Source organism: Loxodonta africana, chromosome 13 (assembly GCF_030014295.1).
Source record: "Loxodonta africana isolate mLoxAfr1 chromosome 13, mLoxAfr1.hap2, whole genome shotgun sequence".
In the NCBI taxonomy this organism is placed as follows: domain Eukaryota; kingdom Metazoa; phylum Chordata; class Mammalia; order Proboscidea; family Elephantidae; genus Loxodonta; species Loxodonta africana.
Genome location: NC_087354.1, coordinates 93,812,735 through 93,884,823, shown reverse-complemented (window position 1 = coordinate 93,884,823; position 72,089 = coordinate 93,812,735). Strand labels below are relative to the sequence as shown.

Sequence of the window (72,089 nt, the reverse complement as noted above, 5' to 3'; positions counted from 1 at the left end):
ATGTCTTCTCAGGTCCCTCCAGTTGCAGCCAAACCATGAAGTCTGGTCTTTTTTACTAGAATTTGAGTTCTGCACCCCACTTTTCTCCTGCTCCATCAGGGTCTCTTGGGCTCATATTTTCCTTGTGTCTTTGGTGTTCTGCATTCTCCTTTGCTCCAGGTGGGTTGGGATCAATCGATGCATCTTAGATGGCCTCTTCCTAGCTTTTAAGACCCCAGATGCCACTCAGCAAAGTGGGCTGCAAAACATTTTCTTATAAACTTTGTTATGCCAGTTGACCTAGATGTCCCCTGAAACCATGGTCCCCAGACTCCCACAACTTCTACTCTGTCCCTTGAAGTGTTTGGTTGTATTCAGGAAACTTCTTAGCTTTTGGTTTAGTCCAGTTGTGCTGACATCCCCTGTATTGTGTGTTGTCCTTCCCTTCACCTAAGATAATTCTTGTCTACTATCTAGTTAGTGAATACCCCTCTCCCTCCCTCCCCACCCTCATAACCATTAAAGAACGTTTCTTTCTGTGTTTAAACCTTTACTTAAATTCTTATAACAGTGGTCTCATACAATATTTGTCCTTTGGCAACTAATTTCACTCAGCATAATGCCTTTCAGATTCATCCATGTTATGAAATGTTTTGTGAATTCATTGTTGTTCTTTATCGTTGCCTAGTATTCCATTGTGTGAATATATCATGCATTCATCTGTTGATGGGCACCTAGGTTGTTTCCAACTCTTCTCTATTGTGATTTTTATATAATTTTTATACTCACATGGACATTTCAGCTTAAAATACTAAGAGAGTTTTTAATTTTATATATCCAATATGCAGTTTAGTACACTGCAATTATTAAAAAAAAAAAAATAGCTGCACCACAGTATTGCTTAATGTGCTTTGCTTCACGCAGTGGTAAAGACAGTTAAACAGGGAAGTACCAGACAAAATGAGCCAGCTACTGCCAACACACAGCACAGACAAATAATTTCAGGAAACTCAAAAGGTGCTGGATAGTGTTCTAACACCTGCTAATGCAGCAATGAAAAATAGAAAAATAAGGGAGATTCCTCCTCCAATCACTTTGAGTGGTTGCACCTGTTTAGGAGCTGATACCTTGCCATGATCTGCTCCTTCTGTACCAGATTGTGGACTTCAGTAATTGTCCTAAAGGAAAGTACTAGCCCAAACGACTAAAGAGCTACATGAACCAGAGACTTCCCCAGCCTGAGACCAGAAGACCTCAATGGTGCCCGGCAACCACCAATGACCACCCTGACAAGGAACACAACAGAGAGTCCCAGCAGAGCAGGAGGAAAATATAGAACAGAATTCAATTCATGTAAAAAGACCAGACTTAATGGTTTGACAGAGTCTGGAAGATCCCTCGAAACTATAGCCCCCAAAAGCTCTGCTAACTCAAAATTGAACCTGTTCCCAAAGCCCATTTTTCAGATAAAGATTAGACAGTCTTATAAAACAAAACGGGCTTCTTAGTTTAAATATATGAGACCAAATGGGTAGCTCCTGTCCTAAAGCAGGATAAGAAGGCAGGAAGGAACAGGAACTGGATGAATTAACACAGAGAGCTTGGGGTGGAAAGGGGGAGCTGCTGTCACATCGTGGGAATTGCATCCAATGTCACAAAACAGTATGCGTATAAATTTTTTAATGAGAAATTAACTTCAGCAGTAAACTTTCACCTAAAGCACAATAAAAAATAGTAAAGTAGGGATGCAGCAAGGAGGCTTGGTAGCCCAATGGTTAAAGTGCTCTGCTACTAACCTAAAGGTTGGCAACAGCTTACCAGCTGCTTCGCAGGAGAAGGATGTGGCAGTCGGCTTCCATACAGATTATAGCCTTGAAAACCCTATAGAGCAGTTCTACTCTAGCCTATATGGTCACTATTAGTCAGAATCAACTGGACAGCAGTGGATTCGTTTTTCTGTTTTGTTTTGTTTAGGGATGCAGCATCATTTGAATAAGAGAAGCTACAAAAGAGCTCAAGTCTTTTTCCTCCTCCTCTTGTAAGAATACAGAGAGAGTTTGCTTTCCAGCATGTACACTGTCTAAAAAAAAAAACCCTCAAAACACCATTAATAGACGATTATGCAGATTTAATAGACGATTTTAAAGCGGGGCAAGACATCATTTTGCCAGTCAATGAGTACTCCGGTTAGTTAGGATTCTTAAAGAGCTTATATACAAAGATATCAGGATCTTTTGAACAAAATTCCTCATTGGTTGACATTTACGTAACTTTGCTGAACAGTTACAAGACAGTCACAAGATCAGTGAGTCTTGGTTAGCAGAACCCTGAAATTTTGAAAATAGGATATTTTCCTCACTGCTGGAAAGAGAATATGTTCATTAGTTTTGAAGACAAATATGTTTATTAATTTTGAGAACAGCATGTGTTTATTAACCCTGGTGGCATAGTGGTTAAGTGTTACACCTTCTGACCAAAGGCCGGCAGTTTGAATCCTCCAGGCATTCCTTGGAAACCCTATGGTGCAGTTCTACCCTGTCCTATAGGGCCGCTATGAGTTGGAATCGACTCAACGGAGGTGGGTTTGGTTTCAGAAACACTGGTGGTGTAGTGGTTAAGTGCTACAGCTGCTAACCAAAGGGTTGGCAGTTTGAACCCTCCAGGTGCTCCTTGGAAACTCTATGGGGCAGTTCTACTCTGTTCTATAGGGTCGTTATGAGTCGGAATCAACTCGATGGCACTGGGTTTGGTTTTTGGTTTTGCTTTATGTGTTTATTAATCTTAAAAATAGTATGTGTTTATTAATCTTGAAAACAGTATTTACTTATTAATTTTGGTTATTTTCTGGAAGGATAAATTTAAATGAAAGTTAATGAATAATGAAACCAGTCTTTCTGGTTTCAGTGTTCCTACTCACCTAGCTAATTGTAAAGGTCAGTTTATAGCATAGCTAAAAGACTATTTATTTGTTACATTGCAAGATTTTTAACAACGTTTAACAAGATGGCCTTTACTATCATGGGTAAGAGAATTCTTTATGGTTTCATAATACAGAACTCATAATTTTTTGACAACATAATCTCTGCTGAAAGTTTAGTAGCTACCCATACATATTCTAACTCTGAGTACTTGCCAGCAAAGGTAACAATTTCCTTTCAGTTTCTTCATGGGCAAATAGCTGCTAAAGTTTTACAAATGCTGCCTGTTCCTCTTGACTATTAGGCAAGGTGATATCCGAATCTGACTTGTAAACATCACTTCTCCACAGATGACATTTAGTTATTGCATTACAAACCCTTTGATCACTTTTTCTCTGTTGCAATACATCTTATATCAGGGCCATTCTCACATGAGCACTGCCTTTGGCATGCCTCAAGTACTGCAATTGCATCTTTCTTCCAACAAAAGAATGGGAAAAGATCTTTAGAACTTGGTCAGCTAAAGAACTTGACACTACAAAATATTCTGGAAAGCAAGTGGTTATCATGTAACCCTTGTTAATGGAACAAACTCTACACATGGAAGCACCTGCCCTCTTGATTTCTCTGTCCCAATATGAGTAGGTTTCAAATAGTGCAGCTTTTTGGCTGCCTCTATCACTCACTCTACCACTCCCTCGTAGTCCACTTCTTGAGGGTATTCCATTGATATTGTTGGCTGAATTGTGGTATAGTTTCCTAACAGGGTCAAACCCAAAGAGTAGCTGGAGGTCTGTAGACTGAGAATAATGAGCTCTTGCAAGGCATAACTTTCTGGTACTTTCAGGGCCTGACTCATCAAAGGGAAATCTGACAATTCTGAAATTATTACAATAAATAATTAACTCTGTGGGATTAAATTTCAGTTTCTGGTTGGAACCTAGGATTTTCTGCATCCTCTGTGGTCATTTACTGTCACAATTTACTCAATATATGTTAAAGGAAAGTATTTACAAAGAACAAGTTTTTTATAATGGAATTTCTGTAATGGCATTGGATCATCCCTAATAAAGGACATTTTGGATTACTGCATATCAGCTTTTTCCCACAAATCATACTGGCTTGTATCTGTTTCAATGCACATTCACACAAAATTGGCTTTATTTATGACAATTTTTCCAGGCAAAAAGTAGTACATCCAGGAGGTGGGATCAAGAAGGCGAAAAAGACAGACACTTCCTGCAACCCCTCTTACAACAAAGACCCCCCCCCGAAAAAGCGAAGTGAGTATATTTATGACAAGCTAGGAGCCCTGAATATCAAAGGCAAAGAGTAGCTGGAGGTCTGTAGAAAATGAACTGAGGGGCAGGGAGAGGAAGAGACAAATCAGAAGCTGAGAGGAGTTACCGGACTTGAATCACCGGGAGCCCTCAGGCAGTGCCTGTGGCAGGCTGGTACTAGTGCTCAGCTGCAGTTTCCTCAGGGAGAAGCAGCCAGCTACACAGCCTACTCACACCTCCAGAACCAGAGAAGAACGGCACACTCACTAAAAGCTAAGTACTTGCGTATATTTACCATGTCCCCGATCCCCAAGCCAGCTTCAGTAGCTGTTGATTTCCCTGGAGCTGCGATAGGCTCTGTGGAGTCCCTAGAACCATCCTCCAGGCCCTAGCGAAGGAATAAATTTGCAATTAGGGGAAAAGATAATTTGCCAGCTCCACTAACCAGGGGAGCTCAGTACAGAAGCGGATCCTGTCTAGGCATAAATGGTGTGTGGACTTTGAGTAACCTTCCCCTTTGCATGGACCTGTGTGGGCCTATTTCAGGAGAATAGACCCTTGTTGGCAGACTACAACTGTCTCAGCTGTGCTGAGGAGAAGTGGGTGTTTGATGTTTGACATTGCTTTGCCTATTTCACAGGGTCCTCCCCTACCCACATTGTGGGCCTAAGGACTGATGTCTCCACTCAGGTCACCCAGCCATCTGAGACAGGAGACCAAGGATAACTGGTACCTCCCAGTCCTTACAACCAAAAATACTGGGTACCCATGGCCCGTCTGCAGAAGACACCCACCTGTATGCTCTAGGGAAGAGGGACATGCTTTCCTCAGAAACACTTGGGAGATGATTCTCAGCCCCCTGCCTTGTTCAGAGCATGACCTCCTGATGTAACCAGATACCAGTACCTACACCAATCACTGCTGCCCCTCTAAGACTGCAGGACAGGGCCTGTACCACACTCTTGATGATGACCTACCTGGACTCCTGGGCAGAATTCATACAAGAAAAGTTATTGGACTCCTAAACTGATATATGTGATAACAGCTCTAGCCATCTGGTGAAAGGACGTCAGAGCTCCAAAGGTGAAAACAATCAAGCTAGCTCACTCAAGCAACCCATTTGGGTATATTAAAACAAAACAAAGCAAGATGCTAGGATACAGCAAACAAACATAAAGTAAAATAATACAATAATATATAGATGGCTCGGAGACAACAGTCAATATCAAGTCACATAAACAAAGAGACCATGATTGACTCAACAAGCTCTCAAAACAGAGAATCAATGGATCTTCTGGATGAAGGTGCCTTCCTGGAATTACCGGGTGTGGAATTCAAAAGATTAATATACGGAACCCTTCAAGACAAACAAAATTAGGAACCAGACCAGGCAATACACAGAACAAGCCAAGGGACACACAGATAAAGTTGAAGAAATTAAAAAGGTTATTCAGGAACATAATGAAAAATTTAATAAGCTGGAAAAATCCATAGACAGACAGCAATCAGAAATTCAGAAGATTAACAACAACGTTACAGAAGTAGACAACTCAATAGAAAGTCAGAGAAGCAGAACTAAGCAAGTGGAAGGCAGAATTTCTGAACTTGAAAATAAAGCACTTGGTACTAATATATTAGAAGAAAAATCAGATAGAAGAATTAAAGAAATGGAGAAACCTTAAGAATCATGTGGGACTCTATCAAGAGAAATAACCTTCAAGTGACTGGAGTACCAGAAGAAGAAGGGATAACAGAAAATAAACACAGAAGTTTTGAAGATTTGTTGGCAGAAAACTTCCCTGATATCGTGAAAGATGAAAAGATATCTATCCAGGATGCTCATCAAACTCCACCAAAGGTAGATTTTAAAAGAAAGTCACCAAGACATATTATAATCAAACTTACCAAAACCAAAGATACAGAGAGAATTTTAAGAGCAGTTAGGGATAAACGAAAAGTCACCTTCAAAGGAGAGTCAATAAGAATAAACTCAGACTACTTGGCAGAAACCATGCAGGCAAGAAGGCGATGGGATGACTTTTATAAAGCACCAAAGGAAAAAAAATTGCCAGCAAAACTGTCTCTCAAATATGAAGGTGAAATTAGGACATTTCCAGATAAACAGAAGTTTAAGGATTAATAAAAACCAAACCAAAACTGCAAGAAATACTAAAGGGAGTTCTTTGGTTAGAAAATCAATAACATCAGGTATCAACTCAAGACTAGAACACTAGAGAGAGCAATCAGATGTCAACCCAGAAAAGGAAATCACAAAAATAAATCAAGATTAAAAAAAAAAACAACATGGAAACAGCGATGTTATTATGTAAAAGAAGACAGCATTAAAAGAATAAAGAAGGACTAAGAAATATGTCATAGATCTTCCATATGGAGAGGAAGACAAGACGATACAAAGAAATAAAGGTTAGGTTTAAATTTAGAAACATAGGGGTAAATAATAAGGTAACCACAAAGGACACAAACTATCCTAAACATCAAAATAAAGTACAAGAGAAAAATAGAGACTCAGCAGAAAAAAATCAACAACAATGAATATGAGGAAAGGCAATACATAAAGATAATCTAGTCAACACAAAAAATTAAGTGGGAAAAAGAAACTGTCAACAACACACACAAAAAATCAAAATGATAGCACTAAATTCATACTTATCCATTATGCTGAATGTACATTGACTAAATGCACCAATAAATAGACAGAAAGTGCCAGAATGGATTAAAAAATGTGATCTGTCTCTACGCTGCCTACAAGAGACACACCTTAGACTTAGAATCACAAACAAACTAAAACTCAAAGGATGGAAAAAAAATATATCAAGCAAACAACAATCAAAAAAGAACAGGAGTGGCAATATTAATTTCTGACAAAATAGACTTTAAAGTTAAATCCAAAATAAAGGATAAGGAAGGACACAATATAATGATTAAAGGGAGGATAGAACCATATTAAATATTTATGCACTCAATGACAAGGCTGCAAGATACACAAAACAAACTCTATCAGCATTGAAAAGTGGGATAGACAGTTTCACACTTATAGTAGGAGACTTCAACACACCACTTTTGGTGAAGGACAGGACATTCAGAAAGAAGCTCAATAAAGACATGGAAGACCTAAATGCCACAATCAACCAGCTTGACCTTATAGACATGTACAGAACACTCCACCCAACAGCAGACAAGTATATCTTCTTTTCTAGTGCACATGGAACATTCTCTAGAATAGACCACATATTAGGTCACGAAGCAAGCCTTAGCAGAATCCAAAACATTAAAAATATTACAAAGCATCTTCTCTGATCATAAGGTCATAAAAGTAGAAATCAATAACAGAAAAAGCAGGAAAAAGAAATAAGAAACTTGGAAAGTGAACAATACCCTGCTCAAAAAAGACTTGATTATAGAAGGCATTAAGGATGGGATAAAGAAATTCATAGAATTCAATGAGAATGAAAACACTTCCTATCAGAACCTTTGGGACACAGTGAAAGCATTGCTCAGAGGCAAATTTATATCAATAAACACACACATACAAAAAGATGAAAGGTCCAAAATCAAAGAACTATCCCTACAACTTGAACAAGTAGAAAGAGAGCAACCAAAACCCTCAGGACCCTGAAGAAAACAAATGATAAAAATTAGAGCAGAACAAAATCAAACAGAAAAGAAAAAAACAATTGAAGAATTAACAAGACCAAAAGCTGGTCCTTTGAAAAAATTAATAAAATTGATAAACCGTTGGCCAAACTGACAAAAGAAAAACAGGAGAGGAATCAAATAATCTGAATAAGAAATGAGATGGGCGATATTACAACAGACTGAAATGAAATTAAAAGAATCATATCAGATTACCATGAAAAACTATACTCAAACAAATTTGAAAACCTAGAAGAAATGGATGAATTCCTAGAAACACACTACCTACCTAAGCTAACACAAACAAAGGCAGAACAACTAAAAAGACCCATAACAAAAGAAGAGATTGAAAAGGTAATCAAAAACTACCAAAAAAAAAAAAAAAAACCCTGTCCTGGACGGCATTACTGCAGAGTTCTACCAAACGTTCAGAGAAGAGTTAACACCACTCCTACTAAAGGTAGTTCAGAGCATAGAAAACTCATTCCATGAAGCCAGCATATTCCTGATACCACAACCAAATAAAGACACCACAAAAAAACAAAATTACAGACCTATATCCCTCACGAACTTAGATGCAAAAATCCTCAACAAAATTCTAGCCAGTAGAATTCAAAAACATATCAAAAAAATAATTCACCATGACCAAGTGGGATTCATACCAGGTATGCAGGGATGGTTCAACATTAGAAACACAAATAATGTAATCCATCATATAAATAAAACAAAAGACAAGAACCACACGATCTTATCAATTGATGCAGAAAAGACATGTGAGAAAGTCCAACACCCACTCATGATAAAAACTCTCAGCAAAATAGGAAAAGAAGGAAAATTCCTCAAGATAATAAAGGACGTTTATACAAAGCCAACAGCCAACATTTTCCTGAATGAAGAGAGTCTGAAAGCATTCCCCTTGAGATTGGGAGGCAGAGCAGGATGCCATTTATCACCACTCTTATTCAACATCGTGCTGGAGGTCCTAGCCAGAGCAATTAGGCCAGATAAAAAATGAAGGGCATCCAGATTGGTAAGGAAGAAGCATCTCTATTTGCAGATGACATGATCTTATACACAGAATACCCTAAGGGATCTACAAGAAAACCACTGAAACTAATAGAAGAGTTCAGCAGAACATCAGGATACAAGATAAACATACAAAAATCAGCTGGATTCCTCTACACCAACGAAAAGAACATTAAAGAGGAAATCACCAGATCAACACCATTTACAGTAGCCCCCAAGAAGATAAAATACTTAGGAATAAATGTTACCAGAGATGTAAAAGACTTATACAAAGAAAACTACAAAACACTTCTTCAAGAAACCAAAAGAGACATACCCCCCCCTCCAAAAAAAACCCCACTGCCATCGAGTCGATTCCAACTCATAGTGGCCATATAGGACAGAGTAGATCTACTCAATAGAGTTTCCAAGGAGTGCCTAGTGGATTCGAACTGCCGACCTCTTGGTTAGTAGAAATAGCACTTAACCAGTACACCCCCAGGGTTTCCAAGAGACCTACATAAGTGGAAAAACATACCTTGGTCATAGATAGGAAGACTAAACATTGTAAAAATGTCTAGTCTACCAAAAGGATCTATAGATACAATGCAATTCCAATCCAAATTCCAACGACATTTTTAATGAGATGGAGAAACAAATCACCAACTTCATATGGAAGGGAAAGAGGCACTGGATAAGTAAAGCACTACTGAAAAAGAAGAACAAAGTGGGAGGCCTTACTCTACCTGACTTTAGAACCTATTATACTGCCACAGTAGTCAAAACAGCCTGGTACTGGTACAACAACAGATACATAGACCAATGAAACAGAATTGAGAATCCATCCACATATCCGCAGCTGATATTTGACAAAGGCCCCAAATCAGTTAAATGGGGATAAGGCAGTCTTTTTTAACAAGTGGTCTGGGCATAACTGGATATCCATCTGCAAAATGGGCAACAAGACACATACCTCACACCATGCACAAAAACGAACTAAAAATGAATCAAAGATCTAAATATAAAATTGTAAAGACCATGGAAAAAAAAATAGGGACAACATTAAGAGCCCTAATACATGGCATAGACAGTATAGAAAACATTACTAACAATGCAAAAGAAAAATACATAACTGGGAGCTCTTAAAAATCAAACAACAATGCTGACTCAAAGACTTCACTAAAAAAGATTACCTACAGCCTGGGAAAAAGTTTTTAGCTATGACATTTCTGATCAACCCCTGATCTCTAAAATCTACATGATGCTGCAAAACCTCAACTACAAAAAGACAAATAACACAATTAAAAAATGTGCAAAAGATATGACCAGGCATTTCACTGAAGAAGACATTCGGGTAGCCAACTGATACATGATGAAATGCTCATGATCATTAGCCATTAGAGAAATGCAAATCAAAACTACAATGGGATTCCATCTCACTCCAACAAGGCTTGCATTAATCTGAAAACCACAAAATAATAAATGTTGGAGAGGTTGTGGAGAGACTGGTACACTTATACACTGCTGATGGGAACGTAAAATGGTACGACTTTGGAAATCGATTTGGCGCTTCCTTAAAAAATTAGAAATAGAACTACCATACTTTATTTACTTATTTTTTTTTTTTTACGATGTAGCAATCCCACTTCTTGGAATATATCCTAGTGAAATAAAAGCCTTTACAAGAAAGATATACACACACCCATGTTTATTGTAGCACTGTTTACAATAGCAAAAAGATGGAAGCAATCAAGGTGCCCATCAAAGGATGAATGGATAAATTATGGCATATTCGGACAATGGAATACTACATATCGATAAAGAACAGCAATGAATCTGTGAAACATTTTGTAACATGGAGGAATCTGGAAGGCATTGTGCTGAGTGAAATTAGTCAGTTGCAAAATGACAAATATTGTACAAGAACACTATTATAAGAACAGGAAAAATAGTTTAAACAGAGAAGAAAATATTTTTTGATGGTTACAAGATGGGGAAGGGAGGGAGGGAGAGAGAGGTATATTCACTAATTAGATAGTAGATAATAACTACTTTAGATGAAGGGAAAGACAACACATAATATAGGTGAGGTGAGCACAACTGGACTAAACCAAAACCAAAGAAGTTTCCTGAATAAACTGAATGCTTCTCAGGCCAGGGTAGCAGGGGCAGAGGTTTGGGGACCATGGCTTCAGGGAACATTTAAGTCAATTGGCATAATAAAATCTATTAAGAAGACATTCTGCATCCCACTTTGGAGAGTGGTGTCTGGGATCTTAAACACTAGGAAATGGCCATCTAAGATGCATCTATTGGTCTCAACCCACCTGGAGCAAAGGAGAATGAAGAACACCAAGGACACAAGGTAATTACGAGCCTAAGAGACAGAAAGGGCCACATAAACCAGGGACTACATCATCCTGAGACCAGAAGAACTAGATGGTGCCTGGCTATACCTATGACTGCCCTTACAGGGAACACAACAGGAACTCTTGAGGGAGTAGGAGAGCAGCGGGATGCAGACCCCAAACTTTCGTAAAAAAGAACAGACTTAATTGTCTGACTGAGACTAGAAGTACCCCAGTCATCATGTCCCCCAGATTTTCTGTTAGCCCAAGACAGGAACCATTCCCAGAGCCAACTCTTCAGACAGGGACTGGACTGGACAATGGGATAGAAAAAGATGCTGGTGAAGAATGAGCTTCTTGGATCAAGTAGACACTTGAGACTATGTTGGCATCTCCTATCTGGAAGGGAGATGAGAGGGCAGAGGGGGTTAGAAGCTTGCAGAATGGAAACGAAAAGGAAGAGTGAAGGGAAGGTGTGAGCTGTATCCCTTAGGGGGAGAGCAATTAGGAGTATAAAGCAAGGTGAATATAAATTTTTGTATGAGAGACTGAGTTGATTTGTAAACTTTCACTTAAAACACAATAAAAATTAAAAAAAACCCCAAAACTAGTACATCCAGGTTTTTTTCATCTTTGGTTCCAATTTAATCTTATCAACAGTCTGGGCAGTAGCAGGAGGTAGGACCCGAAGATGGGTCTGGGCAACTGAAGGCAGAACATGGTGCCTCCACCTTGTTACCCCAGCTGGTCACAGCCCAGGATTTACAGCAAGCCAGACCCATGCAGACACCAACTTGGTTTTGTTTTTCACCTCCTTCTTCCTTTTCCCCTCTTTTTCTTCTCCTCCTCCTCCTTCTTTTTCTTAGTCTCCTCTTCCTTCTTTTCTTCCTCCTTCTCCTTCTCCTTCCCCTACTTCTTCCTTCTCTTCTTTCACTTCCCCTTCCTTCTCCTCTTCTCCTTCCTCTTCTTCCTCTCCCCCTTCTTTCTCTTCCTCTATTTCCTTTTCAGCTTTTCTCCTCTTCTGCTTCCTTCTGTTCCACTTCATCCTTTTCCACTTGTTCCTCTTTCTTTTCCTCTCCTCTTCTTCTTTTTAACTGATAACTTATGAAACATAGAACAATTTTGGTGATCAAATACATTATTATTCAGAATTAACTTCTGGTAGTAAATTGCTGGAATTGGAAACAGAAAGCCAATGCTAAAGGATTATTGAGTCACTAGCCCATTCTGCCAAATTTCTTTCTTGAAAGAATTATATTCAGGTGTAGAACTTCATGTCTGGATAGTCTGTTTCACAACATTTTAATCTATTGAAAGATAATTTCAGAATTTAAACCTTTTTTTAAAAATATATTCATCTACAAAAAGAAATTTGTAGTACTAATCTATTTACTAATGGATGCAGCACTGGAAGTTCATACTTGTCTATGCCAAGAAATTTGGAAGACAGCTACCTGGCCAACTGACTGGAAGAGATCCATATTTATGCCTATTCCAAAGAAAGGTGACCCAACCCAATATGGAAATTATCAAACAATGCCATTAATATGCCAGTGAAATTTTGCTAAAGATCATTCAAAAGCCATGCCATCCTCCTCAGATAACTACTCACCTTTTAAGAAGCAGCTTTTGGCTCATAATTGGGCCTTAGTAGAGACCGAAAGCTTAGCCATGGGCCGCCAAGTCACCATGTGGCCTGAGTAGCCCATCATCAACTGGGTGTTGTCTGATCCATAAGGTCATAAAGTTGGACATGCACAGCAGCACTCCATCATTAAATGGAAGTGGTGTATGAGATTGAGTCTGAGCAAGACCTGAAGGCACAAGTAAGTTGCGTGAGGAAGTGGCCCAAATGCCCATGGTCTCCACTCCTGTCACATTATCTTTCATCTCCCAGTCTGCACGTTTGGCCTCATAGGAAGTTCCTTATGATCAGTTCACTAACGAAGAAAAAACTAGTGCCTGGCTTACAGATGGTTTTGCGTAATAGGCAGGCTCCACTCGAAGGTGGACAGTGATGGCACTATAACCCCATCCTGGCACCTCCCTGAAGGACAGTGGTGAGAGGAATTCCTCCCAATCAGCAGAACTTCAAGCAATGCAGCTGGTTGTTCATTTTGCTTGGAAGGTGAAATAGCCAGATGCGCAACTGTTTACTTATTCATGGGCTGTGGCCAATGGTTTGGCTGGATGATCAGGGACTTGGAAGGAAAAAAGATTGGGAAATTGGAGACAAGGAGGTATGGGGATGAGGTATGTGGATATATCTCTCTGAATGGGCCATAAAAGTGAAGATATTTGTGTCTCATATGAATACTCAACAAAGGGTGACCTCAACAGAGGAGGGTTTTAACAGTGGATAGGATGACATGTTCTGTGGAAACCACTCATCTTCTTTCCCTAGCCACTCTTGTTATTCTCCAATGGGCTCATGAACAAAGTAGCCATGGTGGTAGGGATGGAGGTTATGCATGGGATCAGCAACATGGACATCCACTCACCAAGGCTGATGGCTACAGCCACTTCTGAGTGCCCAATCTGAAAGCAGCAGAGACCATCTCTGAGTCCTTGATATGGCACCATTCTTCAAGGAGATCATCTAGCAGCCTGGTGGCAAGTTGATTACACTGGGCTGCTTCCATCATGGAAAGGGCACTATTTTTCTCTTACTGGAATAGACAGTCTGAATAGAGATTTGCCTGACCTTTATGCAATGCTTCTGACAAAACTACCATCTGTTGATTTACAGAATGCCTTACCCACCATCGTGGTATCCCACACAGCATTGCCTTGGATCAAGGGACTCACTTCACAGCAAATGAAGTGCAGCAGTGGGCCCATACTCATGGAATTCACTGGTATTACCATGTTCCTCAACATTCTGAAGAAGCTGCCTTGATAAAATGATGGAATGGCCTTCTAAAGACACAATTACAGTGCCAGGTAGGTGGCAATATCTTGTAGGGTGGGCCAATGTACACTAGAAGGCTGTATATGTTCTAAACTAGTGTCCAATATATGATGCTCTTTCTCCTGTAGCCACCATTCATGGGTCCAGGAATCAAGGTGGTGGACATGAGAGTGGCACCACTCGCTATTACTCCTAGTTTGTCCAAAGTATCTAGTTGTCATTTCTTTGCAATATATACCTTTTTCGATTAATTAAGCTTTACTGGGATATACTTTACATACATTAAAATTCACCAATTTTAATTGTACACTTAGATGAGATTAGTAAAACGTATGGAGTTGAATAACCATCATCACTATCATGATCCAGAACATTTGCATCACTCTTACAATGGTTTTACATTTTTCTAGAACTTGGGAGAATAGGTCGTGGACACAAACTATTGGAGGATCTACAGGAGTAATCTTCATTTTTGCATATAAAACAAACAGCTGATCTTTCAAGGAGTGCAGCTGATCAGCCTATTCCTTTCGTTACAAATATTTATTTTGTATTTTGGTCCAGTTCTGACTATGGGACAATTTTTTACGATGTCTCTGTCCATTTTCATCTGCAATTATCAGGATTAGATTTTAACCCGAAGTGGATAGGTTTACCTGGACTGGTTGTGTCATCTCTTCACACACAGATTTTTTTTTTTTTTAATTTGCTTGTATTTTCTATAGAAATAGCTCGATAATTCAGTTTAATCTTACCAGTAATGCTTATGTTAGGTGGTGAACATTCAATTTCAGCTGAGTATGTATATGGTATTTTATAATTTTGAGAAATTTGGAAGAGATATTTCTAATCTGTGGAGTATTAGAGTCGTGATTATGCCTTTACTTGTGGCTATCATGAGTGCCTTGTATGAAGTGGACAAGAATAAGTCTCTTGTACAGTTTTGTTCAAACAATTTTATGAATATCAATAAATCTATGGATTAGAATGTCTGCAGGATCTTCCTGTCCTCTATACAGCACCAGTCATGAAAAAATGCTCCCAAGTTGAGTTTCAGGATTCAGTATCCAAAATTGCCTCTTGAGTGAGGAAAAATTAGATGAACTATCAAAGCAATATACTCCAAAAACCAATATAAGGGTGTAATTATTAGGTAGTAGGGTAAAGATTAGGAAAAAAATATGCATAATGAGTCATTAACCCACTAAGAAAATCCTCTACCTTCTCTAGGTTAGTAGGATTATTTTTATTTGCTTGTATTTGTTTTTGCTTTTGTTTGCACTGTTCTTGTGATTAAGGATAGAATTGAAAAAAGAAAAAAAAAAAAACATTTGCCATCTAGTCAGTCCTGACTCATGGCATACAACCTCATGTGTTTCTGAGTAGAACTGCGCACTATCAGATTTTCAATGACTGTGATCTTCCAGAAGTAGATCATCAGGACTTTACTTCTGAGGTGCCTCTGGATGGATGCAAACCTCCAATCTTTCAAGCCAAATGCATAACCATTTGCACCACCCAGGGATACCAAGATATGAAAAGAGAAGGTTAAAAAGATCATGGTTTATAGGTGGCTTGTAAGTACTTTTCTTCAATTTTAGAAGCTCTTATTTTAACTATTCATGTAATCTTTAAGACTTAAGCTTTTGATTCTGTGCTTCATTCTCTAGAATCCTGCTTCTGATTAAAGGAGCCACCCATTCAACAGAGAACTTTTGAACTCATGGCTTCTTAATAACATACGTAGGTGGTCAAATTTCTCCAAATCCAACATGTCAGTTAGTGCCAACTGCATTTTCCAAGTATCTCAAGATAATAAATGATGTCTTCTCAAAATATATAATTATATTTTTCATAATTTTAAAATATGACTCAAAATAAAATTCCTTTAATATTAACTGCGTAGACTTTCAGTTCTCTCATTGTTGCAGACTGAATACACTGAAGGACTTTTCCAAAGAAAAAATTAACATTTCAAAGGCAATAAAAATAAACCCACAAGAGGGTCAGAAAATAGATTTAACAGACAAGAACTTTAAAATATCTGGTTCATATAGTCAAGAAAATAGAAGATGAAATGGAATTAAAAAGAATAAAATGGAAATTCTAGGAAAATATATGCTGTTGTTGTTAGGAGCTGTCGAGTAAGATAGCGGCCCTATGTACAACAGAATGAAATACTGCCTGGTCCTTAGCCATTCCCACAACCATAGTTATGCTTGAGCTCATTGTTGCAGCCACTGTGACAATCTATCTTTTTGAGGTTCTTCCTTTTTTATGCTGACCCTCTTTACCAAGCATGATGTCCTTCTCCAGGGACTGGTCTGTCCTGATGACATGTCCAAAGTATGTGAGACAAAGTCTCGCCATTCACACTTCTAAGGAGCATTCTGACTGTACTTCCTTCAAGACAGATCTGTTTGTTCTTTTGGCAGTCCACAGTATGTTCAACATTCTTTGCCAACACTGTAACTCAAAAGCGTCAATCCTTCAGTCCTCCTTATTCATTGTTCAGCTTTCGTATGCATACGAGGTGATTGAAAACATCATGCCTTGAATATTGTTGTTGTTGTTAGGTACTGTAGAGTCCATTCTGACTCATAATGACCCTATGCACAACAGAAGGAAACACTGCCCAGTCCTACGCCATCTTTACAATCATTGTTATGCTTGAGTTCATTGTTACAGTCACTGTGTCAATCCATCTCATCGAGGGTCTTCCTCTTTTCCACTGACCCTGTACTCTGCCAAGCATAATGCCCTTTTCCAGGGACTGATACCTCATGACAACATGTCCAAAGTATGTAAAATGCAGTCTCGCCATCCTTGCTTCTAAGGAGCATTCTGGTTGTACTTCTCCTAAGACAGATTTGTTCGTTCTTTTGATAGTCCATGGTATATTCAATATTCTTCACCAACGCCACAATTCAAAGGCGTCAATTCATCTTCGGTCTTCCTTATTTCATTGTCCAGCTTTTATATGCATATGATGCCACTGAAAATACCATGGTTTGGATCAGGAGCACCTTAGTCTTCAAGGTGACATCTTTGCTCTTCAACACTTTAAAGAGGTCCTTTGCAGCAGATTTACCCAATGCAATGCGTCTCTTCATTTCTTGACTGCAGCTTCCATGGCTGTTGATTGTGGATCCAAGTGAGACGAAATCCTTGACAACTTCAATCTTTTCTCCATTTATCATGACGTTGCTCATTGGTCCAATTGTGAGGATTTTTGTTTTCTTTATGTTGAGGTATAATCCATACTGAAGGCTGTGGTCTTTGATCTTCATTAGTAAGTGCTTCAAGTTCTTTTCATTTTCAGCAAGCAAGGTTGTGTCATCTGCATAACACAGTTTGTTAATGGAGTCCTCCTCCAATCCTGGTGCCCCATTCTTCTTCTATAGTCCAGGTTCTTGTGTTATTTGCTCAGCATACAGATTGAATAGGTATGGTGAAAGAATACAACCCTGATGCACACCTTTCCTGACTTTAAAACAATCAGTATCCCCTTGTTCTGGCCAAACGACTGCCTCTTGATCTATGTAAACGTTCCTCATAAGCACAATTAAGTGTTCTGGAATTCCCATTCTTCCGAATGTTATCCATAATTTGTTATGATCCACACAGTCGAATGTCTTTGCATAGTCAATAAAACACAGGTAAACATCCTTCCGGTATTCTCTGCTTTCAGCCGGGATCCATCTGACATCAGCAATGATATCCCTGATTCCACGTCCTGTTCTAACACCGACTTGAATTTCTGGCAGTTCCTTGTCAATATACTGCTGCAGCCATTTTTGAACGATCTTCCACAAAATTTTGCTTGCATGTGGTATTAATGATATTATTCTATAATTCCCACATTCGGTTGGATCACCTTTCTTGGAAATAGGCATAAATATGGATCTCTTCCAGTCAGTTGGCCATACTTCTTGGCATAGACGAGTGAGCACCTCCAGCACTGCATCTGTTTGTTGAAACATCTCAATTGATATTCCATTAATTCCTGAGGCCTTGTTTTTCGCCAATGCCTTCAGAGCAGCTTGGACTTCTTCCTTCAGTACCATCAGTTCCTGATCATATGCTAACTCTTGCAATGGTTGAACATTAACTAATTCTTTTTGGTGTAATGACTCTGTGTATTCCTTCCATTTTCTTTTGATGCTTCCTGCATCATTTAATATTTTCCCCATAGAATCCTTCACTACTGCAACTCGGGGAAGAGCTACCTCCTCAAAGTGGAGTCAACCTTAATGACTTGGATGGAATAAAGCTTTCGAGACCTTCATTTGCTGATGTGGCACAAGTCAAAATGAGAAGAAACAGCTGCAAACATCCATTAATAATTGGAGCCTGGAATGTACAAAGTATGAATCTAGGAAAATTGGAAATCATCAAAAATGAGATGGAATGCATAAACATCAATATCCTAGGCATCAGTAAACTGAAATGGACTGGTATTGGCCATTTTGAATCGAATAATCATACAGTCTACTATACTGGGAATGACAACTTGAAGAGGAATAGTGTTGCATTCATTGTTGAAAAGAACATTTCAAGATCTATCCTGAAGTACAACGCTGTCGGTGGTAGGATAATATCCATACACCTACAAGGAAGACCAGTTAATACAACTATTATTCAAATTTATGCACCAACCACTAAGGTCAAAGACAAAGAAATAGGAGATTTTTATCAGCTGCTGCAGTCTGAAATTGATCAAACATGCAATCAAGATGCATTGATAATTACTGGAGATTGGAATGCAAAAGTTGGAAACAAAGAAGAAGGATCAGTAGTTGGAAAATATGGCCTTGGTGATAGAAACAAACAATGATGGAGATCAAATGATAGAATTTTGCAAGGCCATGTACTTCTTCATTGTAAATACCTTCTTTCACCAACATAAACAGCAACTATACACATTTTTTTTTTTTTTTTTTGGATCTCGCCAGATGGAACACACAGAAATCAAATTGACTACATCTTTGGAAAGAGATGATGGAAAGCTCAATATCATCAGTTAGAACAAGGCCAGGGGTGGACTGTGGAACAGACCATCAATTGCTCATATGCAAGTTCAAGCTGAAACTGAAGGAAATCAGAGCAAGTCCATGAGAGCCAAAATATGACCTTGAATATATCCCAACTGAATTTAGAGACCATCTGAAGAACAGATTTGACACGTCGAACACTAGTGACCGAAGACCAGATGAGTTGTGGAATGACATCAAGGACATCATCCCTGAAGAAAGCAAGAGGTCATTGAAAAGACAGGAAAGAAAGAAAAGGCCAACATGGATGTCAGAGAAGACTCTGAAACTTGCTCTCAAACGTCAAACAGCTAAGGCAAAAGGAAGAATTGATGAAGTAAAAGAACTGAACAGAAGATTTCAAAAGGTGGCTTGAGAAGACAAAATAAAGCATTATAATGACATGTGCAAAGAGATGGAGATGGAAAACCAAAAGGGAAGAACACACTTGGCATTTCTCAGGCTGAAAGAACTGAATGGCTCGAATAGGTGTACCTTAGTCTTTAATGTGACATTTTTGCTTTTTAACACTTTAAAGAGATCTTTTGCAGCAGATTTGCCCAATGCAACGTGTCATTTCAATTTCTTGACTGCTGCTTCCATGGGTGTTAATTGTGAATCCAAGCAAAATGAAATCTTGGCAATTCAGGCAGACCACCAGGTTTACCTAGCTCCTATCTATTGTTTAGTTAGTGTTTTTCACTCCCTACTTCTCCCTTCCCTCATAATCATCAAAGATTGTTTCTTTTTGTGTGTAAACCTTTTCCTGAGTTTTTATAATAATGGTCTCATATGTGTTTGTCCTTTTGCGATTGACTTATTTCACTCAGCATAATGTCCTCCAAATTCATCCATGTCATGAGATGTTTCACAGATTCATCATAGTTCTTTATTGTTGTGTAGTTCCATTGTTGTGTATGTACCATAGTTTGTTCCTCCATTCATCTGTCGATGGGCACTTAGGTTGTTTCTATCTTTTTGCTATCATGAATAATGCTGCAGTGAACATGGGTGTGCACTTGTCTATTCCTGTGAAAGCTTTTATTTCTCCAGGATATACTCCTAGGAATGGGATTGCTGGATTGTATTTCTATTTCTAGCTTTTTAAGGAAGCGCCATATCATTTTCTAAAATGGTTGTACCATTTTATATTCCCACCATCAGTGTATAAGAGTTCCAAATCCCCTTCAGCCTCTACAACATTTGTTATTTTCTGTTTGTTTTTTTTGTTTGTTTTGAGTTACCCAAGACAGAAGGGAAAGATTAGCCCAAAGAACTAATGGAGCACAACTAGCACAGACTCCAGTAAACTGAGTCCAGCACAGCTAGATGGTGCCTGGCTACCACCACAGACTGCTCTGACTGGGATCACAGTAGAGGGTCCCAGGCAGAGCTGGGGAAAATGTAGAACAAAATTCTAACTCACAAAAAAAGACCAGACTTATTGGTCTGACAGAGACTGGAGAAACCCTGAAAGTATGGCCCCTAGACACATTTTTAGCTCAGTACTGGAGTCATCCCTGAGGTTCATACTTCAGCCAAAGATTAGACAGGCCCATAAATCAAAACAAGACTAAAGGGGCACTCCAGCCCAGGGTCAAGGGCAAGAAGGCAGGAGGAGAAAAAATGGGGAGCCCAAAGTCGAGAAGGGGAGAGTGATGACATGGAGTGGGGTTGGGAAACAATGTCACAAAACTATGTGTGTATTAATTGTTTAATGAGTAACTAATTTTCTCAGTAAACCTTCATCTAAATTACAATTCTAAAAAATAAATAAATAAAAGAGTACGGGAACATTAATCATAAAGAAAGGAAAAAGAGTGCAAAGGAATACTATGAAAAAGTATACTCCACCAAATTAGATAATCTATAAAATGGACAATTTCTTAAAGACACACAAATTACATAGACTCAAGGAGAGATAAACTATTTAAACAAATGTATAACAACAAGTGAAGAAACTGTATCAATAATCAAAAACACTCCAACAAAGCAAAGTCAATACTACCAAATATTTAAACCAGAATTAACACCACTCCTTATCAAACTCTCCCAAGATATAGAAGAAGAGGGAGCACATCCTTACTCAATCTGTGAGACCAACATTACTCTGGTACAAAAGCCACATAAAGACCCTATCCAAACAAACAAACCCACTGTCATGGAGTCATAGTGAACCCACAGGGTTTCCAAGGCTGTAAATCTCTTTGGAAGCAGACTACATCATCTTTCTCCCATGGAGCGGCTGGTGGTTTAGAACTGCAAACCTTTCAGTTAGCAGCCGATCGCTTTACCCACTGCACCACTAGGACTACTTAAAGACACTACAAGAAAAGAAAATAATAGACCAATATCCCTAAAGAATACAGAGGTAAAAGTCTTCAACAATATACTAGCAAACCAAATCCAGCAGCATATTAAGAAAATTATATACCTCAAACATGTGAGATTTATCCCAGGAATGTAAGGGTGACTCCACATAGGAAAGTGAATTAATGTACCACACCACATTAATGTAATGAAGGGGAAAAAAACAAAACAAAAGCAGAAAAACAGGATCATCTCAAGTGATGCAGAAAGGGCATTTGACAAAGTCCAACATTTTTCATGATAATAACATATTTAAAAACTGGGAATAGAAAGAAAATTATGCAACATGGTAAGGAGCTTTTAACAAAAACTCGCAACTAACGTGATACTGAATGGTGAAAGTTTGAAACTCTACCCCTAAGATCAGGAGCAAGACAAGGATGTCTGCCTTCACTGTTGCTATTCAGTACTTTACTGGTAGTTCTAGCCAGAATAATTAAGTAAGAAGAAGAAATGGAAAGCATCCAAATAGAAAAAGAAAAAATAAAAATCTCTCTATTCACAGATAACATGCTCCTATATAGACAGAATCACAAATATTCCCCATACAAGCTACTACAGCTAATAAAAAAATTCATCAACACATAAAAATCTGTAGTGTTTCTGTGCAATAGCAAAATATGAAAAGAAAACTAAGAAAACAATTCATTTACAACGTAATCTAAAAGAACAAAAATTTAGGCATAAGTTTAATAAAGGATGTGAAAGACTTGTACACTGAAAACATTCTGACATTGAAAGAAATTACAAGAAATTACAAGAGACCTAAGTAAATGGAACCTAAATAAGAGCTAAATTCATAAATAAACCCTGTGTTATGGATTGGAAGACATAATATTGTTAATAAGTCAATACTACTAAAAGTAATATGCAGGTTTATTGCATCTCTATCAAAATTTCAACAGCTTCTCAAGCAAAAGTGGAAAAACAGTCCTTAAATTCATCGTGAATTTTGAAGTGTCCCAAATAGTGAAAACAATCTTGAAATAAGTAGAATAAAATAGGAGTCTTACTTCCTCATTTCAAAACATACCACAAAACTTCAGTAATCAAACAGTGTGGTACTGGTGTAAATATAGACATATAAACCAATGGAATAGAATTGGGAGTTCAGAAATAAACCCATATATCTATAAAAAAGAAAAAAAATTTTTTTTTTTCATCTATGACAGTTGATTTTAAATGACAGTGTCAAGTCCATTAACTGAGGAAAGATTAATCTCTTCAAAAAATGGTGGTGGAATGTCTTAAGCTGGGTTCTCTAGAGAAGGAAAACCAGTGAAGTGCCTATCTATCTATCCACCCACCCACCCACCCATCCATCCATCCATCCATCCATCCATCCATCCATCCATCCATCCATCCATCCATCCATCCATCCATCCATCCATCCATCCATCCATCATCATCTATCATCTATCTATGTATCTATGTATCTATCTATCAATCTATCATCTATCTGTCTGGCTGTCTATCCGTCTGTCTATCTGTCTGTCTATCATCTATCTATCTACCTATCACCTATCTATCTATCTATCTATCATCTATCATCATCGATTGATAGATTATATCAAGGAAATGTCTCACAAAGTTGCAGAGGCTAGAAAGTCCCATTTGTGGGTCAGACTGGAGGCTTCTCCTGACTCACATAGCTGCAGGGGCTGGCAAACCCAAGATTTGCAGGTAAAATGGCAGGCCACTGGTTTACAGACTGCAGAGGCTGACGAATCCCAAGGCAGACAGGTAAGCTGCTAGCTCAAGTCCCAAGAACAGGAGCCAGCTGCAGGATCCAGAGTGAGCAAAAGCCAGTGGGCCTTGCCAGAATGTCCATCTATATTGGATGCAGGCTGTACTCTGAAAGAAACACCCTTTCAACTACTTGGCTACTCACAGCAAATCCCATTGTAGAGGTGATCACATTACATCAGATCTCATCATGGAGGTGATTACATCATTATTTGACTGCCAAACTACATCATAACTGCCAAACCACTGAGAATCATAGCCCAGCCAAGTTGACACACAACTTTAATGATCATACGTGGCAACTGGATTTCCACACACAAAAGAATGATTTTGGATCCCTATCTCAGAAAATATATGAAAATTAATTCAAAATTGATGACGTATATAAATATAAGAGCTAAATCCTTAAAATTTTTAGAAGAAAAATAGAGTTAAATAATCAAAACCTCATACATGGAAATGGATTCTTATATATGACATCAAAAGTTTGTGCAATGAAAGAAAATATAGATAAAATGAACATTACCAAAAAACAAACAAAGATGAAGCTATTTGTACATCAAAGGACATTATCAAGAAAATTAAAAGTCAACCTATGGAATAGAAGAAAATATTTGGAAATTATATATCCGATAAAAGTTTGATATTTAGGGGAAGTCACCACAAGTGGACTAATCCAAAAGCTAAGAAGTTTCCTGAATACAAACAAACGCTTTGAGGGACAGAGTAGCAGGGGTAGGGGTCTGGGGACCATGGTTTCAGGGGACATCTAGGTCAATTGGCATAACAAAGTGTATTAAGAAAACGTTCTGTATCCCACATTGGTGAGTGGCATCTAGGGTCTTAAAAGCTAGCAAGTGGCCATCTAAGATGCATCAATTGGTCTCAATGCACCTGGAGCAAAGGAAAATGAAGAACACCAAAGACACTAGGAAAATATGAGCCCAAGAGAAAGAAAGGGCCACATAAACCAGAGACTCCATCAGCCTGAGACCGGGAGAACTGAATGGTGCCTGGCTACAACCAATGACTGCCCTGACAGGAAACACAACAGATAATCCCTGATGGAGCAGGATAAAAGTGGGATGCAGACTTCAAATTCTAGTAAAAGATCAGACTTAATGGTCTGACTGAGACTAGAGGAACCCCAGAGGTCATGGCCCCTGGACTCTCTGTTAGCCCAAAACTAAAAGCACCCCCAAAGCCATCTCTTCAGACAAAGATTACACTGGACTATGAGACGTAAAATGATTCTGATGAGGAGTGTGCTTCTTAGCTCAAGTAGACACTAGCCTATGTGGGCAGCTCCTGTCTGGAGGTGAGATGAGAAGGCAGAGGGAGACAGGAGCTGGTTGAATGGACATGGGAAATACAGGGTAGAGAAAAGGAGTGTGCTTTCACATCACAAGGAAAACAACTAGGGTTGCATAACAATGTGTTTGTAAGTTTTTGTATGAAAAACTGACTTGAATTTTAAACTTTCACTTAAAGCACAATAAAAAAGTTTGATATTCATAATATATAAAGAACTCTGACAACTTAACAACAAAAATATAAATAACCCAATTAAAAAATGGACAATGGACATATACATTTTTCCAAAGAAGACTATAAATGGCCATTATGCATATGAAAAGATGCTTGCCTTCATTATTCATTAGGCAAATGCAAATCAAAACCACAATGAGATAACAGTTTGTACCCAACAGTATGGCTATTACAAAGAGAAAGAGAGGAAAATACTAGTAGTTAATGACAATGTGAAGAAATTGGAAATTTTGGGCATTTCTGGTGGGAATGTAAAATGGTGCAACCAGTGTGGAAAATGGTTTGACGATTCCTCAAAAACTTAAACAAAAATTAACAAAAGTTAAAAAATTACATTTGACCCAGCAATTCCACTCATGGGTATAACCCAAAATAACTGAAAACGGATTGAAACAGATATTTGTACACTACTGTTTACTGCAGATCCATTCATAATAGCCAACTGATGAATGAACTGTTGTATTTGTGTAGAATGAAACATTACTCAACCTTAAAGATAAAAGAGGTTCTGATACATCTACATCGTGGATGAACCTTACAAACATTAGGCTCAGTGAAAGAAGTCAGGCATAAAAGGACACATCCTGAATGCTCTAGAATAGGCAAACGCATAGAGACTGAAGTAGATGAGTGGTTATCATAAGAAGGGAGGAAAGGAAAATGAGAAGTTACTGCTCAATGGATGCTGAGTTTCTGTTGGGAGTGATGAAAAAGTTCTGGAAATAAATACGGATAATGGTTGCCCAATATTATGAATGTAATTAATGTCACTGACTTGTACATGTAAAAATGGTTAAAATGGAAAATATTATGTTGTACATATTTTTACCACAATAAAATTAAAAATATAAAAATCAGAGATACGAGAAAGCTCCAGGAAAGAAGACTGAGAGTGAGCAGTAAATTAAAAGAAAAACCAAGAGAGCATGTTGCCCTATGATACAAGGAAAAAAAAGTTTTTCAACAGAGAAAACGTCAGCAAAAGAAAAAATGTCACTGAATGAAAGCTTAAGAAGTTGATTAAATGATCTAATGTCCACCTATGTGCCTTTTCTCTAAGATAAGCAAACAGAGAAAAGAAGGCCATATGGTAAACATTAAAACGAAGGTTTCGGTTATCATGGATATTTTAAACTATAATACAATTTAGCAAGTGGACCAGAACCCAATGAAACCCAATGCCGTCGAGTCGACAGAGGAAATGTTATTTGACTGTGAGTCCATCACAGATTAATTGCAATTGCGAATGGGTATGCTCAGTTCCTTGGTAGCCTAGTGGTTAAGAGCTACAGGTGCTATGCAAAAGTTCAGTGCTTCAAATCCACCAGGCCTCCTTGGATAATCCTATGAGGTGGTTCTATCCTGTCCTATAGGGTTGCTGTGAGTTGGAATCAACTCAGTGCCAATAGTCTTTTTTTTTTTAATACTGAGTTCCAGAATGATGAATCAAATCAATTTTAAAATGATTCCGTTCAATTTCAACAGAAATTTAGCTGAAAAGTTTATTTTGTCATATTCATTAACCAAAAACTATATATCATCCCATAGTGTATTTGCAGTTACCCCCACCCTCTGCTCTAGTCTAGAGGACTAAATGAACTTGTATAATCTTTGCTGTAGTTCTAGCCTTCGAATTCATTTCCTACCATCCTTTCCACTGTTTGGAAACCCTGGTGGCATAGTGGTTGAGAGCTATAGCTGCTAACCCAAAGGTCGACAGTTCAAATCCACCATGTGCTCTTTAGAAACCCTATGGAAGCAGTTTTACTCTGTCCTTTAGGGTCACTATGAGTAGGAATCGACTCGAAGGCACTGGGTTTGATTTTTTTTTTTTCTGGTTTTCCACTGTTTATTTTCTATTGGAGTAGGAGGTGTCTCCCAAGGAGTTGCGATTGTTCTTTATAAAAATGTTCATCTATTCTTTGAATCCCCTCCAGGATTCCCAATGTTCCTCATTAATCATATCCTACTCCATAGAGGTTATTGTCATGGGATGGCTTCTGGTCCTCACAAATAAATGATGGCACAAAGTTCAAGTCATTCCACATCATTCTTTAGTAATTAGTGTAAGGTTGTTTTAATTGTTCCTCTGAGGTCCATTTTAACTTGAGTGTCAGAAACTCAATCTGAGATACTGTTCCCTGGGGCCCTTTATACTTTAGTCAGGAAACATGCTTTTGACTGATCTTAAATATGAAGGAATCAACACTTTAAGCAAGCATGAAATAGGTCTGTTGACAGCAATGCAAAAGGGACCATCGTCTTTATTTTGTTTTTGTTAGTGATTTATCACTATCATTTGTATTTTTTTATCATTTGAGCATGACGATACAGAGAACTAAAGTATCTGTGGACACAGTATCTAGTTTTCTTGGTTGCCATGAAATCATGACCTGAGTAGGGATATGTAGGAATGAGGTAACCTCTTTAGTTCCTTGTTTAGGAACAGGACAAAAGAAAATCTATCAGGTAGTTGTAATTCAATCCAAAACAGATTAACCATTATAATAGTTTTTTCTTTTCTATTTTAAAAATGTGTATGGAATACAAAAACACAACAAGATTATTCATATAGAAAGATGGATGCATAAACTTTATTTCTTATTACATAAGGTAAATAGTTTTAAATTTGCCAATATTGCTTCAATCAATTTTGAGAACACTCCAGATGTTGCTTATTATAAAACTCTATATGCTTGTACTTAGGCTATAATATTTCCAGGCAAATATTTCTTACAGGACATATGGACCTAAATTAAAAGATTTATTTCTGAAGAGATATAACTCTTTTTACAAAAATTAACATCATGTTTAAAATGTCTGTCTTTATTAATCATTAACTAGTTACTCCCTAAGGAGCCCTAGCAGGGAAAATGGCTCTGGACTTCTAACAAAAAGGTTGGTGGTTCCAACCCCCCAAGCCACTCCTTAGGAAAAAGACCTGCTGATCTGCTTCCATAAAGGCCATAAAGATTTCAGCCAAGAAAATCCTACAGGACAGTTCTAATCTGTCACATGGAGTCACTATGAATACTAATCGACACCACGACACTTAACAACAAAAACAACAGTTACTCTCTTTTAAGTTATATGACTTGATCCAGTTAGATATATTTACAATACCCTGATGTGCTAATGATTACAGGAGCTACTTATCAAAATACTGTAAAAGACGTATACTGTCATTTACCCACGCTGGAGACATTACCCACCAAATCACACATTTACCAAAAGTTAGATTGCAATTCACTGAAAACAGGAATAGTTACTTGATTTTACATTTATTTATATTGCGTCCCTGCTTTGTTGAGGCTCTGTCTTTCATCTTGAGTATGTGCAAATTGGAGTTTAGAACATAGGCAACTATATGTAGGCTAAACAGTGTTACCATGGTGATAAGAATGATTAATATGTTTGGTAAATTATTTTAGCATATGTAATTTATTCAATTAGCTGAAATGTTTAATTAGCAAAATGAGTTTCAAAGCTTCTGATTGTAACAGGATGCTCTAAGCAGCTTCAAACACCTGGCCAAATTAGGGCCTGTATACAAAGTTAAGTTACTCATTTAATGTGCGTATTCTACCTTTGAGAGACTATGGGAAAAGAAGAGTGGTGGGTTTAAATTTAAATTTGGAAAATAATCTCTCCACAAAGTTTGAGAATAAAGTGCTTTGGGAGTTATAACCAGCTGAGATTCTCAGGAACAGGCATTGCATTTGTTTGACAAACCCTGGAAAGACCAACCTTTCCAGTTTTCCTGGGACTGATCAATTTCCTAGGATGTTGATCTCTCAGTGATAAAACTAGACAGTGTCAGGCTAACCAGAATGATTGATGATTCCACCTCAGTAGTGCCATGGTTTGTACCCGGGCTATAGACATACTTCCCCAGTCCCAGCACCTTTCTTCTTTCTATGCTGCACTCTGCTCCCAGACACTATGTTCTCCCATTCCTTCCTCTGTCTCGTTGATCACTTCAAAACCTTAGAAAACTGAGAAATATCCATTTTCACCTCTCTTTCAATTACTTGGCTATGAAGCTAAGCTGAAGAAAACACAGCATTATCTTTGAACACAGCTTTAACTAGCACCAACTCTGACTTAATGTGGTGCAATGGGTAAGCTCTAGGCTGTTAACTGAACAGTCAGCGGTTCAAACCCACCAGCCACTCTGTGAGAGAAAAGACCTGGCAATCTGCTCCCATAAAGATTACAGCCTAGGAAACCCTGTGGAGCGGGTCTACTCTGTTCCATAGGGTCACTATGAGTCAGAATCAACTTGATGGCACACAACAACTGTGGATACTTGCCTAGAACAAAATTGTCTGGCAGAAATCATTCAGGAACATAAGAGCATAGAGTAAATTTTACGTTTCTATTCTCATACAACACAGCAGTCGCTTTTGTGAGTTTCTAGCACCTTGCCTTACACATACTACTAAAAAAAAAAAAAATCAGTCTCTATGAAGTTTATTTGGATTCATGCCGACCTCATATGTGACTGAGTAGAACTGTCCTCCATAGGATTTTCAATGGCTATGATCTGTCAGAAGTAGATTTCCAGGCCTTTCTTCTGAGATGCCTCTGGGCAGGCTCAAATGACCAACCTTTTGATTAGTAGCCGAGCACATAACCATTTACAACACCCAGGCCCTTTACAATTGTGTCCATATTGTTCATGTTGGCAATGAAGATATTATTTAAAAAAGAAGATGATGATGATGCAGCATAACAGGTGCTCTAGAGGTTGGCAGCAGCATAACATGGGCTTATAGACCACAACGTGACTTTTGACACTAGACTCCCTGGATTCAGATCCTAACATCACCAAGGCTTGATTGTGTGACGATGAGCAATTTCATTAATCTCGTCATGCTTCAGCTTCCTTGTGTGTAAAGTAGGGACATTGATATTTTTAATTCTTAATTACTCCTGTTATCAAGATTAAATAAAGCAACACAGTGAATGGCACATCCATGAAGCACCAATATGAACTGCCACTGACTGCTGTGTTAGAGTCAGTGAACAGGGTGACCTCAAAGGGGATAAGAAGGGGTTGGAAACCCTGGCAGCACAGTGGTGAGGAGCTACAACTGCTAACCAAAAGATCAGCACTTCAAATCCACCAGGCGCTCCTTGGAAACCATATGGGGCAGTTCTACTCTATACTATAGGGTCATTATGAGTCAGAATGGACTCGATGGCAACAGTTATGGTAATGTAAGAAGGTGTTGCCAGCGTTTATTTGGCAATGTGCCTGCATCCTGCTCAGTAAGGAAAATTATCTATTATACAATTTTACATATGTGTATATGTATACATTGTATATGTGTATATGTATACATTGGAAACCCTGGTGGTGTAGTGGTTAACTGCCAAAGCTGCTAACCAAAAGGTCAGCAGCTCAGATCCACCAGGCACTCCTTGGAAACTCTATGCAGCAGTTCTACTCTGTCCTATGGGGTCACTATGAGTCGGAATCGACTTGACAGTAAAAGGGGTTTTATATATATACATTGTAGTATTAACTATAGTATAATTGGAGCACTGGAAGCCAAGTGGTTAAGAGCTCAGCTTCTAAACAAAAAGTTGGCAGTTCAAATCCACCAGCCACTCCTTGGAATCCCTTTGGGGCAGTTCTACTCTGTCCTATAGGGTCGTTGTGAGTTAGAATCCTCTAGACAGCAACAGGTTTGGTTTGGTTTCGGTATAATATTCATTAAATGTCTTATGTAACGATTATATAACTTTCATTTTATTCTAGTACCTAATCACTATAAATAAATCCTAATGTTAAATTTAATGAAATTAGTGCTTTTCCACAAACCAATTAGTCCTTGTAGATGCAATCTCGTAGCCCAATTTGAACAACAAAATATCTCCTTAAAATCCATCCTCTGTGCTGCCTGCAGGCTGTCTTTCTAAAATTTTGGCACAGCGCATATTACTTCCTCTTGCAGAAACTTCCGATTTCTCCCCTACTGCCTACCAAACCAACCCAGTGCCGTCGAGTTGATTCGGACTCATAGTGACCCTATAGGACAGAGCAGAACTGCCCTATAGAGTTTCCGAGGAGCTCCTGGCAGATTCGAGCTCCCGACTCTTTGGTTAGCAGCCGTAGCACTTAACCACTACGCCACCAGGGTTTCCCTATTGCCTACAGGAGCATAAAATAATCTGAACAAGACCATCTCATTGTATATACCTTACCTCTCACAGTATTTCCTCTATGTACGCAAGACCATCTCATTGTACACACTTTACTTCTCATGGTATTTCCTCTATGTACACAAGGCCATCCTATTGTATATACCTTACCTCTCACAGTATTTCCTCTTTGTACACAAAGCTGCTACCATTTTATAATCAAACTACTTGTTGTTTCTCAGACACGTTTTGTACATCATAACTTGTACTTTTACACATTAGTATTTTTGCTTAGAATTTATTTTCTCTTCCCTCTTACTTCTCCCTTCACAATTCTAGTGAACTGCTTACTTTTCAGAGACAATGTAACTTGCATGTTTTTGATTAGTCTTTCCATGATTGTATCTAAGATCAAATTAAATGTGTTGTTACTAAATTAAATCATGCCTATCTCTAGTAATTTGCTCATTATATCAACATATAAAAGCTGATTATACATGTTTTTTTCACCATTAAATCCCAGATAATTGAGAACATGTATTACAATTTCTACATAATTATAACAAAAGATAGTAACATGATTATTTCAAAGCATGACGTATTAAAGAATCTTTATTGTAATTAGAATTAAATGAATTATTTTTTTACTGTTCCAAATCAATCTTCTTATTCTTACACTATAACATCTATTCAATTATTTCAAATATGCTCTTGAATTTTTTTTCTTCCAGTAGGTATTAAAAACAGTCTTATTATTAAAAAAAACTATATACTAAAACATAAGACTTTTGAGAATGATCAAGTTTTGGGAACTAAATAATAATTATAATTGCCTTTAATTAGGAGCTTACTGTGGGCCCAGATTGGGATAATGATTCACATTTACTATTTAACCTAAAAACATCCCAAAGTGGTTATACCTGTTATCCCATTAATCAATGAAGAGACTGATATTTGGAAAACGTAACTTATGTCTGTCGGTTTGTCGTACTGTGGGGGCTTGTGTGTTGCTGTGATGCTGGAAGCTATGCCACCGATATTCAGATACCAACAGGGTCACCCATGGAGGACAGGTTTCAGCTGAGCTTCCAGACTAAGACAGACTAGGAAGAAAGACCCAGCAGTCTACTTCTGAAAAGCATTAGCCAGTGAAAGCCTTATGAATAGCAGCAGAACATTGTCTGATATAGTGCTGGCAGATGAGCTCCCCAGGTTGGAAGGCACTCAGAAGATGACTGGGGAAGAGTTGCCTTCTCAAAGTAGAGTCGATCTTAATGACGTGGATGGAGTCAAGCTTTTGGGACCTCATTTGCTGTTGTGGCACGACTCAAAATGAGAAGAAACAGCTGCAAACATCCGTTAATAATTGGAACCTGGAATGTACAAAGTATGAATCTTGGAAAACTGGAAATCATCAAAAATGAAATGGAACGTATAAACATCAATATCCTAGGCATTAGTGAGCTGAAATGGACTGGTATTGGCCATTTTGAATTGGACAATCATATAGTCTACTATGCTGGGAATGACAACTTGAAGAGGAATGCTGTTGCTTTCATCGTCAAAAAGAACGTTTCAAGATCTATCCTGAAGTACAAGGCTGTCAGTGATAGGATAATATCCATAAGCCTACAAGAAAGACCAGTTAATACAAGTATTATTCAAATTTGCGCACCAACCACTAGGGCCAAAGATGAAGAAATAGAAGATTTTTGTCAGCTTTGCAGTCTGAAATTGATCAAACATGCAATCAAGATGCATTGATAATTACTGTCAATTGAAATGAGAAAGTTGGAAACAAAGAAGAAGGATCAGTAGATGGAAAATACGGCCTTGGTGACAGAAACAATGTCAGAGATAGAATGATAGAATTTTGCAAGACTAATGACTTCTTCATTGCAAATACCCTTCTTTCACCAACATAAACAGCAACAATACACATGGACCTTGCCAGATGGAACACACAGAAATCAAATCGACTACATCTGTGGAAAGAGACAATGGAAAAGCTCAATATCATCAGTCAGAACAAGGCCAGGGGCCAACTGTGGAACAGACCATCAATTGCTCATATGCAAGTTTAAGCTGAAACTGAAGAAAATCAGAGCAAGCCCACGAGAGCCAAAATATGACCTTGAGTATATCCCACCTGAATTTAGAGACCATCTCAAGAATAGATTTGACACCCATTGAACACTAGTGACTGAAGACCAGACGAGTTGTGGAATGACATCAAGGACATCATTCATGAAGAAAGCAAGAGGTCATTGAAAAGACAGAAAAGAAAGAAAAGACCAAGATGGATGTCAGAGGAGACCATGGAACTTGCTCTTGAGCATCGAGCAGCTAAGGCCAAAGGAAGAATTGATGAAGTAAAAGAACTGAACAGAAGATTTCAAAGGGCCTCTTGAGAAGACAAAGTAAAGTATTATAATGACATGTGCAAAGGGCTGGAGATGGAAAATCAAAAGGGAAGAATACGCTCAGCGTTTCTCAAGCTGAAAGAACTGAAGAAAAAATTCAAGCCTTGAGTTGCAATAGTGAAGGATTCCATGGGGAAAATATTAAACGACGCAGAAAGCATCAAAAGAAGATGGAAGGAATACACAGAGTCATTATACCAAAAAGAATTGGTCGATATTCAACCATTTCAAGAGGTGGCATATGATCAGAAACTGATGGTACTGAAGGAAGCCGCTCTGAAGGCATTGGCGAGAAACAAGACTCCAGGAATTGATGGAATATCAATTGAGATGTTTCAACAAACAGATGCAGTGCTGGAGGTGCTCACTCGTCTATGCCAAGAAGTATGGCCAACTGACTGGAAGAGATCCATATTTATGCCTATTCCCAAGAAAGGTGATCCAACTGAATGTGGAAATTATGGAACAATATCATTAATATCACACACAAGCAAAATTCTGCTGAAGATCACTCAAAAACGGCTGCAGAAGTATATCAACAGGGGACTGCCAGAAATTCAGGCCAGTTTCAGAAGAGGACGTGGAACCAAGGATACCATTGCTGATGTCAGATGGATCCTGGCTGAAAACAGAGAATACCGGAAGGATGTTTACCTGTGTTTTATTGACTATGCAAAGGCATTTGACTGTGTGGATCATAACAAACTATGGATAACACTGTGAAGAATGGAATTCCAGAACGCTTCATTGTGCTCATGAGGAACCTTTACATAGATCAAGAGGCAGTTGTTTGGCCAGAACAAGGGGATACTGATTGTTTTAAAGTCAGGAAAGGTGTGCATGAGGGTCATATTCTTTCACCATACTTTTTAATCTGTATGCTGAACAAATAATCCGAGAAGCTGGACTATATGAAGAAGAACAGGCCACCAAGATTGGAGGAAGACTCCATTAACAACCTGAGTTATGCAAATGACACAACCTTGCTGGCTGAAAGTGAAGAGGCTTGAAGCACTTACTTGTGAAGATCAAAGACCACAGCCTTCAGTATGGATTATACCTCAACATAAAGAAAACAAAAATCCTCACAACTGGACCAATGAGCAACATCATGATAAATGGAGAAAAGATTGAAATTGTCAAGGCCTTCATTTTACTTGGATCCACAATCAACAGCCATGGAAGCAGCAGTCAAGAAATCAAAAGATGCATTGCATTGGGTAAATCTGCTGCAAAGGACCTCTTCAAAGTGTTGAAGAGCAAAGAAGTCACCCTGAAGACTAAGGTGCGCCTAACCCAAGCCATGTTATTTTCAATCACATCATATGCATGTGAAAGCTGGACAATGAATAGGGAAGACCGAACAAGAGTTGACACCTTTGAATTGTGGTGTTGGTGAAGAATGTTGAATATGCCATGGACTGCCAAAGGAACGAACAAATCTGTCTTGGAAGACGTGCAGCCAGAATGCTCCTTAGAGGCAAGGATGGCGAGACTGCGCCTTACATACTTTGGACATGTTGTCAGGAGGGATCAGTCTCTGGAGAAGGATATCATGCTTGGCAGAGTACAGGTTCAGCGGAAAAGAGGAAGACCCTTGATGAGGTGGATTGACACAGTGGCTGCAACAATGAGCTGAAGCATAACAATTGTAAGGATGGCGCAGGACCGGGCAGTGTTTCATTCTGTTGTGCATAGGGTTGCTATGAGTTGGAACCAACTTGACGGCACCTACTAACAACAACATCTTAAAAATGGAAGACCTCAGGCAGAAAGTGCCAGGGTTAAGATTTAAGACCCTTGACCATGATTCTAACTAAATCTCACTGACTGTTCATCTCCAAATATTAATAAGTAGTCAATCTTATCCAGATTCACCATAATAACTACAGCAAAGGTGATAATTCCAAAGGAGATGAACAGAAAGGGACATGACCAAAAGTAATGGCTTTTAATCTGTAAGACAGAAAAACAGACTTTCATGTTGGTGTGAGCAGGCCGTTGTTCTCTGAAAGCTGTGGATTTTGAAGATACTAGGTTAATTTATACAAATCACACCAATCTCACTTGCAGAATTTCAGGAGAAATTACTGGCCACTATTTGGACACCTGTGGGTAATGGACAATAAATATCTCCACCTTGGACCAAAAGTAGACATTTTGTACAAGGGTTTTATAGTCAGTAGATTCCTCCTCCTAGTGAAATGTGTCAGGGTCTCCTCCTGGATTCAGCCTCTTCTGCACACAGTAACCATCCTTACTCATGGTATCAGTACTGGAAACAGAGCCCAGGGAATGCCATTGTTCCTGTGAAGGAGAATTGGTGGATTACAAAAGGAGATGAGAAAAAAAATCTCCAGATTCTCTCATCTTTGCTCTTAACTCAGAGATGGTGGACAAGATGTGTACTCTTCCATCTCCTTGCAACTGGCATTTTGTGAAACTAGATGGTTTGGAGTTTGAGTCCACCCAGAGGCACCTCAGAAGAAAAGGCTGATGATCTTCTTCCAAAAACTCAGCCACTGAAAACCCTGTGGGGTACAGTTCTACTCTGAAATACATGGGGACACCATCAACCAGGATTGGCTCGATGGCAACTGAGGTTTTGTGTTTTGATTTTTGTAGCTAATGTCATGTAGAGTGAAAGGGACCTGATTTTTTTTACAGATTCATCTCAAGAAACATTGATGCCAGATCTGATTCAGATGGCATGATCTTCCCATACACTTTTAATATCATTTGAAACCATATTCAACATTCAATACTTTAACAATTAGTTAATATAATTTAGTTTAGTAACAAATCTTTTCAATATTTGAAGACAATAAATTTGCATATTTTTTTCTTCCACAAATCATATCTCATTCAAAATAAACCTTCCATGTTCTTTTAAATATTTCTTATATCATTCATGTGTTGTGTAATTTTGTTGTGCTTTGCCTAAAGGCATATATCAGAAAGGTTAACAACAATATTTTTGGAGTCAGACAATCTAAGTGTCAGTCTTGGTCCACTCGTTTATAGAATGTGTAAATCTAGCTATGGTCATTTTAACTCTCTGTGCAGTGTTCCTTATCACAACCACATTGAGACTTTAGTCTTCAGTACTAAAGACTAGGTGTAGTGTGAGGATTAAATTACATCATATCTGCAGAACCTGTCACATATTATATATCCAAGTAATGATACTTGTTATAATATTGCACTACAGGGAAATAAAAATTAGAGCTAAGAATCCTCAACTTTGATTACATATTAAACAAAACTTTTTTTTTTCCTAGTCTGAATGACTGCCAGTGAATCAATGAGTAGCTTAAATTTTTTTAGCCAATTAATTAAATGAGACTGCAAGGCTACAAATTAGGCTTGACTGCGGACCCACACTGAAAAAAGGATTTGTATTTATGCTTCTGTTTAGGTATCAGAGAAAAATTATAAGCTCTAAAAAGTCAAAGGACACTGAAAAATATAAAGCTATGAATAAATTCGTGTTTAAAAACTTCTGCTAGATTCACTTAATCATGACAGTTCTGACAGCCATGAATTCATGTAAATAATGTACTCTGCATTAAAAAATAAACAAATAACATAACAAAGTAAATAAGCTAAAAAGAAAACAGGTAGCAGAAATGCTAGAGAAGTTTTGGGGAGGAATAACATAGCACAAAAATTTCCTTTATGCTCTTAGTGCCTCTTTTCCTGGTTATCATCAAGAAACTTTAGCTCTGTCTATATAATATCTGGGTCTGAGTCCCTGAGTGGAGCATGGGGAAGACCTCGACTGCTAACCACAAGGTTGGTGGTTCAGGTCCATCCAGAGGGTTGCTGGAAGAAAGTCTGGAGATCTACTTCTGAAAAATCAGCCACCAAAAACCCTACGGAGAACAATTCTGCTCTGACACCCGTGGGATCTCCGTGAGTTGGAATTGACTCAATGACAACTGGTTTGGTTCTAGTTTTTGTATAATTTCTAATATTTATCACTAATTATCCAGTTTCTTAAAGCTAAGTAATCTGAAGTTTATGAAGTTTAAGTGGTTAACTTAAAACTGTAACAAAAAGAAAATGCAATCCTAGATCATCTGTTTTTAAACTCAAATATCTTACCGTTATATGAGAGTGCAGCAAATGATTAGCTCACTCAATTTTAGCAATATACTCATCAAACTGAAGAAAAAAGTCAAGGCAGACATATGATTAAATTGTTTAGTATTTGGACTACAAAAGTCAGTGGACACATGGATATCCAGTGTTAGATTACTATGATGGGCATTTTTTCCTGAAATGTCCCCACTGTAATTAGCCCTGTTGTTCCAGTTATTACTACTAATATATGTCTTAAGAAAGACATCTAAGAATATAATGTAATTAACCAAGTTAATGAGAAATGTATTTATTTGTATTATATTTTCATGGGATGTGTACATAAGAATACAAGTTATTCTCAGGCAAGTTTCAACTCAGAATAACAATACTGAAATCTATGAAGAGACTTATTTTTCTTATCTTTTTCTTCTTAACCACTAGCTTTAGTTTGTTTGAGGCATCAGTGGAAGAACACAAGTCAGAGAATGGTATCTGTCTTGAAAATAAAGGGTATTGTCTGGAAGAGAGAACTCCATCGTAAGGGAATCCCTAACACAGAGTTGTATCAAATCATTAAATTCACACCCACACACTCACCACAGAAAATTTCCTAATAACAATTTGCAGATCCCTTTAACTCCCAGCCCTTCAATGTCAGTCATTTAATCGCCAAAGCAGGGTGAACCACAGCATTGTGACTAAGTTCATAAATCTGGGCCTCGCCAGGAATCCTGAACTCCAGGGAGTTCTCTTTGTCGTCTTTTTCTTCATCTACCTTATGGCTTTTTTTTTGGCAATATGCTTATTGTGGTTTCCATAATTTATAACACCGCCTTGCATACCCCATGTATGTTCTCCTTCTTGCACTGGCTATTGTGGACATCATCTGTATAACAACAAACGTCATACCCAAAATGCTGTGGACCATTCTTACATTAGAGAAGACCATCTCATGTGGTGGCTGCATGTCCCAGCTCTTCTTCTTCATGTGGTCCCTTGGGACTGAGATGATTCCCTTCACCACCATGGCCTACGACCACTGTGTGGCCATCTGCTCCACTCTTTGCTATAGCACTGTTATGAACCACCATATGTGTCTGGCCTTGCTCAGCATTGTCATAGCTATTGCAGTGACCAGTTCCTGGGTACACATGGGTCTCATCCTGAAGGTCACCTTCTGTGGGCCCAATACCATTGACCACTTCTGCGAGATACCTCTCCTTCTAGCTTTGTCCTGCAGTCCCGTGACAGTCAACAAGCTGGTGGTGTGCACGTTGCTGACATCACCCTTGCCATTGGTGACTTCACCTTCATCTTCTATGGTTTTATTATTGCTGCTATTCTCTGAATCCGCATAGCAGAAGGCAAAAAGAAGGCCTCTTCAAGGCTCATCCCACCTCATTGTGGTTTCCCTCTACTATTCCCCTGTAATCTACATCTATATTCACCCCGCTACCAGCTACACATTTGACAAGGCCAAGGTGGTAGTTGCACTCTATACTATTGTGACCCCCACATTAAACCTGATTGTGTATAGTTTCCGGAACAAGGAGATGCAGGTGGGGATTAAGAAAGTGTTTGCTTCTCTGAAACATTAGTGATTTCAAGAGAATATCAACTCTCTAGGCTAGAATCATCTCCTGGAGCACCTCAGATTTCAATAACCTTTCATAGTTGCCTCTACTCCACTCTTCCCATTCACTCTTGGGAGCAAGTGTGTTTTACTCCACTGTAAGTCACTTCTTTAGCTCCTATTTTCTAATATACACTTATATTCTTACCATTACAACTATATTGACTTCTACACATAATTCTACAAGTTTTTGAAATACTCTTCTTCATGAAAACTTTCCAAACCCATCACAGTGATCACAGTGGGTGTAAAGTATTTCTCTGATTCCTACCTTGGTCTTAGCATTCTCATTTCCTCCACAGATTTCATAGTCCTTGTGTGAACAATGGTTGCAATGCAATACACATACATCCTCACATAAATATATGTACATTGTGATATATATCTATCACAGTATATATCCCAACAGCCTCCTAAAATGTAAACCTAATTTCAAAACTTATAAATGAATATGCACATTTATCTACACACATATTCACACATCAAACACACATACACAATAAAAAAGATTACTCCTAATGGTATAGAATCAACTATTCTAAGAATTAGATCATGTACCCAATTTATGTATTTTGTCATTATAAGACATATGGGTGACATAGGCAGCACAGATTTCCTTTGAAACCAGTGTTCTAATCAGGGTTCCCTATAATACATTTCTATTGCTGCAGGCATTTTTCTGTAGTTGTCTTCTTAGACCCAATCAAGTCCATATCATTTTTGCCTGCTTTCACTATTTTACTCTGTGGATCCAAGAACCTTATATTGTTATTAAAAGTCTATTATATAACATTTAACAGCAAATTCTTAGTACGTAAATACCTAACATACGGCAATAGAATAAATTTCTCTCAATGGCCTCCAGCTAAAGACCACCATGAACACACATGCAGGTGAATATATTGGGTTTATTTGCTCATTGCAATGAATGAAACAGCACATAATGGGAAATCGTGTGGGGTCACAGTAAGACAGTGTTGGAAGGGACTTATTTTGAATAGTGTTAGTTGATTTGAAGAAGGACCAAGGAAGTGACAATTTTTCCTGGATTGAGTGGTATTAGAAATGAGGGCAATTATATCTCGGAGGCAGAAGGAATGATACATCACTAAAGCTGTAATTGACAAAGAAACAAGAGTCACTAATATTAACTGGGAAGATAAGGTATTGGCCACTGTAGTTGTTTGGGCACTGTTCTTGTTTTTGTCTGTGTTCAGACATGTCTATTGAGTAACCTCCATCTTAGCAACCTTTTTCCGATGCTGGCGTTCAACAATTTTTTTTTTCTTTTTATTGAAGAATCAAGACAAGAACATCATGGCCCACCTGATTAAGCCAGGCCAGAGAGACTGCTTTGCCTTTCTCACATTTTTAAGGTTAAGTGGGTAGGCTATCATCTCCATTATGTTCTCTTCCTTGTCAATGAAAACTATGTGGAAGTCAATTCAACAACAGAGGTTAATGCCTTTATAGAGACTGAATGTTACATAACCACCTGACTGTGCTCTTTTTATGAAATTATGTAGTTAAATCATGGTCTGAAATACTGAGACCATCATTTGAGACATTCAAATGCATTTTTATCCAACTTTTTAAATTTTAAATTAAAAAAATTTTAAACCGAACTTTTTTGAACTCATGTCTCTCTCAGAGCTTGTTAAACTGTGGTTCAAGCATTATTCTTGCATCAAGCATTGCATTTTAAATATGCATATAAACAAATATAGCATCAATATATTTTGGGCTCCCTTAAATGATTTTATAACTGCATTATACTGCAACACATACCTCACACAGCATAGGAGATAATTATGTATATCTAGTTGTCTAGAATATTTATGTGTATATTATCTACAGGTTGCTAGACTGTGAAGGTGAAATTGTATCTTTTCAATATTGCCTTACACAGTATTTTTTACCCTTAGCAGTGTAAACATCTATATTAAATTGTGAATTTACTGATCTTTCTAAGTTTCAGAGTAAGGGGACAAGAGTGATTTGAGCACTTCATGCCATTTATTTGTTGATATGTGTTAGCAGGAGGGATCAAGATCTGGAGAAGGACATCATGCATGGTAAAGTAGAGGGTGAGTGAAAAAGAGGAAGACCCTCAACCAGGTGGATTGACACAGTGGCTGCAACAATGGGCTCAAGCATAACAACAATTGTGAGGATGGTGCAGGACTGGGCAGTGTTTCATTCTGTTGTACATAGAGTTGCTATGAGTCGATTTGTTGATAAGTGAATGAGGGGTTGGGGGAATTAGGGTATATAATGTATTTGAATTTCACTGTATCTAGTACTTTAATAGTATTCTGCAATGGGCTGGGCTACTTTGCTTTGCTTAGAATAATCTTCATTTAGTTTATTTTTTGCTCATTAAATAAAAATGTCATTTTACTAAAAGAAATTGTAGGGCAAATCCTTGTTAAGTCTCTAATACAGTCAACTACAAATAACAGAGAAAACTACAACCATCATGTTAAACCAATGGGAGACTTATGCTCATGCAACAGAAGTCTTATGTTAAACAATCAATGGTATCTCTAGTAGTTCAATGAAAGAACTAGATTTCTTCAATCTTTTTTCCTAGGATCACAAATCGCTTCTGAATTACGAAGCATTACACCCATTATCCAAGCAGAATAAAGATGGCAAAATGGAAATAAGACTTTGTCTATTAATTTTATAAGGCTCACTCATGCTAGAAGCACTATATTGGCCATAACCACTTCACTAGCCAATCTCAATCTAAGTGCTGGTTGAAAGGGCAAGTTTTGAAACTGAGAGCTTGGCATCCTTGAACAAATTTGTAGTTAACACATATGGGAAAGGAAAGAGGGTGTTCATATTATGTTGGTTACTAATAGTATCTATCACAACAAACGTATCTTACCTGAAAATCTGAGGTCACTAACTTAATGGTTGAATAAAATATAGATTGAGAAAGAGAGGATGCTGAAACTGAGAACACAACTATCTTAGTCATCTAGTGCTGCTATAACAGAACTACCACAAATAGATGGGTTTAACAAAGACAAGTTTATTCTCTCACAGTCCACTAGCCTAGAAATACGAATTCAGGACACCAGCTGCAGGGGAAGGCTTTTTGTCTCTGTTGGCTCTGGAGGAAGGTCCTCGCCATCAGTCTTCCCTTGGTCTGGGAGCATCTCAGCACAGGAACCTCAGGTCCAAAGGATATACTCTGCTCCTGATGCTGCTTCTTGGTGGTATGAGTTCCCCACTTCTCTCTGTTTGCTTCTCTCTTTTATATCTCAAAAGAGATTGGCTTAAGACACTATCTAATCTTTTAGAACTCATCAGCATAACTTCTGCTAGTCCATCTTATTACATTATAGTGATAGGATTTACAACACACAGGGAGATCACATCAGAAGATAATGATAGACAATCATTCAAGGGTATCATGACCTAGCCAAGTTAACAGATACTTTTGGAGGACACAATTCAATCCATGACAACTACCATAACACAAACTTCATTGTCCCACTGGTAGAGGCTATAAGGTTTGCCAGGATTTAATATGATTTGGTTTCCAAAACTGGTATTCAGAATTTTATTCCTCTGTGCTACATTATACCAAGTAGCAAGTAATGTTGGAATTTAGATAACTACTTAAAATGTAGATCTCCTTGTAATACAAATATAGGGGTCAAAAGTCGACTCTGGCTAAGGATGTGGGTTCATTTAGGCCAGATGTTTCTCTAGCTAAATAGTGGATAAAGGTCTGTAAAGGGACGATATGGCCATAGATAACTCTTCTAAGAAAACAGAAGATCAGTATTCTGAATTGATCAAAGCATAAAATATTTAGACTGAAAAATTCAAGCAGGTCAAGCTAAATTAATTTTTTAAAGTTGTATGCGGAAGTTGGCCACAAGGGAAAGCTCGAGGTTTGGCTCCATTTCCCCAGATCTCACTCTAGGTTTGCATCTTTCCAAGGATATGAAATACCTGTTACATTTCAGGGCAAATTATTAGGTCACGATATCAGGATATGGATTATGAAGTTTAAGAGATTAAAAAGAAAAATAAACTATGATCCATATTGAATGATTTATCTAGAATAGTGGCAGACACTTTTATTTTATTGTAAACCTTTGAAGTTTTTTTTTTACTGTCATCTATGTGTTCTTTGTTGTTTATATCATATCATATATTATATTAAAATAAATAAAATTGTTAGTTAAAGGCAAAAAAAGTTGTTTAAGATTTTTAATTTGGTTTATTAATGGCACACACATTTCGAATACTCTAATAGGTAATTATTTACATTAATAATATTTGTAGTAAGAGAAAAGTGATTGACTATGCTTCCATAGTTATGAAATCTAATTTAATACTCGGCTATTAGTGAATAAATGGCCTGCTTCTAGGTGTATTATATTGTAGAATTTACATTCGATAACTACTAGGGCTAAAAATGACACCTTGCAACACATCATAAGTCAAAATAGAATAGATACATTACTGGTCGTGCTTACTAAATTATAACAATTTTCAATATCTTTCAACAATTATGTAGGCATGGTGCTGAAATTTTATCTTACAAGTAAATCAGAAGCTATTGCAGACACGTTTTCTTTAAAATGGGTAGAAGACCTACCTGGGCTATTTCTTTTGTTAAAAACAGATTAGAGAATTCTGTTTCTAAGGGTGTTAAGTACGCGTACAGTACATGAGGTTTTAGAGTTCATTTGCTTACATCATTTTTGTTAACAAAGTCACAAAACAGTATATATATTTTCAAACATCTGTTTTTTTTCCCTTTATTACCACCTTCTTATAAAAGATGTAAACTTTTTTACTTATTTTTATTTTAGAATGAAACCTCTGCATTGAAAAAACAGTTGGAGTTTGGTAGCATGAAAATGTCCCTAAAAAGTTCATGAAATTTTGGAATTTTTTTATTGAGAAAAAAATGCCTCATGTTGGAATTATTTCAAATTACTAAAAAAAAAAAAAAGAATTACAGCAACTTTTAAACTGTTTTCAATAAGATTAGGGCTTTAATTCTGAGACAAAATACATGAACCCCTCAGTATGAATCATTCAGCTTCTTCAGTAACAACAAAGTTACAAGATAAAAAAAAAAATGATGCATTTTACCTTTAAAATGGACATATTTCCTATCTCAATCCACTAAAAGGAAACCCTGGTGGCTTAGTGGTTAAGTGCTACAGCTGCTAATCAAAGAGTTGGCAGTTCAAATCCACCAGGCGCTCCTAGGAAACTCTATGGGGGCAGTTCTACTCTGTCCTATAGGGTCGCTATGAGTTGGAATCGACTCAACGGCACTGGGTTTGGTTTTTGGTTTTCGTTTATCCACTAAAAATACTTAGAAATAATGATCAGTACAGTAGCAGTGAACACTCCCAACCCTGAGACCGTGGTATCTAAAGAAATAAACATTTCCTAGCAAAAGTACCACAGCTCTTTGGGGAAAAGGTAGGCTACCTGTTATGGATATAATTTATATATAGCAAGCCAAGAATTTGTGGTCAAACCAGAAAACATGAAAGGTATCAAAAATGAATAGTATCAAGGTAAATAGACTTGGAAATCAATCTACATGCTTCCACTGGCAAAGATTGGGCATTTGTGCATCGATATGGATAGTAATTTAATTAACTAAACACATCAAACATGTTTAAATTGGAGAGGCCTAGGAAATCCTATAGGGCAATTTTACTCTTTGTATAGGGTTGTTATGAGTAGTCAGAATCAGCTTAATGGCACACAACAACAACAGTGCATGATCCTAAAATATTTGGGAAACTTTGGAGGATTTTAGGGAACAAACTCAGTAAATTTGGTATACAGGTAGTCCCCAAATTATGAAGTATTTGAGTTATGACAAGCTGAACTTTTGACCATCCTTTTTTTTGTACTCTTTATCATTAGTAATATGTTGCAGTGTGTAATTTGCTGATGCTATCATTCTCAGATGTTCACTGGCAGATGTATTCAAAACACTTTCAGATTTATAAAGATACTGATAGTAAAAGGCTATAATAATGAAAAAAATGAGGTATCCACAAGTAATTATGAATTATCTAAAAAAATGAAAAACATCAGCAAAGAAATAGAAGTTGCAGTAAATAAACAAATAGAAATTAGAATACTAAACATTACAATAACCAAACCAAACAAACAAAATCAGGAGTAGAGTAAAGATGGGAGAAAATAGCATCTGTGAACTTGGAGACAAATAAAATTTGCTCAGTTTTAACAACAGAGAGGAAATCGACAACAACAGAAGAAAAAAAAAAGAGTGTTATCATTGACCCATGGGACAATAATAAATGATCTAACATTCTTATCTCTTAAGCTTTGAAAGAAGATAAGAAAGAACATGGGATAAAAGATTTGAACAAATAATGGCTGAAAACTTCCCAACTTTGATGAAACACATAAATCAACAGATTCAAGAATCTGAGAAAACCCAAATTGGGTAAGCCAAAGATATCCATGCCAAGCTATATCATAATTAAATTTTGGAAAACTAAAGACAAAGAAAAAATCTTGAAAGCAGCCAGAAAGAAACAACGTATTACCTAAGGGCAAGACCAACTCAAATTATAGTGGATTTCTCATCTGAAATGACAGAGGCAAGAAGGAAGTGGCACATTTTTCAAGTACTAAAAGAAAAGAACTATCTACCAAAAATGCTGTATCTGGTAAAACTACCCTTCTGGAATAAGCGGGAAATAAACACTTGAAGGAAACAAACACGTGAAGGAAAATGAAGAAATTTGTTGCTAGCAGATCTATTAAAAAAAAAAAAAAAAAACTAAAGAACAATTACAGGAAACTCTCTAAAAAGGAAATTAAGGCAGAATAAGGCTGGGAACTTTATAAGTTCCTTTATAAACAATGAAAAGTAATAAAGAATTGGGTAAAAATAGGTATAATTGTAATAGACTACCTTTCTCCTCATGATTTTCTTATATCATATTTGATGGTTGAGCCAAAAATTATAACATCAGTGTTATAAGAAAACTATACAGTTTGCTATAAAAAAAACTGAATAAAACGAGATGGAATTCTTAGAAATGTTCAAGTAAGTCACAAGAAATCAACAAATGAACAGTAATGAAAAATTAAATAGGAAACAAACAGACCACGACTAATATACCAATAATTAAATGTAAATAGTGCAAGACTATTAACCAGTTAAAAGATAGAGATTGGGAGGATATTTAAAAATTCATGGCCACACCACATAATGTCTTCACAAAACTCACTTAAAACACAATAAGTAGGCTGAAAGTAAAAATAGAAAAAAAGATAAACCATGTTAACAATAGTCAGTAAAGAATAGGAGTGACTACATTTGTATCAGATAAAGAAGACTTCAAATCAAACAAAATTGCTGGGTAAAAAGAGAAATAGTATATAATGGCAAAATCAAAATAACAACAACAAAAACCCAACCAACTGAGAAGAAATAGTGTTCCTAAATATCTATGCACCAAACGACAGGGCTTTAAAACACACAAAACAAAATGAATTGAGTTGAAAGGAGAAATAAAGAAATCCGCAATTAGATTATAGCCAGGTATTTCAACACTCAATTCTCAGCAATCGATAGAACTACTAAACTTAAAATTAGGTACAGAACTGAATAAAACCATCAAACAACAGGACCTAATCAACTTTTACAGAGAATTCCATTCAACAACAGCAAAATACACATTTTTCTCAAGAAACAGTGGAATATTCTCTAAGAAAAACCATATCCTGGGTCAAAAAACAAACCTTAGTAAACTTAAAATAATTGAAATCATACGAACTTTATTTCTGACCACAATGAAATAAAACTAGCAATCATTAACAGGAAGAAACACAATAATAATCAAACATTTATAAATAAAACAACCCATTTCTAAACAATCTGTGAATAAAAGAGGAACCCTCAAAAGAAACTGAATAAAAATGTGAATACCATTTATCAATATTTGTGAGATTCATCTACAGTAATGCTAAGAGCAAACTGCATAGTACTGAATGGCACTAAAATGAAAACTAATCCATGATGAAAGGAGTCAGAACAGTGTTTGACTCTTTGGGGCTTGGGGCAGGGATTGACTGGAAAGAGGATGGGATGAAAGAATTTTCTGCAGTGATAACAATTTCAACATCTCACATGAGTATGTACGTTTGCGAAGACTCACTGACTAATGCATTAACATTTGTATATTTAACTGGATTTCACTCAAAAAATGATACATTAATTTGTGTAACCTCAAAAAAAAAATGAAAAAAATCCCATAAGCAAATAAATAAACTCTAATTTTTGGTATACAGTCATCCTGAAGCATTTACGAGGTGAAGTGACCAATGCCTGAAACTTATTTTGAAATAAATGAAGATCAGTTGATGGCATCGATAAATGTAGAAAACGATATAGATAAATGGATAAAGGTTACAATAATGGTTCAGTGGTAGAATTTTCATCTTCCGTGTGAGAGACCCAGGTTAGATTCCTGGCCAATGCACCTCAAGTGCAGCTACTACCCACCTGGCGGTGGAGGCGTACATGTTGCTATGACGCTGAAAAGTTTCAGCAAGGCTTCCAGGCAAAGACAAATTAGGAAGAAAGGCCTGGCAATCTGCTTCTGAAAATCAGCCAATAAAAACTCTTTGGATCATATTGATCTGATCTCATTGTGCACCGGGTCACCATGTGCCAGAGGCTGATTCAATGACAGCTAGATAGCTGACAACAAACACATATTCACTTAAGGGGCATAAGTTGGATGTTGGATTTAACATGTAGTCACCCAAATGCATTTAAAGAAAAGGTAGGTAATAAATCAAGAAATATGAGATATATGTGAAAAACAAACTAAAAATAAAACTAAACAAGCAAAATTAAATTTTGTTTCCAGATGCATACTGATCAATTGCCAATAAAGTAAAATTTTAAAATAAGTATAATAAATAACCTCAAGGAGTTACGAATGATGGTTTTATAGGTAGAATGGAGGAGAAAAAACATATAAGAAGAACCAAGTGGAAATATTGGATACAAAATATAATTGCTTAAAACAAAACAAAACTAAAAAATGTGCTAAATACCTGAATAAACATAACCATTTCTGATTGCTCAGTTATCAGGTAAAGAACTTGTCCTAGACAACACTCAGGCAAAACACATTGGTTCAACAACATAATCATCATGAAAATAAGATACATGAGTACATTCCCTGCTCACTTATGGACCTGATTTGGCTCTAAAGACCAGATCATTATGTGAAAACTGGTGCTATATGAAAACGGCAGATGACCACATCAGATCACAAAATGGAAGATGACTACATAATTACACAGCTGCCAAACCATCAAGAATCATAGCCCAGCCAACTTAACATATAACCTTAACCACCACAGCCAGTGTTAGTCTCACCTCGCAACATGTCATTTGTTATTGCCAGACATATGTTGTTAATGTGCAAAAGAGTTGGAAAGCAGATTTTTTACTATTGTCGTAAAGGTGAAATGTTGGATAATGAGAAAGTTGATAAGTGAGGAGTAGGTGTAAAGGTAACGAAGGAGACATTTGAAGAAATGGGTTTTATGTATTTGAAGCAAGATTATAGTTACACTTCATATTTTTTAAGGAATGCCAAACAGCAACAAGTAGTACCCCTTTATTCTGTTTGAAAGACTTCCTCTTGGTCTATGTACAGGTTTAGCGTGAGCATAATTAGCTGTTCTGAAATCTCCATTCTTTGAAACCTTATCCGCAAATTTTATGATCCACATAACTAATAAAACACAGATAAACGTATTTCTGATATTCTCTGCTTTCAGCTAGGATCCACCTGACATCCGCAATGATATCCCTCCTTATGAGTCTTCTTCTTAATTTGACTTAAATTTCTGTCAGTGTCCTGTCAATGTACTGCTGCAACTGTTTTTTAATTATCTTCCACAAAATTTTACTTCCATGGACCATGAGATATGGATGCTGGCATTACATTTTCTGCTCCTGGAGGTTTGTTGGCAGGCATCTGAGCCACTTTATTATGTTCCAGCATCATTGTGGATACTGGTGTAACTGCCTAAAAAACAAGCAAAATGGTCTGTGCCACATGTGCGTGTTGAGAGCCGTTTGTGTGAGGGAATGCTTCCTGGAGGGGTGATTGTGTGAAACTTTTGTGTCTTTTGGCTTCTGTACAGTGGGACAAGGCTTTCAAGTAAGTTTACTATTTCCTTCATGTTGTTGGGAAGGTACAGTTATTGGCATTTGAAAATATTCAGGCAAATGAGTTATTTTGGGGGTGAAAACAGTTTGTGATGCACTTCCTGGGCCATGGGACTGGTATGTCCCAAGTGTGTAGTGTGCTTCACTGAACATGGTACCAGTATGGCCCACTTTAAATCATACTTATAACAATTATGTGGAGCAAGTGCAATGTTTTTACTGTGTGTATTTTTGTGTATTTTTAGAAAGTGGAATAAGATATTTTATGGCTCAAGTGTTACCAGGAAGTGTGATGCACCATGGGACTAATATGTCCCACATGTGTGTTGTGCTTAATGGAGCATGGGACTGATATGTCTTGCTAGCAGTTGGTACCTCATTTTTTTCAAATAAAAAAAAACTACCAACAAACAATGATTCAACATTCCTACCATTAGTGAAAAAATATGGCATCACCAAAAAGTCCCCCAAAATACATGATTTATTCATGAAAGGGTTAAAGATGCTATTTGATAATTTTCAGCTTCCATTGGATCACCTTTCTTTGGAATGGGTACAAATACAGATCTCTTCTAGTCAAATGGCTAGGTAGCTGTCTTCCAAATTTCTTGGCACAGACAAGTGAGAATTCATCTGTTTGTTGAAACATCTCAATTTGTATTCCGTCAATTCTTGGAGTCTTGTTTTTCACCAATGCCTTCAATGCAGGTTGGACTCCTTCCTTCTTCCTGGTTCTTGATTATTTGTTACCTTCTGAAATGGTTGGACATCAACCAATTATTTTTGGTACAATGTCTATTTCTTCCATCTTCTTTTGATGCTTCCTCTGTTGTCCAATATTTTTCCTGTAACTCATTGCTGCGAAGTTGATTCTGACTCATAGAAACTGCATAGGACAGAGTAGAACTTGCCAGAAGGTTTCCAAGGAGTGGCTGGTGGATTTGAACTGCCAACCTTTTGGTTAGCAAACGTAGCTCTTAATAACTGTGCCACCTTGAAACTCAGGGCTTGAATTTTTTCCTCAGTTCTTTCAGCTTGAGAAATGCCAAGCGTGTTCCTCCCCTTTGGTTTTCTAACTCCATTTCTTTGCATATTTCATTATAATATTTTAATTTGTCTTCTCAAGGTGCCCTTTCAAATCTTCTGTTAAATTCATAGATAATAGAGCTCTCATCCCAGCAGTTCTCTAGGCATTCAAATGGGTTGAAATTGAATACTTTGACTGAAATAACTTGTAAATTAAACCTATCCTAGGGTTTTGTGTTTTTGACTGATCTGGCTGAATGTTTTACCAAATTATAGCATTTTTTTTTTGGAGTTCTGTTTTTGAGAATTCTAGCCCCAGTTTTTGGACTTTATGAATAAGTGAGATTTGTCTGCAAATTTTAAACATTCAAATAGATTCTTGTAAAGCAACAGTGTTAAACAGCCTGTGTTTCTTAACCCAAGGAAAAAAAAATCATATTTTAATGCAGTTGCAGTTTTACTATAAACACTGTGATGTAGTAAAACTATTTTTAAAAAACTTAATTATGAATCTAAGGTTATGTCTTCAATACTGAAATAATGGTCATGTCAGGAAAATGGGTTCTTTCTTTTGATTGATGGATTTACTTCAGTAGTCAATCATCATGGGGAGGTTAAACATAGGAGCTAAAACCAGCCCAGAGGCACCAAGGGGAGGTGGCGTTGCTGTTCTACCACGTCAAATTAATGAGCACACTTTTGTGTTCCCGCTCCTGTGCTCCCCCTCCCCTGCTCCCGCTCCCAATACGCTCGCAGACATGCTTCTAATAAGCATGTAACATGTGTGAGAATTGCAGCTGCTCCCAGGAGACACCGAAAACTTTTTCTCAAAGTTTGTCTTTGATTTCACTGTTGTGAAATTCCTCTGAAGTGAACATGGGGCTTCATTACTGTGCAGGATGCTAGGGAGAGCTGAGTTGAAAACTCGAGGGATGTTTTAACAAGATCTTATCCTCTTGGGATCTGAACTATATATGCAAGTGCTTATGATTTCCTCCATTTAATTATAACTTTTTAATTATTATATTGAAACACTCTAGCAAGTCCCCTGGCATGCCTGGAGCTGGGGTTTAATGCGCAGGGCTTCCTTTTTTATTTTCAAGGTGCTAATTGTCATCTTGCTAAGTAAAGAAAACAAAGCTGCTTTTCAAGGCTTTTTTTTTCTTTCTTTTTTTAATCCTCTGTGAGAGACAATTTAAGTCTTTGCTCAGTCCTTATGCTTTTAACCTGCCCATATTTTAATAAAATGTCTCACTGGGATGCCAAGTGATTATCAAGTTACAGAAAACTTCCTACCATCTCAAGGGAAGGTCTCTGTTCAACATGTTTGATCAATCAAAGCAATCAGACTTTGGATTAAAATTATTGGGTAATACTGTTGTGCTTTCTTTGTTCTCACACAAAAGCTTTTTGTTTGTGATGTTGTTTTTCACTTGTACCCTAACTCACTTTTAAGAAGCAGCAGACTACATTGGCTCACCCATTGATAAACAGGCTTCATGAGAAAAGATACTGACATTTATTAATTTAGATTTGACAATCTGATTAAAAGAGTCATACTCCACTGCCCCTTTGCATGTCCTCTTCCTACCCACCCTCTCCCCCCCAAAAAAGCATGAATGGATGCTAGACACAGGCTAAGATATTAAATAACTGATTACTGATTGGGTCATAAACAGGGCTGGGGTTTTAACAACTGGCCAATCAGAGTATGTGATGAAATGAGTTATAAATGTAAAACTGTGAGAGTCAAAGGACAAAGAGCTCTTTTTTGGACGTTGAAATTCTCATTGAGGGATTTGTAAGTTTCCAGTCTCCGTCTTCATTTTTGTCCTTAATGTTTTTATTTTGAAAAATGCTATATTTTTTCAATACTCTTAGTTTTCTGCTGACAAATTTAATATCAAAGAATAACCATGTTTTATCTAAAGACGCTTCCTGCCACTACTATTTTATAATTATCATCACTTACTATTTTAGCCATTCTATGGAGGTATTTATACATTTAAATATTTGATTTGAATGTAACACTTTTGGAATGAAGAGTGAAATACAGATCCTGATATGTTATGTTTTTCCTCAGATACTGTGCCTGTCATGGGAAATATGCTTCATCTCACATGAAAGGTGGCTCTTTTCAGGATTCTAAGGCAATCTGGGACACACTGGGAAAGGTCATAAGATCAACACTGTGGTTTGCAGCGACCTCCGGAAAGGGAAGTGAAGGACCATGCACCAAGATTGAAATATTTTATTTTTTTTTTTTAAGGACTGTATTTGTCCTATATGGAATTTTCATATGCTGTCTTTTGGCACTCTATGACAATGTTCTCACTGAATTTTCTGCACTAGGATTATTCTTATTGAATTAGTATTGTCTTATGCTTGGAAAGCCTCGTGGCGTAGTGGTTAAGTGCTACGGCTGCTAACTAAAAGGTTGGCAGTTCAAATTCACCAGGCACTCCTTGGAAACTCTATGGGGCAGCTCTACACTGTCCTATAGGGTTGGTATGAGTTGAAATCGACATACTACTTTAAATCTTTTGTGTCAATGCTCCCGATTAGCCTTACAACTACCTCTAACTTATTGACTAACTTTTTATCCAGCATTTCACGTTTAAGGTAATAGTAGAAAATCTGCTATGTGAATATTCAGTCCATTAACAATGTACATCTGGCAGCAAAAAATGCTGAGGTGTGAGCAGGCGTAATGCTGCTGTGATGGTTAAGATTATGTGTCAACTTGGCTGGGCCATGATTCTCAGTGTTTTGGTAGTTATGTAATGATATAATTTGGCAGTTATGTAATGATTATTTTGGCAGACATGTAATGATGTAATTTGGCAGTTATGCAATGATGTGGTCAACCTCTATTTTCTTATAATACCAATTGTTGCATAACAACCTGGTCTTTGGATCACATTCATGTGAATAAGTGAGGAGTGGGTGTACTTTTTAATATATTTTCTGAAAATTTTTCAAACATAATTATGTGTTTTCTACTATTTAGTCATGAAACTGCAAGCGACTATAATACATGTAATTTGCCTCCCATTCTTAAATGAAATTTAGCATTTCTATAACTCATCTATCCCTCATTTTATTTCTACTCAAAAAAAATACGTATATGTGGGTTAAGTCAATCTATCATCATTTTCTCCTCCGTTATGTGAAAAGCAGAGCAGTTTTCATCAATCCCTTATCCAATCCCTTAGCCTTGTCACTACATCAATTTGGATATGGATAGGCATATCTATAGTGTAAATTCCTAAGCACAGACGACAAATTGGAAATGCATTTGAAATTTTCATAAATAGTAAAAAAAAAAAAAGTTATCTCGATAAGAGTTATACAACTTTATTCTCTCGTCAGTCTTGCTTTTACACAGCCTTGCCATCAGAATATTTTGTCAAGTTTTGTATTGTTGCAAACCTCAGTGTACTTTTAATCAGCATGTTTTCATTATGAATGAAACTCAACACATTTATCAGATGTTTTAAAACAAATTTTTTCTCTCTTTTTTTTTGATGAGCTCTCTCTTAGTTTCTTTTGCTATTTTTTCTGTTCATTTGTTGGCATTTTTATTCTCGGTTTCTAAGAGCCTCTTTTCAAGGTTATAAGTTCAAATTTGAAAAAAAAGAATAAAATGTAATTAAATTAAAAAGTCCTTCAATATTGTAAAAATAGTATAAAAAATTTAAAAATATTTCCCAGAGTCAGAGCCAAGATGGCGGAATAGACAGACGCTTCCAATGAGCCCTCTTTACAACAGAGACCCGAAAAAACAAGTGAAATGAGTATATTTGTGACAAGCTGGCAGCCCTGAGCATCAGAGGCAAGCTTACACAACAAACTGAGGGGCAGGGGATGGAAGGGACCTTTTGAGGGCAGAGAGGAGTTGCTGGACTTCAGGCACCATTCCCAGAGCGGCGGTGGAGGCAGCAATGGTGGGCTGGTACTAGCATTTGGCTGCAGCCTCCTCAAGGAGAAGCAGCCAGCCACACAGCCCACTTATACCTCTGGAACCTGAGGAGAAGGGTGCTCTCGGCGAAAGCTAAGTACTTGCATATATTTTACCGTGCCCCCCCAGCCCCAAGCCAGCTTCAGCGGCTGAATCCCTAGGCCTGAGATAGACCCTGGTGAGCACCTAGAGCCATCCTCCAGGCCTTGGGGAAGGAAAAAATTTGCAACTGCGGGGAAAAGATAATTTCCTAGCTCTATTAACTGGGGGAGCTCAAGACAGAAGCAGCTCCTGTCCAGACATAAACAATCCATGGACCTTGAGCACCTTTCTCTTCTGCATGGACCTGTGTGGGCCTATTTCGGGAGAATAGGCCCTTGTTGGCAAACTCCAACCATTTCAGCGGTGCAATGCAGAGGTGGGTGTTTGACATTTCACATTGCTTTGCCTATTAAGCAAGGTCCTCACGTACCCACAACAGGGACCTAAGGACTGGTGGCTCCACTTGGGCCATCGAGTTACCTCTAACAGGTGTCCAGGGAAAACTGGTACCTCCCAGTCCTTACAACAAAAGCTTTGGGTACCCATGGTCCCTCTACAGAGCCCAGCCACCAGCACACTCAAGGGAACAGAGACGCATTTTCCTCAGAGACACTTGGGGGTCGGTTCTCAGCCCCCTGCCTTGTTCAGAGCGTGACCCCCTGCTGCAATCAGATACCGGTATATACGCCAATCACACCTGTCCCTCTAAGATTGTAGGACAGAGTCTGTACCACACACTTGGTGATCAGCTACCTGAAAACCTGAGCTGAATTCATCCAAGAAAAGTGAATGGACTCCTAGACTGATATACCCGGTAACAGCTCTAGCCAGCAGGGGACAGGACACCAGACCTCCAAAGGTGAAAATAATCAAGCTGGCTAACTCAAGCCACCCATAGGGGTACACCAAACGAAACAAAGCAAGCAGCTACAACACAGTTAGCAAGCATAAACTAATACAATAACTTATAGACGGTTCGGAGACAACAGTTAATATCAAGTCACATAAAGAAACAGACCATGATCACCTCAACAGGCTTTCAAAACAAAGAATCCAGGGAGCTTTTAGGTGAAAGTGCCTTCCTGGAATTACCAGATACAGAATACAAAAGTTTAATATACAGAACCCTTCAAGACGGCAGGAAGGAAATGAGGCAATACGCAGAACAAGCCAAGGAACACACAGATAAAGCAACTGAAGAAATCAGAAAGATTATTCAGGAACATAATGAAAAGTTTAATAAGCTGGAAAAATCCATAGACAGACAGCAATCAGAAATTCAGAAGATTAACAATAAAATTACGAAATTAGATAACTCGATAGAAAGTCAGAGGAGCAGAATTGAGCAAGTAGAAGCTAGAATTTCTGAACTCGAAGATAAATCACTTGGCACTAATATATTTGAAGACAAATCAGATAAAAGAATTTTAAAAAAGGAAGAAACCTTAAGAATCATGTGGGACTCTATTAAGAGAAATAACCTACGAGTGATTGGAGTAAGAGAACAGGGAGGGATAACAGAAAATACAGAGAAAATTGTTGAGGATTTGTTAGCAAAAAACTTCCCCGATATTGTGAAAGATGAGAAGATATCTATCCGAGATGTTCATTGAACTCCACGTAAGGTAGATCTTAAAAGAAAGTCACCAAGACATATTATAATCAAGCTTGCCAAAACCAAAGACAAAGAGACAATTATAAGAGCAGCAAGGGATAAAAGAAAAGTTACCTACAAAGGAGAGCCAATAAGAATAAGCTTGGACTACTCGGCAGAAACCATGCAGGCAAGAAGAAAATGGGATGACATATTTAAAAAATTGAAGGAAAAAAATTGCCTGCCAAAAATCATATATCCATCAAAACTGTCTCTTAAATATGAAGGTGAAATTAAGACATTTCCAGATAAACACAAGTTCAGAGAATTCATAAAAACCAAACCAAAACTACAAGAAATACTAAAAAGAGTTCTTTGGTTAGAAAATCAATAATATCAGGTATCGACCCAAGACTAGAACACTGGGCAGAGCAACCAGAAGCCAACCCAGAGAGGGAAATCCAAAAAAAAAAAAAAAAAAAAACAAAGCAAGATTAAAAAAAAAAAAAGACCAATATAGGGTAACGGCAATGTTATTATATAAAAGAAGACAACATTAAAACAATAAAGAGGGACTAAGAAATGTAATCATACACCTTCCATATGGAGAGGAAGATATGGCGATACAAAGAAATAAGTTAGTTACAAATTTAGAAAAATAGGGGTAACTAATAAGGTAACCACAAAGGAGACAAACTATCCTAATCATCAGAATAAAATACGAGGGAAAAATACAGACTCAGCAGAGACAAAAATCAACAACAACAAATATGAGGAAAGGACAATATATAAAGAAAATCTACTCAGCACATAAAATCAAGTGGGAAAAAGAAGTTGTCAACGCACAAAAGACATCAAAATGATAGCACTAAATTCATACCTATCTGTAATTACCCTGAATGTATACGGACTAAATGCACCAATAAAGAGACAGAGAGTGACAGAATGGATTAAAAGACAAGATCCATCTATATCCTGCCTACAAGAGACACGCCTTAGACTTAGAGACGTAAACAAACTAAAACTTAATGGATGGAAACAAATATATCAAGCTAAGAACAGCCAAAAAAGAGCAGGAGTGGCAATATTAATTTCTGACAAAATAGACTTTAAAGTTAAATCCATCAGAAAGGATAAGGAAGGACACTATACAATGATTAGAGGGACAATACATCAAGAAGATATAACCATATTAAATATTTATGCACCCAATGACAGGGCTGCAAGATACATAAAACAAACTCTATCAGCATTGAAAAGTGAGATAGACAGCTCCAAATAATAGCAGGAGACTTTAACACAGCACTTTCAGTGAAGGAAAGGACATCCAGAAAGAAGCTCAATAAAGACATGAAAATCTAAATGCCACAATCAACCAACTTGACCGCATAGAAATATCTAGAACACTCTACACAACAGCAACCAACTCTACTTTCTTTTCTAGTGCACTTGGAACATTCTCTAGAATAGACCACGTGTTAGGTCATAAAGCTAGCCTTAGCAGAATCCAAAACATTGAAATAGTACAAAGCATCTTCTCTGACCATAGGGCCATAAAAGTGGAAAGCAATAACAGGAAAAGCAGGGAAAAGAAATCAAACACTTGGAAACTGAACAATACCCTCCTTAAAAAAGACTGGGTTATAGACGACATTAAGGATGGAATAAAGAAATTCATGGAATCCAATGAGAATGAAAACACTTCTCATCAGAACGTTTGGGACACAGCAAAAGCGGTGCTCAGAGGTCAATTTATATCAATAAATGCACACATCCAAAAAGAAGAAAGGGCCAAAATCAAAGAATTATCCCTACAACTTGAACAAATGGAAAGAGAGCAACAAAAGAATCCCTCAGGCACCAGAAGAAAACAAATAATAAAAATTAGAGCTGAACAAATTAAATAGAAAACAGAAAAACAATTGAAAGAATTAACAAGACTAAAAGCTGGTTTTTTGAAAAACTCAACAAAATTGATAAACTACTGGCCAAACTGACAAAAGGAAAACAGGAGAGGAAGTAAATAACCCGAATAAGAAATGAGATGGGTGATATTACAACAGACCCAACTGAAATTAAAAGAATCATATCAGATTACTATGAAAAACTATACTCAAATTTGAAAACCTAGAAGAAATGGATGAATTCCTAGAAATACACTACCTACCTAAACTAACGGAAACAGAGGTAGAACAACTAAATAGACCCATAACAAAAGAAGAGATTGAAAAGGTAATCAAAAAACTCCCAACAAAAAAAAAAGCCCTGGTCCGGACAGCTTCACTGCAGAGTTCTACGAAACTTTCAGAGAAGAGTTAACACCACTACTACTAACGGTATTTCAGAGCATGGAAAAGGATGGAATGCTACCAAAGTAAGTCTATGAAGCCACCATATCCCTGATACCAAAATCAGGTAAAGACACCACAAGAATAGAAAATTGTAGACCTATATCCCTCATGAATGTAGATGCAAAAATGTTCAGCAAAATTCTAGCCAATAGAATTCAAAAACATATCTAAAAAATAATTCACCATGACCAAATGGGACTCATACCAGGTATGCAGGCATGGTTCAACATAAGAAAAACAATTAATGTAATCCACCACATAAATAAAACAAAAGACAAGAATCACATGATTTTATCAATTGATGCAGAAAAGGCATTTGACAAAATTCAACACTCATTCATGATAAAAACTCTCAGCAAAATAAGAATAGAAGGAAAATTTCTCAACATAATAAAGGCATTTATACAAAGCCACCAGCCAACATCACCCTAAATGGAGAGAGCCTGAAAACTTTCCCACTGAGTTCGGGAACCAGACAAGGATGCCCTCCCTTTATCATCACTCTTATTCAACATTGTGCTGGAGGTCCTAGCCAGAGCAATTAGGCTAGATAAAGAAGTAAAGGGCATCCAGATTGGCAAGGAAGACGTCAAAGTATCTCTATTTGCAGATGACATGATCTTATACACAGAAAACCCTAAGGAATCCTCCAGAAAACTACTGAAACTAATAGAATCGTTCAGCAGAGTATCGGGATACAAGATAAAAAAAGATACAAGATAAACATACAAAAATCAGTTGGATTCCTCTACACCAACAAAAAGAACATCAAAGAGGAAATCACCAAATAAATGCCATTTACAGTAGCACCCAAGAAGGTAAAATACTTAGGAATAAATCTTACCAGAGGTGTAAAAGACTTATACAAAGAAAACTACAGTACACTTCTCCAAGAAACCAAAAGAGACTTACATAAGTGGAAGAACACACCTTGCTCATGGATAGGAAGACTTAACATTATAAAAATGTCTATTCTACCAAGAGCGATCTACACATTTAATGCAATTCCAATCCAAATCCCAACGACATTCTTTAATGAGATGGAGAAACAAATCACCAATTTCATATGGAAGGGAAAGAGGCTCCAGATAAACAAGGCATTACTGAAAAAGAAGAACAAAGTGGGAGGCCTTACTTTACCTGATTTTGGAACCTATTATACTGCCACAGTAGTCAAAACAGACTGGTACTGGTACAACAACAGATACATGGGCCAATGGAACAGAATTGAGAATCCAGACATAAATCCATCCACATATGAGCAGTTGATATTTGACAAAGGCCCCAAAACAGTGAACCGGGGAAAAGTCAGTCTTTAAAACAAATGGTGCTGGCATGACTGGATATCCACCTGCAAAAAAATGAAACAAGACCCATACCTCACTCCATGCAAATCAAAACTATAATAAGATTCCATCTCACTCCAACAAGGCTGGCATTAATCCAAAAAACACAAAATAATAAATGTCGAAGAGGCTGTGGAGAGATTGGAACACTTCTACAGTGCTGGTAGGAATGTCAAATGGTACAGCTGCTTTGGAAATCGATTTGGCGCTTCCTTAAAAAGTTAGAAAAAGAACTACCACACAATCCAGCAATCTCACTCCTTGGAATATATCTTAGAGAAATAAGAGCCTTTACACGAACAGATATATGCATACCCATGTTTATTGCAGCACTGTTTACTATAGCAAAAACATGGACGCAACCAAGGTGCCCATCAATGGATGAGTGGATAAATAAATTATGGTAAATTCACACAGTGGAATACTACGCATCGATAAAGAACAGTGAGGAATCTGTGAAACATTTCATAACTTGGAGGAACCTGGAAGGCATTATGCTGAGTGAAATTAGTCAGTTGCAAAAGGAGAAATATTGCATAAGACCACTATTATAAGAACTTGAGAAATAGTTTAAACTGAGAAGAAAACATTCTTTTGTGGTTATAAGAGTGGGGAGGGAGGCAAGGTAGGAGAGGGGCACTCACTAATTAGATAGTAGATAAGAACTGCTTTAAGTGAAGGGAAAGACACCACACAATACAGGGGAGGTCAGCACAATTGGACTAAACCAAAACCAAAGAAGTTTCCTGAATAAACTGAATGCTTCAAAGTCCAGCTTAGCAGGCACAGGGGTCTGGAGACTATGGTTTCAGGGGACATCTAAGTCAATTGACATAATAAAATCTATTAAGAAAACATTCTGCATCCCACTTTGAAGAGTGGTGTCTGGGGTCTCAAACACTAGCAAGCAACCATCTAAGATGCATCAATTGGTCTCGACCCACCTGAATCAAAGGAGAATGAAGAACACCAAGGACACAGGGTGATTTTGAGCACAAGAGACAGAAAGTGCCACATGAACCAACGACTACATCATCCTGAGACCAGAAGAACTAGATGGCGCCTGGCTACAACCAATGACTGCCCTGATAGGGAACACAACAGAGAACCCCTGAGGGAGCAGAAGAGCAGTGAGATGCAGACCCCAAATTCTCATAAGACCAGACTTAATGGTCTGACTGAGACTGGAAGGACCCCGGTGGTCAAGGCCCCCAGACTTTCTGTTGGCCCAGGACAGGAACCATTCCTGAAGCCAACTCTTCAGACATGGATTGGACTGGCCAATGGTTTGGAGAAGGATGCTAGTGTGGAGTGAGCTTCTTGGATATGGTGGACACTTGAGACTATGTTGGCATCTCCTGCCTGGAGGGGAGGTGAGAGGGTGGAGGGGGTTAGAAGCTGGTGAAAAGGACATGAAAAGAGAGCGTGGAGGGAGAGAGCAGGCTGTCTCATTAGGGGGAGAGTAACTGGGAGTGTGTAGCAAGGTGCTAACCAAAGGGTCGGCCGTTTGAATCCTCCAGGCATTCCTTGGAAACTCTATAGGGCATTTCTACTCTGTCCTATAGGGTCGCTATGAGTCAGAATCGACCCTAGGGCACTAGGTTCAGCACTAGGTAGCAAGGTGTATATGGGTTTTTGTGTGAGAGACTGACCTGATTTGTAAACTTTCACTTGAAGCACAATAAAAATTATTTTAGGAGAGGCCGGGCCAAGATGGCGGACTAGGTAGACGCTACCTCGGATCCCTCTTCCAACAAAGACTTGGAAAAACAAGAGAACCGATCACATACATAACAATCTACGAACCCTGAACAACAAACACAGATTTAGAGATGGAAAATGAAAAAATACAGGGAAGCAGCGACTGTTTTCGGAGCCTGGAGCCAGCGTCCCAGTCAGCGGATTTTCTGGAAAAACAAGTTTCCCAGTGATGGCTCGAAGACAGCACTCGATATCAAACCACATAAAGAAGCAGACCATGACAGCTTCTACAACCCCCCAAACAAAAGAATCAAAATCTTTCCCAAATGAAGATACACTCCTGGAATTATCAGATACAGAATATAAAAAACTAATTTACAGAATGCTTCAAGACATCAGAAACGAAATAAGGCAAACTGCAGAAAAAGCCAAGGAACCCACTGATAAAACAGTTGAAGAACTCAAAAAGATTAGTCAAGAACATAGTGGAAAAATTAATAAATTACAAGAATCCATAGAGAGACAGCATGTAGAAATCCAAAAGATTAACAATCAAATTACAGAATTAGACAATGCAATAGGAAGTCAGAGGACCAGACTCGAGCAATTAGAATGCAGACTGGGACATCTGGAGGACCAGGGAATTAACACCAACACAGCTGAAAAAAAATCAGATAAAAGAATTTTAAAAAATGAAGAAACCCTAAGAATCATGTGGGACTCTATCAAGAAGGATAACTTGCGGGTGATTGGAGTCCCAGAACAGGGAGGCGGGACAGAAAACACAGAGCAAATAGTTGAAGATCTGCTGACAGAAAACTTCCCTGACATCATGAAAGACGAAAGGATATCTATCCAAGATGCTCATCGAACCCCATTTAAGATTGATCCAAAAAGAAAAACACCAAGACATATTATCATCAAACTTGCCAAAACCAAAGATAAAGAGAAAATTTTAAAAGCATCCGGGGAGAAAAGAAAGGTCTCCTTCAAGAGAGAATCAATAAGAATGAGTTCAGACTACTCAGCAGAAACCATGCAGGCAAGGAGGGAATGGGACGGCATATACAGAGCACTGAAGGAGAAAAACTGCCAGACAAGGATCATATATCCAGCAAAACTCTCTATGAAATATGAAGGCGAAATTAAGATATTTACAGACAAACACAAGTTTAGAGAATTTGCAAAAACCAAACCGAAGCCACAAGAAATACTAAAGGATATTGTTTGGTCAGAAAACCACTAATATCAGATACCAGCACAACACAAGGTCACAAAACAGAACATCCTGATATCAACTCAAATAGGGAAATCACAAAAACAAATTAAGATTAATTAAAAAAAAAATGCTCATAACAGGGAATCGCTGAAGTCAAGATGTAAAAGATTACAATAATCAAAAAGAGGGACTAAATACAGGTGGCATAGAACTGCCATATGGAGAGGGATACAAGGCGATATAGAACAACACAAGTTAGGTTTTTACTTAGAAAAATAGGGGTAAATATTAAGGTAACCACAAAGAGGTATAACAACTCCATAACTCAAGATAAAAGCCAAGAAAAACGTAACAACTCAACAAACATAAAGTCAAACACTACGAAAATGAGGATCTAACAATTTACAAAGAAAAACGTCTCACCACAAAAAAGTATGTGGAAAAATGAAATTGCCAACAACACACACAAAAAGGCATCAAAATGACAACACTAAACACTTATTTATCTATAATTACGCTGAATGTAAATAGCCTAAATGCACCAATAAAGAGACAGAGAGTCTCGGACTGGATAAAGAAACACGATCCGTCGATATGCTGCCTACAAGAGACACACCTTAGACTTAGAGACACAAACAAACTAAAACTCAAAGGATGGAAAAAAATATATCAAGCAAACAATAAGCAAAAAAGAAGGGGAGTAGCAATATTAATTTCTCACAAAATAGACTTTAGACTTAAATCCACCACAAAGGATAAAGAAGGACACCACATAATGATAAAAGGGACAATTGATCAGGAAGACATAACCATATTAAATATTTATGCATCCAGTGACAGGGCTGCAAGATACATAAATCAAATTTTAACAGAATTGAAAAGTGAGATAGACACCTCCACAATTAATAGTAGGAGACTTCAACACACCACTTTCGGAGAAGGACAGGACATCCAGTAAGAAGCTCAATAGAGACACGGAAGAACTATTTACAACAATCAACCAACTTGACCTCATTGACTTATACAGAACTCTCCACCCAACTGCTGCAAAGTATATTTTTTTTCTAACACACATGGAACATTCTCTAGAATAGACCACATATTAGGTCATAAAACGAACCTTTGCAGAATCCAAAACATGGAAATACTACAAAGCATCTTCTCAGACCACAAGGCAATAAAACTAGAAATCAATAACAGAAAAACTAGGGAAAAGAAATCAAATACTTGGAAACTGAACAATACCCTCCTGAAAAAAGACTGGGTTATAGAAGACATCAAGGAGGGAATAAGGAAATTCATAGAATGCAACGAGAATGAAAATACTTCCTATCAAAACCTCTGGGACACAGCAAAAGCAGTGCTCAGAGGCCAATTTATATCGATAAATGCACACATACAAAAAGAAGAAAGAGCCAAAATCAGAGAACCGTCCCTACAACTTGAACAAATAGAAAGTGAGCAACAAAAGAATCCATCAGGCGCCAGAAGAAAACAAATAATAAAAATTAGAGCTGAACTAAATGAATTAGAGAACAGAAAAACAATTGAAAGAATTAACAAAGCCAAAAGCTGGTTCTTTGAAAAAAATAACAAAATTGATAAACCATTGGCCAGACTGACTACAGAAATACAGGAAAGGAAACAAATAACTGGAATAAGAAATGAGAAGGGCCACATCACAACAGACCCAACTGAAATTAAAAGAATCATGTCAGATTATTACAAAAAATTGTACTCTAACAAATTTGCAAACCTAGAAGAAATGGATGAATTCCTGGAAAAACACTACCTACCTAAACTAACACATTCAGAAGTAGAACAACTAAATAGACCCATAACAAAAAAAGAGATTGAAACGGTAATCAAATAACTCCCAACAAAAAAAAGCCCTGGCCCGGATGGCTTCACTGCAGAGTTCTACCAAACTTTCAGAGAAGAGTTAACACCACTACTACTAAAGGTATTTCAAAGCATAGAAAATGACGGAATACTACCCAACTCATTCTATGAAGCCACCATATCCCTGATACCAAAACCAGGTAAAGACATAACAAAAAAAGAAAATTACAGACCTATATCCCTCATGAACATAGGTGCAAAAATCCTCAACAAAATTCTAGCCAATAGAATTCAACAACATATCAAAAAAATAATTCACCACAATCAAGTGGGATTTATACCAGGTATGCAAGGCTGGTTTAATATCAGAAAAACCATTAATGTAATCCACCACATAAATAAAGCAAAAGACAAAAACCACATGATCTTATCAATTGATGCAGAAAAGGCATTTGACAAAGTCCAACACCCTTTTATGATAAAAACTCTCACCAAAATAGGAATTGAAGGAAAATTCCTCAACATAATAAAGGGCATCTATGCAAAGCCAACAGGCAACATCACTCTAAATGGAGAGAACCTGAAAGCATTTCCCTTGAGAACGGGAACCAGATAAGGATGCCCTTTATCACCACTCTTATTCAACATGGTGCTAGAAGTCCTAGCCAGGGCAATTAGGCTAGACAAAGAAATAAACAGTATCTGGACTGGCAAGGAGGAAGTAAAGTTATCACTATTTGCAGATGACATGATCTTATACACAGAAAACCCTAAGGAATCCTCCAGAAAACTACTGAAACTAATAGAAGAGTTTGGCAGAGTCTCAGGTTATAAGATAAACATAAAAAAATCACTTGGATTCCTCTACATCAACAAAAAGAACATCGAAGAGGAAATAACCAAATCAATACCATTCACAGTAGCCCCCAAGAAGATAAAATACTTAGGAATAAATCTTACCAAAGATGTAAAAGACCTATACAAAGAAAACTACAAAGTTCTAAGGCAAGAAACTAAAAAGGACCTACTTAAGTGGAAAAAACATACCTTGCTCATGGATAGGAAGACTTAACATAGTAAAAATGTCTACTCGACCAAAAGCCATCTATACATACAACGCACTTTCGATCCAAATTCCAATGTCATTTTTTAAGGTGATAGAGAAAAAAATCACCAACTTCATATGGAAGGGAAAGAAGCCTCGGATAAGCAAAGCATTACTGAAAAAGAAGAAGTGGGAGGCCTCACTCTACCTGATTTCAGAACCTATTATACAGCCACAGTAGTCAAAACAGCCTGGTATTGGTACAACAACAGGCACATAGACCAGTGGAACAGAATTGAGAACCCAGATAGAAATCCACCCACATATGAGCAGCTGATATTTGACAAAGGCCCAGTGTCAGTTAACTGGGGAAAAGATAGTCTTTTTAACAAATGGTGCTGGCATAATTGGATATCCATTTGCAAAAAAATGAAACAGGACCCATACCTCACACCAGGCACAAAAACTAACTCCAAGTGGATCAAAGACCTAAACATAAAGACTAAAACGATAAAGATCATGGAAGAAAAAATAGGGACAACCCTAGGAGCCCTAATACAAGGCATAAACAGAATACAAAACATTACCAAAAATGATGAAGAGAAACCCGATAACTGGGAGCTCCTAAAAATCAAACACCTATGCTCATCTAAAGACTTCACCAAAAGAGTAAAAAGACCACCTACAGACTGGGAAAGAATTTTCAGCTATGACATCTCCGACCAGCACCTGATCTCTAAAATCTACATGATTCTGTCAAAACTCAACCACAAAAAGACAAACAACCCAATCAAGAAGTGGGCAAAGGATATGAACACACACTTCACTAAAGAAGATATTCAGGCAGCTAACAGATACATGAGAAAATGCTCTCGATCATTAGCCATTAGAGAAATGCAAATTAAAACCACGATGAGATTCCTTCTCACTCCAACAAGGCTGGCATTAATCCAAAAAACACAAAATAATAAATGTTGGAGAGGCTGCGGAGAGATTGGAACTCTTATACACTGCTGGTGGGAATGTAAAATGGTACAACCACTTTGGAAATCTATCTGGCATTTTCTTAAAAAGTTAGAAATAGAACTACCATACAACCCAGAAATCCCACTCCTTGGAATATACCCTAGAGAAACAAGAGCCTTCACATGAACAGATATATGCACATCCATGTTTATTGCAGCTCTGTTTACAATAGCAAAAAGCTGGAAGCAACCAAGGTGTCCATCAACGGATGAATGGGTAAATAAATTGTGGTATATTCACACAATGGAATACTACGCCTCGATAAAGAACAGTGACGAATCTGTGAAACATTTCATAACATGGAGGAACCTGGAAGGCATTATGCTGAGCGAAATCAGTCAGAGGCAAAAGGACAAATATTGTGTAAGACCACTATTATAAAATCTTGAGAAATAGTATAAACTGAGAAGAACACAAACTTTTGTGGTTACGAGGCGGGGAGGGAGCGAGGGAGGGAGAGGGTTTTTTACTGATTAAGTAGTAGATAAGAACTGCTTTAGGTGAAGGGAAGGACAACACTCAATACATGGAAGGTCAGCTCAATTGGACTGGACCAAAAGCAAAGAAGTTTCCGGGATAAACTGAATGCTTCAAAGATCAGCGGAGCAAGGTTTGGGAACCATGGTTTAAGGGGACTTCTAAGTCAATTGGCAAAATAATTCTATTATGAAAACATTCTGCATCCCACTTTGAAATGTGGCATCTGGGATCTTAAATGCTAACAAGCGGCCATCTAAGATGCATCAATTGGTCTCAACCCACCTGGAGCAAAGGAGAATGAAGAACACCAAGGTCACACGACAACTAAGAGTCCAAGAGACAGAAAGGGCCACAAGAACCAGAGACCTACATCATCCTGAGACCAGAAGAACTAGTTGGTGCCTGACCACAATCGATGACTGCCCTGACAGGGAGCATAATAGAGAACCCCTGAGGGAGCAGGAGATCAGTGGGATGCAGACCCCAAATTCTCATAAAAAGATCATACTTAATGGTCTGACTGTGACTAGAGGAATCCCGGCGGACATGGTCCCCAAACCTTCTGTTAGCACAGGACAGGAACCATGCCCGAAGACAACTCATCAGACATGAAAGGGACTGGACAGTGGGTAGGAGAGAGATGCTGATGAAGAGTGAGCTAATTATATCAGGTGGACACTTGAGACTGTGTTAGCATCTCCTGTCTGGAGGGGTGATGGGAGGATTGAGAGAGTTGGAGGCTGGCAAAGTTGTCACAAAAGGAGAGACTGGAAGGGTTGACTCATTAGGGGGAGAGCAAGTGGGAGTAGGGAGTAAGATGTATATAAACTTATATGTGACAGACTGACTTGATTTGTAAACGTTCACTTGAAGCTCAATAAAAGTTAATAAAAAAAATTATGAAAAAAAAAATTTCCCTTAGACATGATACATTCCACGCAGATTATTTTGTACTTTTAGTGTCAAATTCATTTATATTTCTTTCACCAATTCTTGATTTTGAGGCATATAAAAACCTGCCCCAAAATAATTGCGCACATGTACATTCCCACCAGCAGTAATCAGAAGACCAGTTACTCCATGAATTGTATGTGTTTTTCGTCTTATTCGTTCTAGGTGGCATGAGGTAATATTATATTTTATGAATTTATTTTGCATATTTATAATTCCTAACAAACGAGTACATTTTCATATTTACTATTAGATATCCTCTTCAGGGAAGTGCATATTCAAGACTTTTATCCGTGTATCTATCGGGGGAAATCTAAGTCCTTGGGTGGCGCAAATGGTTTGCACTCGACTACTAACTAACCAAAAATCCATTGCCGTTGAGTCAATTCCGACTTACAGTGACCCTACAGGACAGTGTAGAACTTCCCTATAGGGTTTCCAAGGTTGTAAATCTTTATGAAAGCAGACTGCCACATCTTTCTCCAGAGGAGCGACCGGTGGGTTTGAACTACTGAAGTTTTGCTTAGCAGCTGAGCAAGTAACCACTGCACCATCAGGGCTCCTGACTACTAACCTAAAGGTAAGTAATTCAAACCCAGCTAGCAGCACCATAGAAGAAAGGCCTGGAGATCTGCTTCCATGAAAGTTGCAGCCAAGAAAGCCCTATGGAGAAGTTCTACTCTAAACACCTGGGGTCGTCATGAGTCAGATTTGATTCAATGGCAATGGGTTGTTGTGTTTTTTGTTTACTTTTTTATTTGTTTTATTTTTTCCTATTGAGATAACTGCATTTTTTATTCTTAAGTTGTAGGAATCCATTATATATTGCAGATATAAGTTTGTCAACAGACATTTGTATTCCAACATCAAACCCTCTGGGTTGCCTTTTCACTTTGTTAATACCACCTGTTGATGAATAGAAGTGATTAATCTTAAAATAATTCAGTATTTTTTTTTCTTCCTTTAAGGTTAGTGCTTTTTTTTTTTTTAACCTGGTTTAATAAATCATCATCTGCCCAATGTCATAAAGATAGCCTTCTGTACATTCTCTTAGAACTTTATTATATTATTTTTTACGTTTAGATCTATGTCCATTCACAATTTATTTTTGGGTATGGCATGAAGTAGGAGTCAAGAGTAATTTTTTTCTTTGCTATATTGATATCCCATTGATACAGCATCATCCTGAAAAGACCGCCATGGCTTGTCCGTTCTATTTTTGTTAAAAATCATCTATCTATTTTTAAAATGTTGCTGTCAAGTTGATTTTTACTCATGGTGACCCCATGTGTTACAGAGTAGAACTGAGCTCCATAGGGTTTAATCTTTACAGAAGCAGATCCTAGGCCTTTCTTCCATGATGCTGCTGGGGCATGATCAAACAGTCAACCTATTTTTAGCAGTCAAGTGCAAATAGTTTGTGCCACCCCCTTGAACTCTATTTCTATCTCTATGTCAGTCTCCTTCTTTATCTCTATATATGTAGTCCCTGAGTGGTGCAAATGGTCTATATGCTTGGCTCCTAACTGAAAATTTGGAGGTTTGAATCCACCAAGAGATGCCTCAGAAGAAAAGCCTGGTGATCTGTTTCCAAAATATCAGCCATTAAAAACCCCATCGAGCACGTTTCTACTCTAACACATATGGAGTCACCATAAGTCAGAATCAACTCAATGGCAACAGATTTTATGTATCTATATATAATCTCTCTATGTAGATATGATTAGATAGATAGATAGATAGATAGATACATAGATAGATAGATAGATAGAAGATAGATAGATAGATAGATAGATAGATAGATAGATAGATAGATAGATAGAAGATAGATGATAGATAGATAGATGATAGATAGATAGATAGATAGATAGATGATAGATAGATAGAAGATAGATAGATGATAGATAGATAGATGATAGATTAGATAGATAGATGATAGATAGATAGATAGATAGATAGATAGATAGATAGATAGATAGATAGATAGATAGATAGATAGATAGATGGTAGACAGGTAGGTAGGTAGGTAGATGATAGGTAGATAAGTAGATACATACATACATAGATACACAGAAAGTTGGAACTCTATTTTGTTCCATTGGTGCATTTGTCTATATATCAACAGTCCCACACAGTCTTAGTCACTATGGTCTTATAGAAGGTCTTGATATTTGTTACAATGTGCTCACAGAACTTAGTTAATTTTTCAAAATGCCCTGGCTATTCTTAGGCCTTTGCTTTTCTTTGAGATTCAACCTTCCCAATTAAAAACAAACAAAACTGCTGGAATTGTGACGGGGATTCCATTGAATCTGCAGGCAATTAGGAGAAGGGAGCTCTGATCTTTGAAATATTGTCTCCAGTCCATAAGCATGGCGCATTCTTCCAGTAATCTAGGTCGTCTTAAATTTTTCTCAATTATATTTTACAGCGTTCATTGCACAGGTTTTGTATAAATTTGGTGGCCTTTTTACTAGGAATTTGACTTATTTGATGCAAATGTAAATGAAATAATATTTTATCTAAATTTCATTTTCTATTATTTGTTCACCACATATAGAAATCCAATCGATTTCATTGATTTACTTTGTGTGCAGCAATCGTGTTACATTTACTCATTAAGTCTCAGACTGTCTGTAAATTCTATTAGCATTTCCCCATAATTCATGTTGTCTGTGAATAATGATGCATTTTCTTTCTTCCTTTCATATCTTTAGCCCTTTAATTTCTTATCCTTGCTTTACTGCATTTGCTTAACTTCAAACATAATATTAAATAGAACTCGAGACAGTGGATATCTTTGATTCTTTTTAATACTCTAGGAGAGAATTATGAGATATTTCACCATTATATATGTTTGCTATAGGTTTTTTGTTTTTTTTTTTTTAAGAAGCTGTTTATTATACTTGGAAGATTTCTCTCTATTATCCAAGAATTTGTATCATAAGTGGAAGCTCTGATGGCACAGTGGTTAAGTGCTCTGGTGCTAACCAAATGGTCAGCAGCTCGAATCTACCAGCCACTCCTTGGAAACCCTATGGGTCAGTTCTAATCTGTCCAATAAGGTCATTATGAGTCGGAATGGACTTGACGGCAATAGTTTTTTGGTTTTTTTTTTTAATTGTACTTATGTTGCTATTTCTGCTTCTTTATATAGGCTTATATTTAAAAAAAAAAAAAGTTCACATTTAGCATGGCAAGAGCACCCACTTGCAATAATGGATGACAGCCTTTCTCATGTTATGGAGGATACTAACCCTACCTACTCACTTACCTTTGCCTTAATATTGCCAATATGTTTATCCATTCTGGGTCCTTCTTAGGAGATTTTTTTTTTTTAGTCTGAAATTTCAGCTCAATAATACAATGTTTGTTTATTTCCTTCCAGATTTACATTCTGTCTATTGAATCTTTAAGTATTTCTTTGTTTATAACCAGAGCTTCTAATTGATTGCTTTTATAGTCTCACGTTTCTACATAAAGTTCCATTCCAATTTCCACTCTTTTACATTGAAAACATTTCTTTTATATATATATATATATATATATATATATATATATATATATATATATATATATATACAGTAGTTGAATTCCCTTTGGCCAATATTGTTAGATACTATCAAGATGGTTCTGAAATGTAGAGACCCCATGTGCAACAGAATGAAACACTGACTGGTCTTGCGCCATCCTCACGATTATTGTTATGCTTGAACCCCTTGTTGCAGCCACTGTGTCAATCTACCGGGTTGAGAATCTTCCTCTTCTTCACTGACCCTCTGTTTTACCAAACATGATGTCCTTCTCCAGGAACTGGTCCTTCCTGATAACATGTCCAAAGTACATGAGACACTTCTAAGGAGCATTCTGGCTGTTTTTCTTCTAAGACAGATTTGTTCATTCTTCTGGCAGTCCAAAGTATATTAAAAATTCTTTGTCAACACCATAATCCAATCATCAATTCTTCTTCCATCTTCCTTGTATATTGTCCTGTTTTCTCACACATATGAGGTGATTTAAAATACTACGGATTGGGTCAGGCGCACATTAGTCCTCAAGGTGACATCTTTGCTTTTTAATACTTTAAGTAGGTCTTTTGCAGAAGATTTGCCTAATGAAATATATCATTTGACTTTTTGACTGCTGCTTCCATAGGTGTTGATTATGGATCCAAGTAAAATGAAATC

The 72,089-nt window shown here is 37.5% G+C and overlaps 2 pseudogenes; one reads left to right on the top strand and one right to left on the bottom strand.

Annotated features, from left to right (window-relative positions):
• Positions 1-828: 828 nt before the first annotated feature.
• LOC100653873 (myotubularin-related protein 10-like) lies at positions 829-3,873 on the bottom strand (annotated as a pseudogene).
• Positions 3,874-13,325: 9,452 nt separating this feature from the next.
• LOC100654156 (olfactory receptor 13G1-like) lies at positions 13,326-39,049 on the top strand (annotated as a pseudogene).
• The last annotated feature ends 33,040 nt before the right edge of the window (positions 39,050-72,089 follow it).